Here is a 72,089-nt window from a genome sequence, read left to right on the forward strand (position 1 = left end):
TTGAAAAGTGGTAGTATAAGACGCTTGGCATCGCGGTACGGCCAGAACCTCTGGAGGAACGGTGCCTGTTTTTTCTGAAAAGTGAGACAATTTGCAGCCCGGGGACTGCCGGGCGACGAGAGCTGCTATGGTATCGTACGTGCACGGACAAGGCGAGTAGTTTTCGGCGCCGCCGGGATGGCGGCCGCTTCGTAGGACAAACGTACCGTCCTAGTACTTTCGGAGTTCCCTCCGATGGAACAAATTCGATTACGCCGGCCTCAACAGGACGATTGGCTCGGGACATGACTGCTGCTCGACTGCCCCATAGTGAGCGAGTATATGGTTAGCATCATACTTCTTCAAGAACTGATCATCCCTTCAAGATGAGATTTTCTCACCGACTGGTGAGGAGCGACGTCGACGGGGTTCAACCAAGAAGGACGGCATGGTGGTTTCTAGATAATTGTTGACGCCATCAAAAGGGCCGGACGCCGGATATGAGGTGTTCTTGCCGACAGGCCAAATGGTCGTTCGGAAGTTTACCGGCATGCAAAATGTCTATATTTTTATCTGGTGTAGCACACATATCCGTGTTAAAGGGGCCACGGAATTCTTTTAAACTTCTTCTTCCTTACCTGTGATCCTCAACTCAAAAAAGAGAGCTGTGAAATTACGCAGTCGTGACATGCTGCATGATGCCCCCAAGCATTCACCGTGCTTTTTAAGTACACCGCAGAACTTGGCATTCACAAGTGATGATAAGTTTTGTCAGGGCACCCATTGGCCAGGAACGCGAATTCAAATATCCATGGACGAATTGATTGCTGACAAGCGCATACATCCGAGCGACGCAGTTTTCGTGCCCAAGGCGTGAGTTGGGGTCGGCTGACGTCATTTCGGCCTTGGTAGGCATTGTAAAGAGGATATTTAGAACCATACACACATCATGATAACGTCATAGCACACTGACATTAAGGAGCACAAAACGGGCCCAGCTACAGAAAATAAATATTACACTCGTAAGAACTAAATATGTCTGTAACTTGTTAATTACAACGACGAACACACCTCTGAGCATCTAAGTTTAATAGTATGTGTTGATGCATTGTTATATAGCAGGACATTTCATATACGTCACTTGAGCAAACGCCAGTTTTTCACTTGAAAAACAAACCAAACAAACACTGTGATCAAATGCAAGCCATTGCAACGAAAGCAAGTTATATTAAAATCTTCAGAACTGCCAATTCGTAAAATTTGCGATTAGTAAAAAAGGTTAAAGATCGCAGGAGCTTCCTCGCTAAAGAATGCTATGATTATTCGGTGACCCAGGGCTGAAACAATTTCCCCAAGGCCCTTCACGCGCCGTATACCTTTCGTTATGGTTCTCAGAAATTCAGACTTTCAAAGGAAGCTAGAAAAATGCGAAAAGTTTATCCTAAAAGCTATGTGGAGCGCAAGTTTGTCTGCTTCTTTTTGCAGGGGTTGTGGTGACGTCAGAACGCCGAGATCTGAGTGGCTCCGATTGAAGGGTAGTGGGTAGACCTGAAAGCAAGCTGCCTTGAGGCCTACCCACTGTTTTTTATTCAGAACCAATCAGAGCTCGGCGTTCTGACGTCACCACAACCCCTGCAAAAAGAAGCAGACAAACTTGCGCTGCGCATATCGTAAAATCGTTGATTAGTATACTTGGGAGTTGTGTGAACATTTATACAGCGTGTAGTAGGTCAGCCATTTCAAAGTTGCGACGAGTCACTTGCTATAGATGAGCAATTTAGCCAATGCAGTATAACCGCTAGCCTGGGGTCTATAGGTCTTTAACGTGCACCCCGCAGTAGTGATACACGACCGCAGGCCGGTACGATGCTCATCCAGATTGAAACGGGCAGGGGTGGGGATTGAACCTAGGTTCCCTGGTTGATTAGTACAAAACGTAAACATCGCTGGAGCTTCCTCGCTAAAAATTTGTGATCATGCGGTTACCTGGGGCAAAAACAAATTTCCCAAGGCCCAACATGCGACGCATAGATTTCGCATCGATTCTCTGGCACTCCAACGTTCAAATAAAGCTAAGAGAATGCGAAAATTGCATGCTAGATAGCTTATCGATCCTCAAACACATCCGGAAACCCGAGCACCGCTAAGGCGATATTAGTGATGCTGTCGCGCGGGTGCTAATATCCAGAGCGATTTTGCACAGAAAGGGTATAAAGTATCATTCTTTCAGATCTTCACGTTATACCTACGTCAGAAATCACGAAGAAACCCTAAATCGTCGGCAAGCTGCGGCACATCACGACTCCGCGCACCGAACAAACTCGCATCCACCAGCTCTGGGCGCTGCCATCTTACCGATGACGTCAAGGCTCTTGAGAGGTCACGTGACGAGTCGTCACTCGGTTGCTACGGAAACCGAGCCAGCTCAGCTCGTTGCTATGGTACCGCGTGTGACCAATCGCGGTGAGAGGCGGCACGGGGAAAAGCGTGGCGCTACTCTGGCAGCTACGCTGCCATATCGAGTGGCTCTAGTCCTAGGTAGTGCTGATGGTGCCGTTTTCATTAATGTCAGGAGGAGAATGTGTGGTTTTCTTCTTTTTCCTTTTTTTAAGAAGACAGATGGGATGGCAACTCAGAACCCCCTACTCTTTTTTTTCTTCTTTTTCTTGATACTGAGTTTGGTCCTAGGTAGTGCTGATGGTGCCGTTTTCATTCAGGTCAGTAGAAGTGTAGAAGAATGTGTGGTTTTATTCTTTTTCTTTTTGTAAGAAGTCAGATGGGATGGCAACTCAGAACCCCCTATTCTTTTTTTTTTTTTTTTTTTTTTCTTGATACTGATTTTGGTCATAGGTAGTGCTGATGGTGCCGTTTTCATTCATGTCAGTAAAAGAATGTGTGGTTTTCTTCTTTTTCTTTTTTTAAGAAGACAGATGGGATGGCATCTCAGAGCCCCCTATTTTTTTTTTCTACTTTTTCTTTTTTTTTCATCTTTTTTCATTTTTTTTTCTTGCTCTCGCAGGAGCTCGCGAGCTCCTGCTCGTGACCTCACGAGCAGGGCCACGCCGGACGGCGGACGGAGATACGGACATGGCTAGCCCCACACGAAGGAGAAATCCGCTCCTTTCCTCCGCGGAGCACGCATCAGGTGACACATACGTCATCCCTTTTTGATGCCTCGCGGCGCCGTTCTCCCGTTTTCCTCCGTGGCGGAGGCGCGGAGGCTTCGTGCTGTGAGACCCCATCCACACGAAGGAGAACTCCGCGGACGGATGTCATGACGTCAACAACCTGGCAAACTCCGTCCCCGGCTCCGCCGCGTGCACCTGCGGAGCTTTCGTGCTGACAGCACGAAGCCTCCGCGCCTCCCCACACGAAGGAGAACTCTGCGGACGGATGTCGTGACGTCAACAACCCGGGAAACTCCGTCCCCGGTTCCGCCGCGTGCTCCTGCGAAGCTTTCGTGCTGACAGCACGAAGCCTTCGCGCCTCCGCCACGGAGGAGAACGGCACCGCGAGGCGTCAAAAAGGGATGACGTATTTCTCACGTGATGCGCGCTCCGCGGAGGAAAGGAGCGGATTTCTCCTTCGTGTGGATACCCCATTAAAGGGGTATTCACACAAAGGAGAAATCCTCCACTTTCCTCCGCGGAGCGCGCATCACGTGAGACATACGTCATCCCTTTTTGATGCCTCGCTGGCCTCGCGCCGCCGTTCTCCTCCGTGGTGGAGGCGCGGAGGCTTCGTGCTGTCAGCACGAAAGCTCCGCCGGTGCACGCGGCGGAGCCGGAGACGGAGTTTCCCGGGTTGTTGACGTCACGACATCCGTCCGCGGAGTTCTCCTTCGTGTGGATACACCTTTAAGGAGCTTCGCCCTTAAAACTGCTCCAGAAGCGAGGAACACGCGCCACTTTTTTTGGAGGCGCGCCACTTTTTCGGTTGCGTTCAGACGGGGAATCTGTTTCCCCAAACCTAGTTTCGCGCCACAAGATTCGTCAACAAAATGCATCGTGTGAATAGACCTTAAGTCAGTCAATTTCTGTCCATAACAACACTTATTTTCAAACTGGTAACTTATTTTTTAGGAAGCAGTTTTTTACGCATTGTATATAGTGTGCGCGGCGCTGCTTTCATTTCAATCTTCTCAACACTCCCCTGTCAAACGAAAAAAATATTGTGTCACTTTCAGTGAATAAACTTTTTATTTTTTTGCCGATTCCCGCGACAACTCATAGCGTCATTCACTCTAAATTGCACTTGCCACTTAGTAAGCTTGGGTTTACTCACTTTACTTTATCTGGTAGCAAAATAGCAAGCAGCAACGCAATATAAATTTTCTTTTTATTTGAGTATTATTAGACTGTTTATAAAGTTGTTACATCTACACGGACAGAAAGTACTATAAGGCAGAGTATAGATGCATGACTATGTGTACAGTACGTTCACAATATTTGTTTAAAACACAAATCATGCAACTAAATGCACAAACAAAAAATAAACCAGCGTGCCTTTAGGGTAGCGACATGTTGCGCGCTATCGACTAGGAATTTAACCAACGGGGTACGACTCCGAGCCTGGGGTTTTTAACGTAGCAGTAGTGACACAAGCCCACACGGCAGTACAAGCACTTATTCAGATGGGAATCGGAAGGAGCGGGATTAATCTGGGAAATTTAACCCGGTTAGTTCCTCCAGAAGAAAGTAGAGAGGGCACTGATGACAGGAAAGAGGATGAAAGAAGGGAAGGTGTGAAGGTTGCCACGTTAGAAAAGCGTGTATCAAACCCAGTTTTATTTGAAGTGTATCCGCGCAGATCATCACACAGCACCCCAGTATACATGGCTTGTACTGACGGAACATCATACGCTATTGTAGCGGCCATTGTGGTGGTCAAGTACGTATTCCATAGCACTGATAGACTTTCCCTCCATTAGAATACGTAGAAATGACCAACAGCATGATTCGATGACTCCACGTCCGGGCGTTGTACACTGCTTTGTGGTCGGATGAAACAGTGGGTCGTAATTACGATGGATAATGAAGATACACGTACCCCAAAAAAGAAGAAGACGTTCAGTGAGTTAACACAACAGCCAACGTACCCCCAGTCAAAAGCTCCCCACTTTCGCGGAATGTATTCATTTTTGCTAGCAGCCTTCCACTTGCTAGGCGCATTGCAGAGACTGCGGCACATCGAGTTAGCGTCGCGTCAAGCGACCCGCACATGCGCGCGATCAAGAAAAGTGACGGAAAATAGGGAGTTTTAGAATAACGTACGCAATTTTAGCGCACGCGAGCGCTAAATTTTGCGCTGGCGTTAGCGCAGGCGACGCATGAGAGTTTTAGAATAGCGTTTCTCCGCCGCGACGGCCGCGACGCAAAAGCCCAAGCATCTCGCGCTTGCAACACCACCAAGATAGAGTCACCATTTTTATTTCACACATGAAATGCTCTAATTTGAGAAAAAAAACTGTTTTTTTGGTCCAGAGTAACATTTTACATTTGTTTAAACGGGAGAATGCAACGCGAGCGGTCGACCGGTCGTGTCCGCATGCGTCGCCTCGGGAAGAGAGGTCTCGTGCTGAACTTCGCCGATAAATGCTCCCGCGTCGCAAGCATCAAGTTGCAGGTGATCGTTGCCCACCTTACTGGGTTTTCCAAACCGAGAACAATGTCGTCCCGTATTGAAAATCGCAGTCGCGAGGATGCCGCCGATGTCGCGCTCACGACGCCGCCAAAGTGGCCGCAGCCATGGTCCTGGGAGCCGCCATTTTTTTAACTGTGCTCGTCTTGGCTTTAGCCAACTTATCATCACGAATCCTCCTTGGAGGAGCTCAAAAACTCTTTGCGTACGCACGCAATTTCCGAGAAATAGGGCACGCTAAAATAGCGCACGCAGAGCGCAAAACGTGGTTAGCGTTTGGCGCATGCGCAGTGGCGACGACGCTATTCTTTGGGTACGCAAAGCTTTAGCGTGCGCTATTCTAAAACTCCCCAATGTCACTCACTCACCCGCGACCCGCGCATGCATGCAATAAAGGTTGAATGACGGCACGGTTCTGTTTCTATCCCGCGCACACGTATCCGTTTAGATGTGACATCCGGAATTCTGGAGGGAGAACAGGAGAGCTGGATTTAAGGGAATGCTACTACTATGTCGTACCCGGACGATGAAGACGACACAGCTTTGGGTTACCTTCGTCTGTATCTCCTAATTCCAGCTAAATAACTAACTGTATAACGATCCTACTTGCTGACATTCCGAGGTGTCCTACAACCAGGGAGGGATCCGATCGCAGCGCATAAGGGGCCTCCTCCGAGGAGTCCAGGATATTGGCAAAAATGTCCACCTCGGCATCGCACCTACCGGCGGCCCTCGAAGAGGACCAAGGACAAGCGAGTTCCGCCACGCTCGTAAAAGATGGGTACACAATTCCGCTGAAGGAAGCTCTCACCGGAGCTCTGCTCTGCTCATTGCACCTACCGGTACAATGAGCAGCTCCTCATCAACGATCATGTCTACCCATGGACGACAATGATCCCATGGAATCCGACGACGGAGAATATGAGGCCGTTCATAGGAAAAAGCGACGGAAGACCTGCCCGAGCAAAACGCCAGCTCTCCACGAAGGGGCAAACCTTCAAGTCGGATGCACCGTACTCTATGCCCCCACTGACAACCAGAAAATTGACTCGCTCAGCAAGTTCAGACTCACAGACTTTCTGAACAACGTTGCGCCAGGCATGGTCACTGTTGTTCGCGTAAATAAAGCTCGGAACATCCTTGCAGTCGACGTGAAAAGACCCGAGTTCAAAGCCGAGCTCCTCAAGGTGACCAAGCTTTGTACAGTGCCGGTGAAAGCCTACCTACCAAGAGAACGCTCAGGCAGTTTTGGCGTCCTCCGGGATATAGACCCGGACTATACCGAAAATGACATAAAGACACATCTGCAGTCATCCATCGGCATAGTTGAAGTGAAGCAACTCGGCAAAACATCGCCCGTGGTACGCGTAACATTTGCAGGAGAGCAGGCGCCCCAACACGTGAAAGTGGGCCTCGTGAGAACAGAAGTGATTCCCTACAGAGCACGCCCTCTGCAATGTTACAAGTGCTACAAGTTTGGCCACATCGCAGCTGCATGCACGACTATGTCTCAACTGTGCAATCGGTGCGGCAAAAGTCATGACGGCATGTGCGAAGGCGCCCCGTACTGCGTGAACTGCGAAGGTGACCACGCCTCTAACGCAGCAGATTGCCCGGTTAAAGAGAGAGAGACTCAGATTATAAGGTACAAGCTCGAGCACAACACCACATTTCGCGAAGCGAAAGGAGCCGTACATGCTAAAAGACAGGTTAGCAAGAAAATGACTGCTAAAAACACGCACTCATCTAAGAACACCACCAACAATGTACCTCCTCTGACTGCTGAAGAGTTCCCTCTGCTTAAGACACCGGAGGGCGCAAGTGACAAGTCCGTGGGCGTAGCGTCCACCACAAACAGTTCTCCAAAATCATCCTTTTGGGAACAGCCAAACATCAAAGACATCACCTCGCACACGGTTTCGGGGGGGCATATGCCGACATCCAACCAGACAAGTGGAATGGAACATGGTTCTCCTTTTAAAGCCATAATTGCACTTGCGATCACTGCGCTTCGTAGAGTATTGAACACACTCTCACCTTCGTCAGCGCTTCATCAAGTGATCGGGGCAATCCTTTCCCTAGAGCCCATTATTATGATGGAATTCTGAAGGTCTTTCATGCTTTCCGTACTCGTGAGCAGAATAATTGTCTCTGTTTTAGACTAGTCACCGCCGAAATCATCATTTATCATTCATCAAATGCCTCATGGCGCAGCTGAAAGTGTATGGCTAGTGTCCCCAGAACGACCTATTCATGACATCACACAATAAAACGACCAGAACAACCCAAGACACCGGATGCCCGACAATTCTGCAGTGGAATTGTAACGGTCTAAGACAAAGACTCACGGACCTCAAAGCACGGCTACTGGAACATCCATTTGATGTACTACTGCTACAAGAGCCACGAATGGAACAAAAACAAATCAAGATCCCCCAGTACACCGCTTACGCGACCAAGCAGACAGGCAAATATCCGTGGGCAGTGATACTCGTGAGGAACAGTGTATACGACCATCAGCTGGACCTCACCAAGTACTGCTCAGAGAGGGCGGACTTCGCCGGGGTGCAGGTGCGCGCACGCAGAAAAGATATCGTGATAGTTTCGGCATACATACATCCATTGGGCAAGTGGCGACCACGTGTGCTGGCCGAGATGAGAGCGGAGCTTGGCACAGACAAGGATATGCTGATCAGCGGCGACTTCAATGCTCACAAAGAGTCCTGGGGAGACGGGAAGACAACAGCCAGAGGTCGGGGACTGCAGAAACTCCTGGACACAACAGACTTCGAAGAAATTGGCACATTAACCCCAAAATTCCTTAGGGCAGACACGCAGCAAAGTGTGATAGACCTGACATTCACGGCCGGAACGCTCAGACTGCTACGAGCAACCCCTCAACCCGACGGGTGGGGAAGTGACCACACACCCATCATAGTGGGAAACCTCCCTAAACCGCCCTCGAAGACTTGCACAGTTGTCGACTGGGCTAAGTACCGGCGGCACATCTCCAGCTTGCGTGCTAGTGGTCAACCCCTCACCACTCAGGCTATGGCCGACGCACTTCGACCGGCGACTCACACGGTAAGCGTGCCGACCAACAGGCCAAATCCAGACCTAGAGTGGCTGGAGCTTCGTGCAAAAAGAAGATAAGCCCAGCGGCGAGCCAAGAGAAGAAGGCTACCCGAGGACCAGGTCACGTTCAGGAGACTTGACGCAAAATTTAAAAGGCACGGGAAACGGCTAGAACGAGAACAATGGCAGCTCAAGTGTGAAACACTGGACGGAAGAGGAGGGAGCACAAGCGCATGGAGAATGGCAAGGAGCTTGACATGCAGACCGGGACCAAGACACCCCATCATCGGCATGGCCATCACGCTGCATATTACCACACAAGCTGTGATAGAACTCATCGTGGACGCACTACTCAGTACCCCGTCCCTCCCTGCAGGACCGAGGAAACCACCCAAAGGCTGAATCCGATGGAGACCGCGGGAATTTCAGGCGATGACCATAGGACAGGAGGACATTCATCTCCATGAGCTCAAACGCGCCCTCGCATCGCTGCCTCGAAAGAAGTCGGCTCCCGGACCTGACGGAGTGACAAATCAAGCGCTTCGAAACCTCGAAGAGGACGCCTTGCCAGACCTCCTGGCATACCTTAACGAGGTATGGACAACAGCATGCCTCCCGGAAGACTGGAAGAAGGCCATCGTCGTGCCACTGCTCAAGCCCGGCAAACCGTCAGACCAGCCCAACTCCTACCGTCCGATAGCTCTGACGTCGTGCGTCGGGAAGCTCCTCGAGCGGATAATCCTCTGCAGGCTGGTGCACCATCTCGAGACGGTAGGAGCTCTGCCAGAGTGCTACGCAGGATTTCGACGCGGCAGATGCACAGCGGACGCCATCGCTGACCTGGTCACAGCGTTGGAGGACGGCAAGGCCCGAAACCGAACAACAGGTGTAGTTCTCCTCGATATCTCCAAGGCCTTCGATGCCGTTGAACACAACAGCATCATGACAGAACTGAAAAGACTGGGAATCGGTGGCCGAATGCTTGAATTCATCCGCGCGTTCCTGGAAGGCCGCGAGGCACAAGTGAGCGCTGCGGGTGTCTGCAGCACAGTGAGGCGTATGACACGAGGGGTACCGCAAGGCAGCGTACTGAGCCCGCTGTTGTTCAGTGTGGCGTTGGCGGCGCTCCCGCAAGCAGCCCGGATAGGCGAGCGGACGATCCGCCCAGTGCACATGGCGGTTTACGCAGATGATATTGCCATCTGGGCGGCCGACCGAGGCTGCTGTAGGAAAAGCGTCCAGAAGGAACTGCAGAGAGCTCTGGACAACATCTACCATTTTCTAACGACACTGGGCCTCAACCTCTCCGCGGCAAAATCGGTAGCCCTGCTCAATGCGCCGCACAGGACGTACAAGTTCACATTGTCTCTGCAGATTGCAGGGGCCCCAGTACCAATAGTAAAGCAAGCAACATACCTAGGCCTGAAACTAGATGACAGAGTCTCATGGCAACCAGCTGTGAGCACAGTCCTCAACAACAACAAGAAAAAGACGTCCATCCTTCGCATTCTTGGAGGGGTACGAAGAGGCACCTCACAACGCATGATGCTTCAACTTTACCATGGACTGATCAAAGCACGAACGCTCTACACACTCCCACTCCTGGACCTCAACCACAGGCAGTGGGCAAGCTTGGAAAGGGCACAAAGAGTGGCACTGCGCATATGTCTAGGTGTCCCACGGACGGCATCATCGCGTCACACACTAGTAGAATCGGGAACAAACACAGTGCACAATGCAGCGACAGAGCGGGCTCTACGACATCTCATACGAATGCAAGAAACTCCCAGCACAGTATCACTCGTGAAAAACATAGCGACTCGCCGCGCACATCTTGCGACACTCGCCAATCTCCTTGAAGAAATGGCTGGGTGCCCAACCACCCACATTACACTTCCACCGCCGCCCAGTGAGCCTCCCACAGTGAGGATGGAAATGAATATCGTGCAGATGGGTCCGAAGAGAGTAACCCCAGCGACAGTAGCGTACCAACACACATCACAGCACATCAACGAATTCTACCACGGATGGACACGGACATTCACAGATGGGTCAGTGAAAGCACAACGAAGAACAGCTACGGCTGCGGCGATCTCGGAAGGACACAGCAGAATGGAGAAACTGAGCTTTCATGCGTCATCCACAACAGCCGAGCTGGCAGCCCTCCGCCTGGGACTGGCAATGACGGATGGAAAACAACCGGGGAACCTGGTTTTGCTCACGGACTCTAGGGAGGCGCTAAGACTCCTGGAGAAACCCGACAGGGCACCTGCACTGGCACGGGAGGTAATGGCCAAGGCTCAGAATCTCCAAAAGGGAGGATGGACGATCGCCTTTCAGTGGCTTCCATCTCACTGTGGGATTGAGGGCAATGAAGCAGTTGACGCCCTCGCGGACCGGGCCCACGACGAGCCAAACTGTCTTATTTCTGAGGTCCCCGCTTTCACAGACGCTCGCCTATTGACGCGGCGAATTATCTCTGCACGCAATCCGGAGCTCGAGAATGGACCCCTACCCGCTAAAGTTCCCGGACGCCTAACGAGAAACGAGACGGCCGTCCTTCACAGGTTACGCACCAGATGCGCCTTCACTCCCACCTACCTGGCAAAATGGAAGGACCACCGAGATGACGCATGCGGTAAATGTAGGGTAACCGCCGACGACGAGCATCTTCTATGTGTGTGCCCCCTATACAAAGAAGAGCGGGACGAACTAAGACAAACCTACCCCGCCCTCGGATGCCCAAGTGACACCCTGGAAGCGCTGATTAGGCCCACAGCAACAGCTGCCAAGGCGGAAAGAATGCTAACAGCGCTAGCCAAATTCTTGAGTCGCACGCGGCTATGCGACATAATATAGCAACACTACTGACGTTCCAGGATGGTCTAACCGCCTAGGAAGATGGACATAGAACCTCACTTCCGAGTGCTGGTCGCCATACGCAGTGACAGTCCGGCTTTTCCTCCGCCTAGCCGAACAATTGCATTGCAGCCCATGATACGCCTGATCCATACACGACAACTATGACGACACTATAACTGTCACACTCTCTCTTTTATTTTCTTCATTTCTTCCCTTCTTTTATCCTTTTCTTCCCCTCCCCCTCCCCCCTCATCGGTGACCTACGGGCCTGCATGGTCGCGCAACCCATCGTTGTTTTCTACAAAATAAGTAAAGTAAAGCTCAACAACAATGTCGTACCTTATTTCACATACTTTTATCTGCAGGACAGCGAGGGGAGAAAGTCAAAAGTCTGAAGCATGGTGAAACTTTCTCCCGACTTGCAAATTATGGCGGAGCGAGAACTTGGCGAAACACAGCAGGTCAATAAAGAGGCTGTTGCGCAACTCCGAAAACTCCTTGCAGGTACGTCCGGACTGTGTAATTCTAAAAATCACCTACTGAATGAAACTGTTACGTCTTGAAAAACGGTATAACGGCTCCACTTGGTGGGAAACGAGCGTAATCCGCATGCAGAGGGTGCAGTATGCTGCAACCTAAGAACCTAAGAACGCGCAATGCGGAACCTGCCGAGGTACGTCTGGGCTTTGGCTGGAGTATTATTTTTATGGTGGACAATTTTAAACAGGAAAGGTGCTGATACGCACTCCTTCCTTCCTGCGGCTTCAGGAAAACTTTTTGCTTCCCACTGAACTTTTTCTCAAATCCAGGAATAACGAAACCTTCAGGGTCCGCCGTCGCAGCGGGGAACCCAGATCGATGGTGGAAGCTTATATTAACCAGAGGAGAGCATTCTATGCGGTCTCCTACTAAGTAGGTGCGGTAATAAATAAAGATGTCTTCGCTGGTTCGACTGTAAAGATTATATAAACAAACACTTATAAAACATATAATTTTTTTCTCATACAGCAATTACAGAGGAGCCGGACTTGTACTGCCAAACGAACGAAGAGTTCCTGGTAAAATTTTCGCGGTCCCGCAAATTCCGCGTACAGGATACATTCAAGATTATTCGAAACTAGTTTCAAGCCAGGACTGAGCACAAGGACACGTTTGAGGACCCTCTACCCTCTCATGTCAAGATCGATGAAGTGTTCCGCGATAACAAGCTCATCATCATTCTCAAAGGCTACGACCCACATGGAAAAGGAATAGCCATCTTGAAGCTCGGTAAGAAAATTCTGTTAATTATTATGCGCGTTAAAAATGAGAAAGCTTGGAATGAAACGCTGCATTCCATCCACTACGGCGCCATAACATCGGATCAGCCATAAAGCTTGGATGACATACTCGCTTCTGATTGTTACCGAGCGCGTTGTGATTAGTTGCGTGATTGCTTAAGACTACAAAACACACTCGCGCCATCTCTCGGGAAGTTCCATTTCGCATGTATTTCAAACTTATTTCTAAAAAATAAGTTTTAAATAAGTTTCGCATGTATTTCAATATGGGTTTGAAAAAATCAGACTATATGTTATGAGTGATCATTTTTCATACACAGTAAGTATATTTGATTCCGTAAACGCAGCGAAATCCTCGAGTCAACATAGTTATACATAGTTCAAGGCTACCATAATAATCGCCAACGTAACAATGTTGTTTTTTTGTTTTTTTTGTAGTGTGGGTTATTCTTGTAAGCAATGACGGGGGAGCACAATGCTCTTAATTAGACTCAAACTCAAAAGTGTGAACCAGTTTTTCACTGGCATCCTTCTGCCTGTTTCGACCATGTTTTCAGGAGCTTGGAATCCAAGCATATGCACTCTGGAGGAGTTCTTCAGGGCAGCCATCGTAACCGGCGAATACTTCCTGTTGAACGAGAGATTTCAAATCGCCGGCGTGGTGGCTGTTGTAGACGGGGACGGACTGTCCCTCGCTCACTTCTGTTACTATACGCCGCTTGAAATGAGGGAGCTCGTCAAACTCGTCCAGGTAAGCCCCTGTCGTATCTTCAGTTCATTTAGAGGACCTACCGTGAGCGGGCCACACTTACACGGAAGGATTGTTCGCATCGACTAAGGACGTGGTCCCGCTGCTTATACATGATCATACAAAAGACGATCTGAAGACAGTGTGTCAGGCGTACTTTTTCCTTGCCTTGTGTGACTGTCCTCTCCCATTGGTCGAACAAAAACTGCCTGCAAAAATGTTCGAAGCAGGCATACGTATATAGCAAACACGCTCGGAATATGCTTTAGGCGTCTTCACCGATAATTCTGCCATCATGTCTGCGGAGGAACACATAAACAGTCAGAGAGAGATAGAGTTATAAATCTAAGGTAGGTCTTGCATTGGCCAGAATAATCGTTGCACGGCCGTCCCAAGGGTCGTTGCGTCTTAAATGAACTTTCTGCTTCTTTTATGAAACCATACTACCCGACCTTGTGAGGCCATACCCCGATAAGTCGTCTTCGTTGAAAACTTCCGCCAGGTGTGGGAAAAAAACCCAGACCTCTCCAAGACTGGCGAACCGCTCTAGCAAATTAGCTAACCAGGAGCTAGCTGTCAGTACAGAAAACGAATGTTAACATTTTCTACCACTCTTGATCGCGGCTGCTAAAAGGCTGAGATTAGACGTTAAATTATTATCATCACTGAACGCCTGGGAATCCTTAGAGCGATCTGGGAATCTGTAGGCCAGCGCTTTGACTTGATCGTTGCCTTCGAGGCGGCTCTGAAGCTAAATAAAGTCGCATAAGTGCAATATAGAGTACAGATGATGAATTTGTTCTGTGACAACATAGAAAAAAAATGTTAGAAATAAAAACATAACAAAAGAACCAATATCGAAAACCTTCCAGAACAGTCGCGGCATATATCAAGGTGAACAATTAGCGTTGCTACAAGTATTGAGGTATTTGACGACCAGAAACCTAAAAAAAAGTGTTACAACTCCTCTAATTTCCGAGTTCGTTTCTTTTTTTCATCCGCATTAACGTGTTATATTTGTTAAAAATACAAAATTTTCCCAGAGTTCAGCAACTATGCCCAGTCTCATCATAAGTAAAATCGCAATCAAAGATATGAAGACAGAAATAACGCGAACACACGCACAAAGACGTAATGTCACGAGGTATGTACGACATTTGCTTTAGCCGATGATCGCACAAATCCCCCCCCCCCCCCCCCACGCCCCCAGAAAACGAACTGCATGACCGTGCAATCTTGGCTCTACTTGATTGGATTCATCTGCCTGTAGTGTTGGCTGCGCCCTGATCAAAGGTAAAACAGAGTCTATATTCACATCATAGGGTCAAACCCACGGAAGGCATCCGGCACGCCCCAGCAGAAAACCAGCGTGTTAATTTATTTACCAACTTGGAGATCTGAGATTTGTTGTCGTGCAACCGAAATCTTGCTTGCAGGGTCCCTTTTCAGTAAGAGGATACCGTCAGGTAGTGGGCACCTCCGGACGGGGTTAAATCTCTCTAAATAGAGATTGGTGCGACTCCAAATTGATTCGCACCATTCCAACAAGCCGTAGTGTGTTTGCGAAAATAATTTCTGCAATTTATAAAGAAATAAACAATTGAATTGGCAAACGTTGTGGAACTGCAACCGCCGGAATCCCTTTCATGGCGTCAATTTCATTTGGGCATACCGATCCACATTGAAACGCGCGCCAAAGCAGCTCTGGTCCACTCGCAGACACGCGCTTGTTGTTTTTACATTTCTGGCTCGCTTACTTCGGACACCCAGGTACCTGACATCCACACATCTGGTGACATTACTGTCTCTCACGTGGTGTTCCAAGCGGCACATGGCGACAAATCCAAATTAAGCTGCTATTGAACACGTGTCGCCATCTGTATTTGATATTAGAAAACGGCAACTTGCCGTAATCGAACGGAGAAACTTTCTGATTTACTACTGTACCTCGCGTGTAATCTATCTATATGCCATTTTTGACAAATGTAACATCAAAAGATGCCTCATAATTTAATGTTTCGTCAGTTGACGTGATTCCGTTTTTACAGCAGAAAAAAAAAAAAAAAACACTATTCTAAACTTTTCTTTTTATTAAAAATGTACATTTTCTGTGCAGATATTTGCTTACTTTTTTAATTCACTATATCTAACAGGCCATTTACATACATTATCGTGGACATTGGGACGTTATAAGTCAAGAAAAATGTTGTTCAATAGAAGAAACTGTGGTCTACTAAAAGTTAAATAATGAAATAATACCTAAAATTCAACGTATTATTGAGACATTAAATTAAATAACACAAAAGTGGTATTTAATTTAACATTAACCTTATGCGTGTAGAATACAAAGGAAGTTATAAACCCAGAAAAATGAAGGAAAACGGCATACATGGTTAGGTTGCACCTTAAAGAAGAAAGACCAGCGCGGGACAAAGATTCGACACAAGTACTGCGTCAATGTTTAGGCTGAGACTCGGGCTGAATCAGTGAGGAGTTTCAGCCGAACGCTGACTCGCCCTGCGTGTTCAATCAGAGCCCCGTGCTCGCCTTTTTCCGTGACGTAGAAAACACACCACTACCACCTCCTGGCTCGACCGTCTTAGATCAGTTCAATTAAAGCACAGCCGATGATGAAAGTTTTGGCTACATGGGCAAGCAAAGCAGTTCTCAAACTTAACTCCATTGCTGCAATATTGTTTACGTCCCTGTGGTGCACGAGAGCAGCCCCGCATGCACACATGTCAAATGCACCTTGTTAGCAAAACTTAGAAGTCAATGATGAGCAAATGTTGGCTTCTTTGTTTTTTATTATCTCCCTATACTCTATTCACCTTCCTTACTTTCGAGAGTCATCAATTGATCCCGAAAGAACGTTTACGTAAGCATGTGAATAATAGAGTTTTAGTATAGAGTTTCAGCATCGCATATGCGCAAATGCAAGCCCTGTGGGTTTGCGTTAGCGTTTCATGCTTGACGCTGAGCATGCGCGTATAGTCGCCACGCACCAATCCAAGACCGCAATTCTAGGCTCCGCGCACGCGCAGTGGAGAACACGCAACGCTAACACAAACCCACAGCGCTAGCTTTAACTCGTATAGGGCATTACTAAAACTCGCTATTATAATATTCGTGACGAGCGTGTGCGCTTAAGTGCACATCTGGTGGAAAGAATAAAACAGAAAGTATACTGAAGACAGGCGGACTAATTCGTTCACTGAGCACGGACACAAAGAATGTGCACGCATACCCTCCTGAATTTAGTTCACTTCCTGTTTCATTAGTACCACAAGATGTGTACACAAGTGGTATCGGGGGATATGCTTAGACGGTTCTAGGAGCTCAACTTGCCGCGTCGACATAAAAAAAAAAACGATGCTTTTTGTTATATAGTGAAGTAAAGCATTAAAAGTACAATGAAATGAATTTTGAGTTGGAATCAATGAGTTTATAAAGGAATTTTAATCGCATATCGTTTAGTTGGCCGACACTAGAGCACGAGGGTAGAAAGCCTAGGACGCACATTTTGGTACGAAGCTTGTAAAATATAGCAGTTTATTTTTTTAGCTTGCATCTGCAGTGCCCAAGCACGTCAGCCGGCTGACGAACCCAGCACATTAAAGCCCCGTTCACACTCTTGCGACCTCTTAGAACTGGGTGCTTGAGACCTCTTACAACGAGTGAGGGTGGGTGCAACTCAAAACCTGGAGAGTGTTCGCAATTTGATGGCGGCGCGGCGCCTGAGGGAGAGGATTTGGAAAGGATATGCGTCAATGTTGCCTGCACGAGAGCAGAAGGGCCGCTGTTTTGCAACTCAGCTGCTCTACGCACCTTTCCTCCTCTCGCGTCTCATGACAAGCAATTAGAAAGCAGGGTTGCCAGACAAGCAGCAACGTCCAAAATGGCGGAATTTACCATTTTTCGCGTTAAACAAATACTTATCAGAACAAAACTGGTGGCTATGGAAAAGTAATAATTTATACCTTGCGTAAATTATTCAAGCACATCAATGGGTTCTTATGACCTGAGTTAGGAAATAAAACGACCCTTTGCCCCATAGACTCCCAGCAAAATACAGCAATTAAATGGAGTCCATATCCCGTGATCACCGATCTAGCAGTTACACTATGGTGTACTCGAATAGTTGCCCCCCCCCCCCCCCCTCACTTACGCCTCCCTGGCAACGAGAGGACACACTGGCGCCATCTATTGGGTAGCAGTGTAAACTTGGCGGTCCGGCATATTCTTTATTTCTCTCGCGCATTATTCTTTCTTTCTTGGCTCGAAAAACCTTTGTCAACGTTATAAACGATCCTTCCTTAAAGGCATTACGCACATTTGACCTCGGAAATCCCACAAAACCTTCGCTCTTGTGAAATGCAGTTCCGGGGTAACCGCATAGATGGCGCCAGAATACCAGTGTGTTCTTTCGTCCTAAAAAAATATTTAAGAGGTTTCAACAGGTCTCGTCTTTCTCGGTCGTACTCGGTTGCAAGAGTGTGAACGGGCCTTTATTGGACGCAAGTGCTGCGTCACTCGTACTTGTGCGCTCGTCAATAGTTAATCCTTTGACGAATATTTTGATACGCTTTCCTGGATATGGGCTTAAGCTGAGCAAGTTGGCTCATTGCTTGTGAATTTTCACAAGATATGAAAGTTGCTCGGTTGCAAGAGTGTGTTTTTCATGTTCAGCTGGCCCCATTCAAAAGCTTTCCTGGACAATGAGTAAATAAAACGATGTTTTTTTTTTATCAAAAAGAGAGAGAAGGGGGTGCGCAATCATTGGCCTCTATCATCAATTATGGGAGAGAAAAGGGTTGGGTGAGGGAGCTAAATGCATTGACTAAGCCCGGCCGACTTAATGTAGTCGACCAGAGAGTCTATCCTAGACAATGCGCGCCATGACGGCCCTCATAACCACTTCCGAATCATCACTTATCATCACTTGTCATTTGCAAGTGAATACAAGTGCCATCACGTCGCTCATTGTCCAGGATAGACTTGCTGGTCGAATGCATCAAGTCGACCGGTCTCATGCACGGTGTGCTTAAAAAGCACAATGGAAACTCGCAGTCAACGCATCCGGAGCATCGTCCCGGCGTGCGGTCGTGTATCACAACTGCGAGATGCACGTTGAAGACCCCAGGCTAGCGGTTGTACTGCACTGGCTAAATCACTCATCTACAGCTGGGAGACTCGTCGCCCGTTGAGGCAGACCAAGTTCTAGGCTGTATAAACATACACACAACCCAATTTTTTTTTTCAACGCATTCGTTGCTAAACTACCTCATAACCACGTGGTTTCTAATTTCGCTTCTGAGTCGAGGACTAGAGCCAAAGAGGAAGAAGTTGAACAACCATTCCATTGTCCCTTTAAGAACCTATTGTTATTTGGTGTGCATTACACACACAAAAGTTATTAAAAAATAAAGAAGAAGAAAGAGAAGGCGGACAGAAACGATGTACGCTCACTTCTGTTGCTATCATTCCAGGACTGCTACCGTTGCGGGTCAGGGGAATCTACATCATCAATCATCCGCCCGTATTTGAACTTTTCTACAAGGTTGCGAAACTTTTTATGAACAGAAAGCTGGTGAAAAGGGTGAGTTTGTTTATACAGCACGCATTTATTTCTTCCAAAAGTTTATGACGGATGCAAAGTGCTGTACAGCACGTTGCATCCATCATACTCTGTACAGTAGAAGTGTGGTGCCTGGATCTGAGCGCGTCTCGTACTGACGTGTTTGCCATGTCTTTAGAAGTGATCTCTCGATTTCCGCCGGGCGACGTCATGAAAGCTTCACGCTGTGGCCTGCCACAATCCTGGCCGTAGCACAGCAGCGTATGTGAGTGTGCAATATGCCAATTCTGCTATAGTCGGTATGCACGCACAGTCCACATGAACCATAACAGACGCGAGACCTCGCGACGACGGCAACGTTTGCATTCATTTACCAGCTTGCCAGTGCTTATATACGACCAACAGCCAGGATCGCGACATCCGGCATCATGACATGTTGCCTTTTGTGAAACAATTTGTTGCTATTTTGAGGTGAGTTTGGATGCACGGGCGGGTAAAGACGGCAAGAACACCAATCGAATACAGGTTCCGGGCACCGTAATAAAAACAACACAGTCCAATAGCCAGAAGACGTCTGGGTCAGCTTGTCATCAGCAGCGTCTCTGAAAATACTGTTTGAAAGAAAGCATTGCGAAAGATAGAAGCCTACAAGCACCCCGAGACGCTATTTAAGTGCAACACAGTTAGGGTGCTGGTTTTGGCAGCGCTTGTTTTCACTTTCTTAGCTAAGACACAACTTGTAGCAACCCAGTCAGGATGTGTAATAATGTTTACGCGTCAACTTCCTCCACAGTGCGCAAATTACCACTTTACTGTAATTATCAGGATCTAAACGAAGAGAAAGTCTTCGAAAAAGTGCGCCTTTGGGGCATCGAAACGCAGGGTGGCCGCTCCAGTCAATAAGCAAAATAGAGAACGCGCAAAAAAACGCTCGATGATGAGGCAGAATAGCGGGCGCCTCATTTGCTGCGGGATCGAGGGGAAACAAAAGCAAGTGGGCGCATCATGAAGGTAAACAAACGCACGAGACACGCTAAGAGCAGAAAAACTTAAACGATGTGCAGATGCATATTGAACACGTTTTCTGCACCCCTATATGATCATACCCACACTTCATCTGTTGGACGCTGATTACTTGACCACAATACTGACTCAACATTAAAACAAAAAAATGAAAGACGTTTACCATCCCCTGTAACGCCGAATTAGAGCGCAGCTCTTGAGGAGGAGGAGGGAAGGGTACGGAGGGGAGGGGGTGGAAAGTCCCCCACTACTAACATCGGTGTAGATTGACGTGTGCCTAACGCAAGTGGCAGAAAATGCACATCTTTGGTGAGAGAATCGAGTGTAAATTTGGCGGGGATTTTGCGGGGCAATTTTTTCCCCTAAAATTAGCGGGGATTTTTTTCACTGCAAATGTGTGCAACTGTAAAAGAAACAAAAAAAAAAACACAGAAGTACAAACAACTCAGATACGAAGCCTATGCCCAAAAACATACAACTTGATCTTTTGCAAGAAACAAAGAAAAGAAAGAATAAAACACTGAGGGAAAAGAAATAAAAACACCAACGCTCTTTGATTTTTGTACATCTACATCTTTTATCTTTGATCTTTTGTACATCATGATTACGTGGTCTTATTATAGTACATACACATGTATTTTCTCAGGTTCTTATCGTTGATCCGCACTCTTTCTTTCCTATTAATATGACCCTGAGCTTGGAGAATGCCCTCTCAACACTAACACTGGACACTAGCAGGCTGAGGATATGAAGCGCTGCCTCAGTCAAAATGGGCCAATCAACCAAATGTGACCGTCAAACGACGTTGTTTGACGGTCACAAATACGTTGTTTTGAGGCACAACACAAGATCCGCAGCTGGCATCAAGTTAGTCTTCCTTACGAGTTTGAAAACACGCTCGTACATGTCGAAGTCATGGGGCATTTCGGACGTCACGTTCCGATCGATGATGCGCACATTAAACCAAAACGTTTGTTTGGTTGTTTATTGTTTGTTTATTTTATTTTTGACACAATTGTCAAGAGGGTTGGGACAAAAGGCGTATACAATTACCTGACTGGGTCCCAACCCCTGTAACAACACTCAACAGCAGGGCACAAATCGAGATAGAGAAATAAAATGAAAAGCCATCTCGGCAGCACAAGTCAAAAAAGAAATTATTTTAGCCAGCTAAACTCTCTTCAGCTTAAAAAACACTGATTAATAACACAACTCACTAGGCATGTACACAAGCAACATTAAAATATTCCCTCAGGTATTTTTTTAAATGAAACATGAAATCGATTTTCTAGGCCGTCTCATACACGCAATAATGTTCGTTTAGAATATCTGCAATCTGGTGGGATAATTTTTGAGTACCATAATTAGTTCTCATTTTTGGTTTTGGAAACTGCTGGTGCCTCAGGTTGTAATTTGTTTGCTTGGGTAGGTATGTCTCGTGAACGATCTTAGGATCAATGTTAATTTGTGTGTGAATTGAAATCGCCGCCTTTAGACAAAAAAAGGTTATCTACCGTAAGTATTTTATGTTTATTGAAACTACAGGAAGTTGATTGAAACCGGGGCAAATTATCGAATAGCCGAACCGCACGTTTTTGTAATTCGTTGCTAGTGTTTGTAACGTTGTGATGGCATCCGTGTATCCCATGCATACGGACACGTTTCGATAGACAGTGTCGTTCCACTTTTTCGTCACGGCTCTGCGGTACGACTGGAAGGTAAAAAGTAACCTTTTTCGGTTAAAACTGAAGTTTAGAAAATGGATTCGACGTTTTTTTTATCGGTTAAAATCGGTTAAAATCGGAAATGCCGAACCTAAAAACTGACCTTTTTCGGTTAAAACTAAATTTCCGAAAATGGATTCGGCGTACTTTTATCGGTTTTTACCGGTTTAAACAAAGAACTCCGAACCCTAGCCATACGCTCCTTTCGCTGGGAAGCCGAGCGTTTGGAAAGGACGGAGAGGAGCTATGCGTGTCACGAATCTCGGAGGCCATACTCGGATCCCGAACGCTAGACGTCAAACAAAAACAACATCGCTACTATTCTTGGCACGCGCTTGTCTGTCGAGCGACACGGGACACCGCCAACTACCCTCAACAACCTCCTCGCAAGCACGTAAACATCGGAGCCGTCCATTACTTATCACCGAGGGAGGGAAGGATACCTTCACTTGCATGGAACTTGGCGTCCTTCGACACTAAACGTAATCTGTCGGCGGTAGCAGCTGTTGGTGGGACTACATGTCTGACCGTTGAGCAGTCAAGGGCTGACTTTTCCTAGATGCGTTCTAACTTCAACATAATAACGTTGCTTCGACCGTTCCCGGTTAGGCTTTTCGTGGCACCAGAACACTGCGCGATAAGTTGGTGGCAGAGGTGTCGTCGAGGATCGCAGTGGAGTGATTCACCGCGCTACGCTTGGCTGGAAATATTTACAAGATCGACCTGTGTGCCGCGCTTCGAGACTTCGAGAAAGGTAATACCCCCAGATAATTCAACACTGGATGTATTTTTTAACTATGCCTGGTGTTTCTGCAAGGTCTAGCGTCTCTGAAATTGTCAAAGAGTTAAACGAACGGGTCTTAAACTTCACGCTTAAGGTTTTTTTTAAACCGATAACTTTGAATGGGAACTCTCGACGGATATTCGTTGCTAGTGTTTGTCTTACCGCATGGCGTCACAATGTCACGTGTCGTTATTACGTGATTGCACAGTGTAACATGGCGTGAAGTCGCATTTTTCCCGCCAACTGTAATGACATTAAACGTCAAATCGCAACTTCGTTGCATTTGACGGAATGTCTTAGTCAGTCGATTTTCGTCTATACCAGCACATTTTTCAAACTGGTAAGTTTTTTTGTTTGTTTTTTAAGCAGTTTTTTACGCATTAAAGTGTACGCGATGATACTTTCATATCAATCGTCTCAACGCTCCCGTGTCAAACAAGAAAAATGTGTCTGTCTTTCAGCGAGTGAACTTTATGTCGTTTTGCCGAATCGTGTGACAACTCGTCGCGTCATTCACTCTAAATCACACTTGCCATCGAGTAAGCTTGGGTTTACTCACTTCACTTCATCTGGTAGGCTGAGTGTGTAGCTTCGAGAGCAGTGTTACGAGATTATAAAAGGATGCAATAGAAAGCAGAAACGCTCCGTAAACATTGCTTTTACTTGAGTATTATTAGACTGTTTATAAACTTGTTCCATCTCCACCGACAGAAAGTAATATATCACAGAATATAGGCACATGACTATATGTGCAGTATGTTCACATTATTTGTTTATAACACAAATTATACAACCAAATAAATAAAACAAAACAAAATGAGGCAGCGTGTCCTTAGGCTCGCGACACGTTGAGCGCTGTCGACTAGGAATTTAACAAATGCGGTACGACTCCGAAAATGGGGTTTTTAACGAAGCAGTAGTGACACAAGCCTACACGGCAGTACAAGCGCTTATTCAGATGAGAATTGGAAGGAGAGGGACTAATTTGGGAACTTTAACCCGGTTAGTTACTTCAGAAGGAAGTAGAGAGGGCACTGATGACAGGAAATAGGATGAAAGAAGGGAAGGTGTGAAGGCTGTCACGTTGGAAAAGCGTGTATCAAACCCAGTTTTATTTGAAGTATGTCCCCGCAGATCTTCACACAGCGCCCCAGTATACATGGCTTGTACTGACGGAACATCAGACGCTACTGCAGCGGCCATTGCAGTGGCGAAGCACATATTTAAGGTTCCGTGTTTTCGGATAAATCCAAAAAGCTCCGAAAAACAAACGACGGTAAAATATTGGTCAATTCGGATTCATCCGATAAACTGCAGATTTTGATGTACGAATGCCCCCGCCTCCTCTCCGCAAAAAAGAAAAAAAAAACCTAAATAAAGAAGGTATTTTACAATTAAGCTTGATCAGCGCACAGGGTCAATGGTCCCGGCAAAATGCCACTACAGTTATCTTTCAAATCTCGGAACATTGACAAAAGGGATCTTACCGCTTATCTCGTCAAGGTCGAGGACGACATGTCATTGCACTTTCGGGTCACGAGAAAACCTTCTGTATTGGATTCCAGTTTCGGCCATGCTATCTGTTTTTTTCAAAGGAAGCAGAGGTTGAGTTTTGTAAGAGTGACAGCTGTGAACCATAGAGATTGCATAAAATTGGGAAGAGGGGCAGTTGAAACTTCTCTATTACATCCTTTACCACTCCACCTCACGCGGCCGCGGGGTCGCATAGAATAGGATGAGATGAATACGTCCTTCACAGCGACTACCTCGAGGAGTTTATTTTTAAAGTATCGATGTTTATCGAAGTCACAGATGTGTGCGACTTTTGCCGTGGGACAAATTAGTACTGCCAATGGCAATAGCACCAACACCAAATCCAGCTGATAAAATATTAATTGATATAAGCGCGTTTCATTTTTTTAAATTTGTTTATCTGGCATATATATACAAAAAATAAGCTTCGAATTTCAGAGATTTGGTAAATAAACAAAAATAAACTCCTATAAACTTCGAATTTTCGGGGGTAAATAAACTCCGAGAAACACTCGCCGAATTTGACGAAAAAAAAACTCCGAAAACACGGAATTCTCTACATATAGCATACCATTCATTAGGTTTCCCTTCATTAGAATAAGTAGGAATGACCAACAACATGATTCGATAGCGTCACGTCCGAGCGCTGCGTAGTTTTGTAGTCGGATGACGCAGTGGATCGTGATTACGACGGAAAATAAAGATAAACGCACCTCAAGAAAGAAGAAAACGTTCGGTGTGTTAAAAAAAGAGCCGACGCACCCCCAGTCAGTAGCTGTACACTTTCGCAGAATGAGTTCATGTTTAGACCAAAACACGCAGTCTGAGTTGGGACATTAAGCAATGCAAGGGTGACGTTTTGCATTGCTTAATGTCACAAATCAAACGGCGTTTTTTGGTCTAAACATATGTTTCCGCATCGTCATTCGCTGAGCTGCCTCCGTAAGTTGCGGTGATTGGCTCTCCGAGTGGTGTGCGTGAAAGTAGACACACAAACTTTTTTTAGAGTGTTTTTGCTTGCAACAGTCGTATTGAGCTCCTTCCCCTTGCTATACTTCGTTTCAGCTCCGGCCCGAGCGCGGCCGATGTTATGAGCCGAAGGACCAATAAAAAAGCGCAACAAGCCCAGCGTCATGGCGTGCTCCCTGCTCTTGATAAGACTAGCCGACGGTGGAGCGCGCACAGAGAGACGGCGAATACCGGCTGGTCCTATCAACTGCAGAGAGCACGCCATGACGTTGTGCCTCTTTCGCTGTTTGATTGGCCCTTCGGCTCATAACATCGGCCACGCTCGGACCGAAGCTGAAACAAAGTATAGGCGCATTGCGAAGACTGCGGCACATCGAGTTAGCGTCTCGTCAAACGACCTGCACATGCGCGCGATCAAAAAATATGAACGGAAAATGTACTTTACTCATCCGCGACCCGTGCGATAAAGGGTGGATGACGGCACGCTTCTTTTTCTATCACGAGCATACGCATCCGCTTAGATGTGACAACCGGAATTCTTAAGGGAGGAGTGGAGAGCTGAATTTAAGGGAGTGCTACCATATTTTGTACCCTATTTCACGTATTTTATATTTGCAGAACAACGAGGGAAAGAAAGTTAGAGGTCTGAAGCATGGCGGAACTTTCTCCCGACTTGCAACTTATAGCGGAACGAGAACTTGGTGAAACACAACAGGTCAAGAAAGAGGCTGTTGCACGGCTGCGAACACTTCTTGCAGGTACGTCCGCACTGTATAATTATAAAAATCACCTACTGAATGAAGCTGCTACGGCTTGTTAAACGGTATAACGGTGGTTTTCACTACTTGGTGGGCAACGAGCGTAATGCGCACGCTGAGGCTACAGTAAGCTGCAACTTGAGAATCCAAGAAAGCGGAACGCGCCGCGGTACGTCTGGGTTTCGGATGAAGCAATATTTTTATGGTGGCCAATTTTAAACAGGAAAGACGCTGATACGCACTCCTTCCTTCCTGCGACTTTCGGAAAACTTTTTGCTTCCCACTGGGGATTCGGGAAACTACGGGCATGTAAACTTCCTTACAACATAGTTTTGATAACGTTATTTAACACTTCTACTTGAGGTACTTCCCGAACAGTATGAGCTACAACAGCCCCCGTGCCGCCTTGGTGTACCTAGCCGTTTTCTCAAAAATTCGTTCATACTAGGGCAAGAACTCAGAGTTTAGATTTCATTTCTTTAACTATTTCTCAAAACCAGAAATAACGAAGCCTTCAGGGGCCGCAGCTGCAGCAGAGAACCCAGATCGATGGTGGAAGCTTATAATAACGAGGGGAGAACGTTCTCCTATTAAGTAGGTCCGGTAATAAATAATAACGTCTTCACTGGTTCGACTGTACTCATGAGATAAACGAACACTTATAAAACATGTGCTTTCTTTCATATGGCAATCACAGAGGAGCCGGACTTGAACTGCCAAACGGACGAAGAGTTTCTGGTAAAATTTTTGAGGTCCCGCAAATATCGCGTGCAGGATACATTCAAGATTATTCGAAACTACTATCAAGCCAGGACTGAGTACAAGGAAATGTTTGAGGACCTTCTACCCTCTCGCATCAAGTTCGATGAAGTGCTTCGCAAAAACAAGCTTGTCACCATTCTCAAAGAGTGCGACCCACATGGAAGAAGGATAATCATCTTTAAGTTCGGTAAGAAAACTGTGTTATTTGTTATCGTAGTGAAAGAAAACAAAAAAAAACTCGACCCAAAGAACGAAAAAAAAAAGGTGACAAACACAACACCGTCTCTAATAAGTATGTCCTTGCTTGTGATGCACCCGGAGAGACGGTTATTTGTTTGTATCTAGCATTCAATGTCACTGTGTTCGCCGATGTAATGTTAGGCCTCTTCGGAGCTTGGGCCTGGTCCACTTGACTGTGGGTTTGACGGTTGTTGGTGTCGGCGGTGTGGGTGGGCTAGCCCTCTATAAATATGATTATGTCGAAATAAAATTTGCAGCTGTGTTTAGAGACGGTGTTGTGTTTTTCCCCCTTTTCTCGTTCCTTGTCTAGAGGTTTTTTTTGTTTTTTTCCACTGTGATCGTTTACCAACTTGCCTGCGTAGTAACTCTCATTTTATTACTTATTATGCGCGTTAAAATGAGAAAGCTTGGGCTGAAACACGCTGAATGCAATCCACTGCAGCAGCATGGCATCGGACCAGCCATAAAGCTTGGATGACACACTCGCGTGTGGGTGTGTCCGAGCGCATTGTGATGCCTGGCGTGATTGCTTACGACGACAAAACACACTCCCGCCATCTTTCGGGATGCCCTGAAAGACTTCCCCTTTCACATGTATTTAGAACTTTTATGCTCATGCTTCTTTCACTATGGTTTTGAAAAAAATATGACTATATGTCATGAGCGATCATTTTTCATAAACGATAAGTATATCTGATTCCGTAAACGCTGCGAAATCCTCGAGTCCACATAGTTATGCGTAGCTCTAGGCTACCATTAAGGGCGCCAGCGTGCCAGTGTTTTTTGTTTGTTTTTGTTTTTGTTTTAGTGTGTTCTATCGTCATGAGCAATCACAAGGGAGCACAATTAGATTCAGTCTTAAGAGTGTAAACCAGCCCTTCACAGGCATCCAACTGCCTGTTTCGACCATGTTTTCAGGAGCTTGGAATCCCAGCATATGCACTCTGGACGAGTTCTTCAGGGCATCCATCGTGACCGTCGAATATTTTCTGTTGGAAGAGAGATTTCAAATCGCCGGCGTGGTGGTTGTGGTAGACGAGGACGAATTGTCGCTCGCTCACTTCCGTTCCTATACGCCGTTTGTAATCAGGAAGTTCATCAAGCTCGTCCAGGTAGGCAACTGTCGTTTCTTCATTCATATAGGACCTACCATGAGCGGGCTACACTTAGACGGAAGGATTTTTCACATCGACTTAAGACGTGGTCCCACTGCTTGTACTTGATCATACAAAAGACGGTCTGAAAACAGTGTGTCAGGCATACTTTTTCCTTGCTTTGTGAGACGGTCCTCTCACATTGGCCGAGCAAAAACTGACAGCAAACATGTGCGAAGCAGGCACATGTATGTAGCAAACACGCTCGGAATACGCTTCAGGTGTCTTCACCGATAATTCTGCCATCATGTCTGCGGCGAACACAGTGTGGTCTTGTATAGTGTGCAATCGGTGCGACTATGGCTTAAGGTGCAACCCGACCTTTGTTTAGTGTGATTCAGAACCAACAGATGGCGATGGGATCGCCTTCCAGACCCGTGCATGAAAGCAATAAGTCGTGTATGGTGGCGCTTCGTTACAGTGTGGTATTTGTATTTCTACTGAAATCGACATCCATGGGGGCCGTTCACTTTTTTCTCAATGCGCACACTTTCTGTGGAACGCGGCCCGGCTGTGCCGGTTCTTTTTCAAAGGGAGCAGTTGGCTACGCGATGATCTCGCGTCCACGGCAAATTGGGTCAGAACAAAACACGAAAATCGTACTGAGCTAACGGCGATCGAGGTACATGCACAACAAATAGAAGAGACGCGTAAAGAAAGTTAGATTGGAGGTGCGCATTTATGAACTTGGGGATATCGGATGCCAATTATTATTTAAACGTGTACAGATTCGTGTGGCAGGTCGGCCGTTCTGTCGTGTGGGTGTTTGGCGCTGTAGAGATTTCCAGAAAAGCGTGATGACGCAATATATGTGGGTTTAAGGAATTCTAGCTTGAGGAATTGAATACCTCTAGAAGTAAAAACAAAGAAACAATTTTCTTTTGATCAGGTGCCTCATTTTAAGTCACTACCATTCTTATTTTGACCGTCAGACTTGAAAACACAAAAAAAGGAGTTTCAACTTCTATTGATATTCAGTTTCGCATACACGAAGTAGGACTGCCACAAAAGTCTTATGCTTACAACATAAAAGGAGTAATGCCAAAAGGAGTAATGCCAATGTTAAAGAATTACTCACATCATTAAATTATCAATATTACTTTTATCATTAAGTGCAGGGGCAGTTACAATGACTGCAGGCTATCAATATTTCTTTTTTATGGGCAGCTATCAGAGGGTTTAAGCAATGTAGCAATATTAATTTGGTTGTTTTTGCCGATCAATTTGTGATTTATAAAATAAAAAGAGAGAGAAGACGGTGCGCAATCATTGGCATTTGTCAGCGATTACGGGAGAGAAAAGGGTTGGCGGAGGGAACTAAATGCGTTGAATAAGCCCGGCCAAATAGATGTAGTCGACCAGAGAGTCTATCCTGGACAATGAGCGCCGTGAAGGTACTTATAACCACTTCCGATTCATCACTTATCATCACTTGCCATTCGAAAGTGAAAACAGGTGCCGCCACGTCCCTCATTGTTGAGGATAGACGCAATGGTCGACTACATCTATCTGGCCGGGCTTATCCACGGTGTGCTTAAACAGCACAGTGGAAGCTCGGACTCAACACATTCGTTGCTCAACTACGTCATGCCCACATGGTTTCTAATGTCGCTTCTGAGTTGAGGATTAAAGCTGAAGAGAAAGAAGCTGAACAACTATTCTATTGTCCGTGCCAATTATTAGTAGGTGTAGAAAACACGCACAAAAGTTATAAAAAAAAATAAAAATAATAAAACAGATGGCGGACAGAAACGGTGTACGCTCACTGCTGTTGCCATCATTCCAGGACTGCTACCCGGTGCGGATCCGGGGAATCTACATCATCAATCATCCGCCCATATTTGAAGTTTTCTACAACATTGCAAAAATATTCATGAACAGAAAACTCGTGAAAAGGGTAAGTTTGTTTACGCGGCCCGCATTGCTTCCAATGGTTGATGATGGATGCAAAGTGCTGTTGCAATAGAAGACTCTGTACAGTGGAAGTGTTGTGTCAGGATCCGAGCGCGTCTCGTGTTTACCGTGCCCTCTGAAGTGACTTCTCGATTTCCGCCTGGCGACCTCATGAAAGTATCAACGCTATGGCCTGCCACAATCCTGGCCGTCGCACAGCGGCAGAAGTGAACGTGCAAGATTCTTATTCCGCTATAATTCGGCCTGCATTCAAACAGTCAACACAAACCATAACAAAACGAGGGTTGAGACCTCGCGACGACAGCGACCTTTGCATAAATTCGCCCTTTTGCCACTGTTTCTACGACCAACCGCCAGGATCGCGAAATCCGGCATCATGACACTTCGGCCCCCGTGACGCAGTTTGTTGCCAATTCGGAATCACTTTCGTTACATTGTAGGGTCAAGATGGTAAAAACACCATTGGAAGACAGGGTCAAGGCACCTTATTAAACGCGACGCAGCCCTGGAGCCGCAAGACGTCTGGGTCACTCAACTTATCGCCAGCATCATTTAAGCAAATACTGAAAACAAGCGCTGCGAAAGAATGGGCGTGCAAGCACCCCGAGACGCTACTTAAGTGCCACTCAGCTTCTGCGCTGATTTTGGCAGCGCTTGTTTTCACTTTGTTAGCTAAAACACAACTTCTAGCAGCCCAACAAGAATGTGTAATGTTTACGCTCTAACTTCCTCGCAGTGAGCGAATTAACACTTTACTGTAATTATCAAATTGCTGTTGGGTCGAGAGGAAACCAAAGCAAGTGGACGCATCTGGAAAGTAAAAAACGCACGACACGCTCAAAAAGCAGAACTTACACGTGTACAGCTTTCTGAAATATTGAACATGTTGTCTGCCCATGTCGCTCATATCCAAAGCTGATCTGTTAGACGCTGATTAGTTTACCACAACACCGATTGAACATTCAAACAACAAAAATTAAGACTGGAAATTCGAAACGCGGAGCTGCCTTCGAGTAATTTCGTTGGGAGCCAGAATGACAAGATGACTAGTGGTTATGGGCGTGTGTGAGATCTCCCTAATTTGCTGCAGGCTGACATGAGTCAATTGAATCCCACATTACCCACACGAGTCAATTGAACCGTTGATTATTTGACGGAACCGCATAAATCGGTTCCTTAACACATCCTACTAAGTTTTGTAAAAAGGTGTCCGAAGACCACGTGTTTCTAAAATATTGTTGCATTATGTGCACCAATTTTTTTTTTTAAAAAGATGAACTTACTTGTGTAAATGTTAAAAGAAAGATACTGGTTTCGCCACTTGTGGTGTTCGTCTGCTAACAAACATTGTGGGATTGACGAAAGGGCCGAGAGATGCAGGCGAATAAGAGCGCGGGAGCAGGCACTGATCTTTGATAGCAGACGATGTGAATGATTTTGTTACTGTACATATAAAAGCCACCGTACACACACAAGCAAAAAAAAAAAAACGAAAGATTTCTCGAAGTATTTTGGCTATATGTCAACACCAGCCGCCACCTCTCAACTGTTTAGCTACCTAGACGGCTTCCATCTGCAGACGGCCGTCGTAGGTAGCCATTTCACGCTCTTTATACCTTTTACTCGGCTCAGCTAAATTCTCCAAATTTCTGAGAATAAAATGCACCATTTTCGGCCACCATAATTTGATAGAGAACCATTTTAGAAGGTCTTTTGAAATCGCCAATAACCCATGGTCAAATCGCAGTAGTTCGTTTGTTCAAGATTGAATATTTTGTTTTGCCACTCCGCCATTCATGATCCATGTGCAATTAGCCCTTTTCAAAAGTCACGCTCCAGCGCCTGTCCTCCATTGCTTGCTGGATACTCTGAACAGGTATTGGATACGAAGCCTACGTCAGCCTTCGGCGAGGACTCGGATCCAATCACGCGCTTTGTGAGCAAGCGATGGCGTCTGCCAATGTTGCATGATGGACTTTTGAGAACGGTCTATTTGTTAGAGGTATTTGGAAAAGGTCGAGATCTACCCGATCTCACAACGTTTGTACTACTGCGAATAACGTGAGCCAAAAACAACATTCTATGATGCTTCGGCTTTTCTGCCAGTTCAGACTTGACATGGACCATGAAGCCTTAATCTTTGACCTCTCTGACAATTTGAGATATAAAGAAGCTTGTGGCAACGGTAGGCCCAACAAACGTCCAGATCAGTTGTTTCAGCTGATATTGTCCGGGGGTGTAGAGTGAAACATTATTTGATTATATTATGCTTCCCCGCTGGAAGGTCACTCGCCAAAGTCACGTACTTGTGGCTGGGCCTCCCACAACGGCAGGTAGGACACATTAGAGGGCGTCTTTAATTTTCAGCAGTGAGAAACTACACGTTTACTTTTTCGCAGGTGCGCTTCATCGGACGTCGGTACGAGGAGCTTCATAAGCTCATTCCTGCAAAACAGCTTCCTGAAAACTACGGGGGTTCGATGAGCAGCTACGACTACGACGGGTTTGAAAAAGAACTTCAAAGCAAGCAGGAGTTTTTCACGCAGCTAAGTCAGTACGGCTACAAGAAATGACCGAGTAAAGAAAACAACCCACTCGGGCAATGTGAACTCGTGAGAAGGTACCAAAAACAGCCGAGAAACTAAGATATGAACTGGTACGACCACTAACTATTCATATCGTAAATTTGCTGTGGAAGTAAAAGAACACGCGTGTCGACTTAAAGTCGCACTTCAAAATTTGACCACTTCTGGCCTCGTCAGTTTTGTCCAATAGAGTTCCAGCTGAAAAACGAGTGAAAACAAGACAAATCGAATGAAAGCGAAAATCGGGCTGCTATAGGATTCCGCTGGGACCCTATAAACAAAATTAAAATCAATAGCTGGGCTAGTTGTTTAAACATCATATGTGTAGGGTTCTTCGTTTTCGGGTAAAACCCGATATAACCCGATTTTCGCATCCCGAACAGTTTTTATGAAAATCGGTTTAAATCCGATTTCTCCGCGAATACCGGTCTTGAAATCAGATGAGTTTATGGAAAATAAGAACAATTCTTGATCCGTTTCAGAACTGCTTCCTCGGTCACCCTTTTGATGGTAACAAATTTCTTCGATTTGCGTTACCTCTGCATATATTCGCTTCAAATTGAGTCAGAAGGCGGCATTATACTGTTAGATAGAGCACCACTTCTATATCATATACTTTGTTGACTTTCGTGCAAATAACACATTAAAGGTATTTGCCCTTTATAACTAAGACCCGAGAAAACCCGATTTTCCAATGCCTTCAGAAAGACCCGATTTCTCCCCGATTATCAACCTGAAAAATAGCGCCCGATTTTTACCCCCCGATTTTCGAAAAATTAAAACCCGAAAACGAAGAACCTTACAACATCTGTGCAATAGCGAAAGAAGACAAGAACGCGAAAGGGATAGCACACACGCTTCTCACAACTGGTCCTTTATAGTATGGTCCTTACGGAAATTGGCTAGTCTTCCTTCCACTAGCCGTCGGCGACTGCTGCGGAATGAAAGAGCGTGGCGGCACTGCAAGCAACCGGCGTGCCAAAATTTGCCAGTTACGAAGCTAAACAAAAAGTAATAATCTGGAGAAATTGCAGCAAACACAAGCAAATAAGCACTTCGGAGATAAATTATTCACACCTCCTGACCTTCAGAAGCCTTAGGTGTTCTTGTAATAGTAATTGGTCGTTAGTTTTTTTATACAGCGGCAGGTTAGTCCGCCAGAAACATGGCGACATTGTGACCTACTGTAGATGAGAAATATAGCGAGTGCTGTACAACTGCTAGCTTGGGGTCTGTAACGTGAATCACGCAATAGTGATACACTGAAGCACGCCGGTACGATGCTCATCCAGATAGAAGCGGGCAGGGGGTGGCGTTTGAACCTAGGATCTCTGGATTCTGCATTTCTTGCACAAAGGCCTCTCCGGAAAGTGCGCGGCCGCACGCATGGCCCCCGAGATTATTCTCGCGCTGACTGTGATCCTCAGGCCATTGCATTCCCCTGGTAGGACTGTCACTGCGAGGCGCTTGGTGGCGCTCGCAACCAAACCAAACATAGAAAAAAAAATAGTCGCGAATTATCATTATCACCATCATCATTATCGTCGGTCTAAAGAACTTCGGAGCAGCCCGAAATGTGCGGGGGGATTGGTGGCCGACTGGGCTAGCGCACATCAGCTCGGAGCACGTTTAGCAAAAGTTCGCGCTGCAGAGCCCAGGTATCCTGGGCTCATTCCTCACCCCTGCCCGTTTCGATCTGGATGAGCATCGTACCGGCGTGCGGTCGGGTATCAGTACTGCCTGGTGCACGTTAAAGATCCCAAGCTAGCGGTTGTACCGCACTGGCTAAATTCCTCATCTACAGCTGAGATGCCAGACGCAAACTGAGGCAGACTAACTTCCGGCTGTATAAACATACACACAACAATTTTAATTGTGCTCCCCGCCTCTCGTCGCAAGGAGTGGGGATCGTTGGCCGAGTGGGCTAGCGCACACCAGCTCGCATCACGTGGAGCGAATACCCGCGATGCACAACCTAGACATCCTAGGTTCAATCCATACCCCAGCCCCTTTCGATCTGGATAAGCACTGTATACCAGTGTGCGGTCGTGTATCACTGCTGTGTGGTGCTCGTTAAAGACCCCAGGCTAGCGGTTGTACCGCGTTGGCTATATTCCTCATCTACAGATGAGAGACAAGTCGCCCGTTGAGGTAGACTAAGTTCAGGCTGTATAAACATACATACACCTCTCGCCATAAAACACAGACCTTTGGGAAGGAACAAGTTGAACGAAATTTGAAGCTTCATATTTTCGAAGCGCAAAAGGTGTCGAAAAATTGCCTACGATGTTGTTTTTAAACAGAGTGCGCATCTAATCAATTCAGTAAATAAACGGGAAGGCGAGTCAATCAAAATCGAGAAGGCGAGTCAAAGTATAGATTCGCACGAAATAGTGATGTATAAATAGACCGACACGCGGCGCGGATCTATTTACCAACACGGCCGGAAGGCCGCGCATGCACAGAAGCTATGTGGGCAAAAGCGGTCAGGCTCTCCGTATTTTCGCCATTGTGTTGTGTGGCGTGCGCTAGTTGTTGACGTTGTAGATACACTTCTAGTTTTATTTGCGCGTCGTATTTCCTGCCAAAGTATGCTGCACGTTATGCGGCTTATACCCGACTATTTCAGCTCGCAACCCGAGCCTGAACGACAGCGGTATCAAGACGAATTCTGCGTGGACGGCGTTGCCTTCGACGACCCGTACGCCGTAAACAAGGCCTGCTGGAGTTGCGACACGAAGTTGCTGCAACCGACGTCGATGGCTCGCGTCGTCATTCATTTAGTTTTTTTTTTCGCCAAGCCAGCTCACAACCAACACACAGTGCAGACGTACGATCGTTAGATGTATTTTGTATTTTCCTGATTGCCATATTTAGTTCGATAGAGAAAATTTTTCTTCTTTTTTTATCTATTCCATCATATGGCAACATACGAATTTGAATTCCGTGATGGAAGGTTACCAGGAGAAGAAAACAAGCGGAAGCAGAGTTCAAGTTGTTGATATATTCACCTTTGGAAATCACAGCTTTTAACTATATTTATGTTTCTTGTTGGCAATTCAGACGAGCCAAATGTACTGTTAGCCCATATTGCACGAGAGTTTGACAACCCCACACCTTTCACTCTAACAAAGTCCCTTGCCCGAACTTAACAACAGTTGCTTCTCGATGTTGCTGTCCACAAGACGAGCAAGTGAAGAAGAGGGTAGGGCTTTTGGAAGGTCGGTCTTGAAACCTACAAGTCCTTCTTCGTGAAAGTTGGATTTGTTGTTCAGGGAACAAGGAATAAAGGTTAATTTTTGTGTATCTCTTAAGTAGCCAATATTCGGGATACAAGGGTGTGTTCCATGGCTGGTAACCTGTTCTTTTTCTGTAACTGTAGGTCTCTTTCTGGACTTTCAGTGATGACTGTTATCGGCCTTAAATTTTTGAATGTATGAGGATTCGTGGAAGCAAAGAAAGTAGCTGAGTTTGAAACATCCCTCTTTCTGTGTCTTTTCCGTTTACAGAAAGTTTTACTTGTACCGCAGCCTCGGGCACTGAAAAAAGAACCAATGTCCACTAGTTCTCCTGCACCCGACTTATACCAAGCAAAGACCACACAAAATAAATCCTAAGATTAGTAACCAAAAAGTTAGCGAGATCCTGGTCTTTGTAAAAATAAATTTTTGTACTTTTAAAATTTCCCTCTTAAAAATAAAGAAAATTTTCCCACTCGACGAAGAAAAGGAACTCCGTTCCTTTTTTTCCGTTCTAGTAAAAATGTAACGAGTTCCCGTTCCAGTTCCACCGATGCAAAATGAAACGGCGGCGTTCCTTCGTTCCTTCTAAAAGGAACGCGTTCCGTACAACACTGCTAATATTCGCCTTCTGAAGTGCATCATCGACGTGGTTGAGAAAAAGCGAAGCTGCTGCCGGTCTGGGTCAGATGGGCGAAGAGACTGGTGAAAACTCCCCTTCTTGGAGACACAAAGCCGCTTTCATCCAGCCTGCTCTGCTCCCACCTGGTGATGTACCGAAGAGTAGCTACCCAGCGATTGACAATAAATTACCTCACGGTAACAATTTAGTATGTCTCTTTCTCTATTTCACAGGGTGACAAATAAAGGTGTCAGAGCTGTTTTTCCAGCTATAGGTACGCGTTCACGTAGCACAGGCCAGAGCGGCCTGTGGCAGGAACTTTTCGGGACACCGATCTCGGCATGCCAGCCTAACGCCCCACGGGGCGAAAATGGCCGGTCTCAAATGCCAGAATTCGGCCGGCGCCGGGAACTCATCGGTGATACACCTGTGAACTTTCCGCGGTCACCGGGAAATCAACAGATACCGGCGTTGGCGCGCCAGGACGTGGTACTGGCAGCCCGATGCCGGAACCCCGGTGAGTTTTCGATATTGGCCGAATTCTGTCATTTGAGACCGACCATTTTCGCCCCTTGAACGTTGCCGATCCCGGCCCGAAGAGACTACACCAGCAAACAAAGACCGTCATGGCCTTAACCCTGTTTGTTGTGATACTTCCGAGGTTCTTCCTAGCCACTCATATAAACACTGATTGATTGATTGATTAACTGATGGATATTATTATTATTATTATTATTATTATTATTATTATTATTATTATTATTATTATTAACGTTAACGTTAACGTTAGGTCTCCGGATGTTGTTATTAAATCCTTTGTTATAATCCAGAAACTATCAGATGACTATTTTCGAGGCTGCCGTTTAGAGAGTTTAGCTGGTGGTCGGAAAAGCAATGAGGGTAGTCGAACATTTGTTAGTATTATAGATACGAGCAAATTAAATGTTCTTATCGCTGTACACGACTGAGATGATATTCTCCTGTCTACGGATACCACCTGCATCTACACTTGTTTTCTTCAAATTCTGGAGTCGTTTTACATTGGTGCAAGGAGTCTCATGCTATTCAAGCTAATATCAATTAGGCCTCGGTTTAACTCTCACGTAATTATGCAAAGTTGTGAACATTGACTAAAATTAAAACACACCGATTATAACCACGGCTGTTCCTCGCCGGTCCGCATTATCACATTGCAATTTCTCCCTCTGTGCGGAACGAGACCATAAGGCTAGGCAAAAACTCCAAACCGCTGGAACACAGGACATCAGCAGAATACTGTATATGAATAAAACTGGTAGCTTCAGCTGGGAGTATAGCTGTCGGAGTTTAGCGGCGAGTATTAATTTGGGCTAAGCATGTTACACGACAAAATGGAGCTCAAAATGTGCCTAAATAACACGTAATCTCGGGTACAGTTCCAAACATTACATCCCGGGACAGCTACACTATTCTGTCATTAGGTAATAGAAGGGACATGGGGAGGGTGTTGACGAGCAAAAGAGTGGCCAATAGAAGAAAAATTTATGTCCTTCAAAACATACCACCCGAGAGTCAGGTAACCAAGGTACGCGAGCGAATAAATTGGTGAAAACTCGGTAAATAAATAACATGTGTGTACAAGCGAATCCCGGACAATAAGGCAAAAGGAAGAAAATCTGTGTGGTACATTGTCTGTGTTTGTTTTGTCCTTCTCACACTCCGGTGTTCAGCGAATGGAGAGTTGCGACATGCTATAAAACAAACAAAACAAACAAACAAAAACGTGCCGGCTTATTAGTTGATAGCCGCAGGAAGTTTTTAATCAGCGCCGTTGTACCCGTGGTTGTGTGAAGCCACAAAAATTCCGTTATCCTCAGTCACGGGATCTATACTGTGCGCTAGCTGCCTCTGGAGTGGCCTCCACATCAAGGCGGAAAAACACGAGGGCGCTGCACCCAGTAGATTGTTTTGTTACTGAACGCTTATTCGCGTCGGTCCACGGTTGGCTCACTGCCATGTCACGTTAGTACGTCGCCAAGTAGCGCTGCAAAAGCAGTCTAAAGGGGGTGTGTACATTGTGAGTACTTGGACAGTTCCGCCAGGGAACGTTGGACAACTTGTAAGTCTGCGACAATTTTTTTTTTTTTTTCAAAAAACGCACGTTGCGCGTATTTAGGAATTCAATATTACATACGGGAAATGACTTCTGTGTGAATAACACGAAGCTAGGATTTTAAAAATACGAAAATACGTCTCGTGCTTCAAGGTCAAGACGATAAGTGATATACAGGGTGTTTTGTTGTACTTAGTTTTGTGTAATGAAATGTATTGCCTATTTACTCCAATCTAGTTATCATATGTTTTTATGTTTTGCTCGTTTTAATCCGTCTATGTGTAATACTTGTATGTTCCTTTGTTCCGTGTTTTTGGAGGTTTCGGAGTGGCAGAACCAAGACCGCATGGTTGTTCTTGGGCACCCAATAAAGATTCATTGATTCATTGATTGATTGACTACTACTACTACTACTACTGCTTCCAGTACTACTACTACTACCACTACTTCTACTACTACAGCTACTACTACTACTCGTCGTTGCTTCATATCACAACATATTACTTTTGGAGAAAGCAGTAGTGCTATATTCTGATTCTCCTAAAACCGGGAAAGATGTAAATTAAAATAAGCCGGGGTGCGCAAGCGCTTTAGACTCAAGCTCAGATGCCACACTGCGGTGCCCTAGGTTTCGCAGGGCATTTTTTTTTCAGGCTGCTTTTTGTCGCGTGCGCAGTTTTTGCCTTTGTGATGTTGGTGTGTCCCCCAACTCGCCCCAACTCCGGAGAAAATGACTCATTTTGCTGGGCAGCGAACATTTGGAAAGGCCGGTGAGGAGCTTTGCCCATCAAAAATCTCGGACCTCATGCCTGGAACACTGCGCGAGTTATCCAACAGAAACAATACCGCGGCTGTTCTTGGCACCAGCCTGTCACGCACTCAGCTACCATCACGCAGTACCGAAAACAAGAGCCAACAACCTCCTCGCAAACACGTAAACGTCGGAACCATTCATTAGGGAGTTTTCGTAGACCGCGTTGCCCCCTCCGCTAAGCGTTCCGCAACGAAGAAGTTGCTACTGCGCCTGCGCGCCGATAGCGTTGACTGTGGAGTTCCCGCTATCGTAGCGGGTTGCGGAGGGCCTTGCGGGACGGCGAAAACGGTCTACGAAAACTCTGCATTATTGGTCACCGAAGGAGGGAAAGAGAGTTGCAAGGCACTCAGCGTCCTTCGCCTCTACACGTAATCAGTTGGGAGTAGTAGCTGTTGGCGGGGCTGCGAAGGACAGCGCGTACGACCGTGTTACGGTCAAGTTCTGACTTTTCCTTGAAGAGCTCGAACTTCAAAATAATAACGTTGCTTTGATTATCGGTGCTCAAGCTTATCGTGGTACCGCACGATTGTGCGAAAGGACTGTTAGGCGTAGATAGGCGTCTGTGAGGTTAGCAGTAGAGTGGCTTTACCGCGCTACGCTTGGTTGGATATATTTACGACAAGATCGGCGTGTGTTGCGCACTCGGAGGCTTCTAGAAAGGTCATCGCTCCAGGTAATTGATAATGTAACACTTGATACGTTTTTTTCTTTTTTTGTATTATTTACTATGCTTGATATCCTTGTAAGATCTGGCATCTCTGGAATTGTCATAGCGTTAATCTTAAAGGGGCACTCAAGTGCTTTTTGGAGAAGCTTGTTTTTGGAAGCATATTGTTTGTTGGGCTTCAGTCAATAAAAATGACCAGTTCTAAATGGCAAGGCGCCCTAGTAAACTCACAGCAATAGAAATACACAGGCACTATATCCTCTTGCGGGGTCCATCCCGTGTCTCCACCACCTCCATAGAATTCGACCAATAGAAATAGCGAACTGCGAAAAGATTGCTAAAGTTATTATTATTGCTCTTTTTAGGCCCATGCACATTATATTTTGACAACAACGTCAAATCTTTGGCTGTAGGTGACGTGATACAGCTCTTATTGTTTGAAAAAGAGCGAACTACGTTTTCTCCTCGCCTTGTTACGCGGGAGTGATGTGCCCACGCACATCACTCCCGGGTGTGCTACAGGCCAGCTGTAGCACACCCGGATCGAGGCACAGCCCCTCGAAATCCGGGTGGCTTGTCACGCAGCTCTGCCGGCCCTGCTGCTTGCGAACGGCGGCCGGGTAGTCACGGCAGCAGACACAGTCTGCGACGGTTTCCATCGGCACGCAGCAACTGCATTGGCACCTTAAAACAGAAAACCAGCATCAGCTATGCATATGAGAGGTATAATAAACAGCTCATCACCTACCAGTTGGTGTTCCCAAGCCGCTGGGTTGCGTCGTCGGTTTCGTCGTCTTCCTCCGGTGTCGACATTGAGCATCGCGAACTGTCGTCCGAGTCCGTCGCGTTCGAGGCATCGGCGTCGCGCGTAGGAGTGGCGTCGTAGGAGATTGAGCTGATATCTGCCGTCCGCCGAAGAATTTCCACCTCCAACGGTGTTAGATTTGGCAGGTCCATCTCCGCACGACGCAAGACCCGAAGTAAACAAAATGAGTCCCAACGAGAATCCATCAAATACGCGCACATTCGGAAGATCACTCCGCCAGTTCGAAGGATCAATCCGCCGGGAAGCCGTCACTCGTGATTGGATGGCGCACGCCCTTCCCTGCTGCCTTCCCGTCCGACAGCGCCCCTGACGGCGTGAGCCTAGGCGCAGAACAGCGATCTTTGATTGGATTTTTAATAGGGAAATCGGCCGCCCTTGAATGTAATTTTGGGATTTCTAGGATGCTTAGAGCCCGCAGATTGAGTTATGACAATAAATAGACGATCTCAGAATCCACTTGAGTGCCCCTTTAAGGGGGATTATGCGTAGCTCCATGCCCATGGCAAAAGCTCCTCTGTGTGCGGCAACGGAAAGCCGTCAACGACAATGGCCTTGTTTGGCTCCCGTAAATCTACGCAGAGACGGATGCTCCCGTCTTTCTTCTTTACCACCACTATCGGAGACACCCACTCAGAAGCGTTTACCCGTTCAATAATGCCTTCACGCTCTAATCTTAACAACTCAGCAGAAACATGTTCTCGTAACATCAACCGTAACCGCCTAGCTTTGGCTGATACTGGTTTGACGTTGGGGCGTAGTTTAACTTCGTGTACCACGTTTTTGGCAAGTCCTAATTTCCCCGCAAAAAGGAATGAAAACTTAAAAAAGTTCAGGGGGCAGAGTTTGTGGCCACGCCGTTGTCTGTAGGCACGCCAGCAGTGCGCCGTCAATATGTAGTCGTAGTTGTTGCACGGCATCCAGTCCCAGCAACGCCATGACCCTTAAAACCACATAGAAGCGAATGTTTGACGAAACGCCTCCACGCGCAGCTTGAGCAACAGGACATCCCAAGACTGAAATTCTTTGCTGTGAAAAATCCCGTAGAGTCACCAAGGCAAATTTGCAAATTTTTCTTGGTAGATGTTTCTGGAAAGATCGACACAGACGAGCCTGTGTCCACGACAAGCTGAATCACTTCGCCCTTGACGCAAACGTCGACAATCAGAGTGGTTCGCTCGTTCTGTGTGACCGTTAGGGCACCCAACTCTTCGTCCCATTAAAACTTTGGTTTGTGTTAGTTGGTCCATGGTAGGTATAAGGTTTAAAACCGCAAACAGACAGGGACAATAAAAAATAATACAAACGACAGGGACAAGGCGCCTTGTCCCTGTCGTTTGTGTTATTTTCTATTGTCCCTGTCTGTTTGCGCTTTTAAACCTTATATCTTCGTCCCTGTCTGTGTCTTAAGCGCTTGCACCCGCGCTTGCCCGGTACTTCTACATACCGCTTCAAAATGTCCAAACTTGTGACCACCTCGAACATCGCTTCTCTCTCGCTCTGCATTCCCGTGCACTGGCTAGGTGTCCTGAAGCACCGCATCTCTAACACCTGCGGTCCGGAACTGTTGAAGAACTGCAGGCTCCTGCCCCTGAACGATTTCTCGCCCTCTCGACTTGCTGAACCATGGCAGCGTCACGCCCCTCCTCGTAGTCACGGGCACCTTCCGCTGCCTGCTCGAACGTCTGTAGGATGTCAATGGCCTTGCCCAACGTAAGCTGTGAACCCTTCACGAGCAGCTTCTGTCTTAACTCCACGCTCCGTACTCCGTCGACGACTTTGTCCAGCAGAGCTGCCTCAAAAAAGTCACCGAAGTCGCAAGTACTCGCGAGCTGTCGCAGGGCACTGACGTATATACGCGGGTATCGGTTCGTCTTGAAGCTGTCGCCGCAACGTGAATCGCCGTCGTTCGATAAACACACTCAGGTTGTTCGTGAAATGTCGTTTCAACAAACGAAGTGCATCGGTGTAGTCGTCCGGCTTACCTCCTTTTGATGTGGTCTTTTCCGGCGTACTTACAGTTACACCAGCAGTGATTGGTGGTGCAGCAGTAGGCTCTGGAACCAACGTGCGGAACACTCTTCGACCTTCCACCCCCAAACATTGTAGCAGTATCGCCTTTCGTTGTGCTGGCGGTTTCGCGCCCATTTCCATCGCTTGCAGAAATATCTTGAAATCCTCTCGCCATTGCCACCATGGCACTGCCGGGTCTCCCGGGGCCTAACGATGGCAGCCCGAACATCTTCATCCTTGCGTTAATGCGTAACGCCCCTCGTGCACAAGTTGCGAAGAACGGCTGTCATCTTGGCTGCTGCCGAGGTAGGGCTTTTGTCGACTGCGCCAATGTGGTATGGGCCGATGAACGTGGCCGGAAGGCCGAAGAACAATGACAGACACGAGACAAGAGCTGCACGCTGACTGATATTTATGCCGATGGTGATGCTCTTATATACAATTGGTGATTCATGAATTCAGCGCCGTCTATTGACGCTTTCCAGCACCTGTGCATGGGCGCCGCCATAACCGACCTTCAGTTTTTGTTTCCTCTTATTACATCTACTTCACTTCATCATTATCATAGCAGGGCCAGGTTACTGTCATTTTAGGTTCTGTTGTGTTCTTTTCTTTAGCATTGGCCCTTGTGGAGGCTCGTCAACGCCCGTTTCAGTGGCTCGGCATCTTGGTAAGACAAGAGAAGGTCGGCAATGGCGGCCGTAATTTGGCGCGTGTAAAGCGTCTGTATACAACAATGTCAAACATGAAATATGACCTTAAATTTAAACAAATGTAACATAGTCAGATTTTCTAACAAAAGACAACCTCTGGCAAAGAATATTTCCTTGGAGTCAGAAGTATAACTGTTGTACCTGAATATAAGTATCTGGGAGTCTTATTTTCTAGTAACTTGTCATGGAATGCTCATGTTGATTACTTGTCATCTAAGCCAGCCGCACATTAAACTTTCTCAAACGCAATTTAAGTCAGGCACCTACTAACCTTAAAGAAACATTGTACGTATCGATTGTACGTCCGATTTCGGAATATGCATTTGCCGCATGGGATTTGCATACCCGTCACACTATTGAACAACTCGAACGTATTCAGAAACGGGCAGCTCGGTTTGTCTCCGGCAATTATGTTTTCTCCAAAACATTATCTGAAATGCGCCGCAACCTGGGATGGCCTCTGTTGGAAGACAGACGAAGGTACCTTAGGCTCACTTTATTTTTCAACATACTAAACGGTAGAACCGGCATCGAAAAAGAGCGTTATATTAAGGGGCCCAGTTATGTGTCGCCGCGTACAGATCATCACTTAAAAGTACGAGAATTTAGATGCAGAATAACGTATTTAAAAACTTTTTTTTTCACGAACAATACAAGAATGGAACAATTTACCAACTGATGTCATCTCTGCGGCACGTTCCTCCTTTCTTACTGCCCTAAAAAACTTACTGTTGGAATAATTTTTCATTTTGCTCTTCGAATAGTGCCAGTCACTATACTTTGTTTTCATATATTGTACAAAGTGTTGTATTTTTCTCCTAAAATGTCATATCCACTATTTCTGCATCACAATAGTTCTTGTGTATCTCTATATTTATCGGTTGCTATTGCTTTGTATTGCCTTACCCCTCTACAATAATGCCCAGAACCGGGCGATGGGGGCATTCGAATAAATAAAATAGATAAATAAAATAAATCTCAGTAGCCTCATCAAGGCACCTTTAGAATCAATTGTTGGGCTAGTTGGTTAAACATCATATCTAGAATAGCGCAAGAAGACAATAACGTGAAAGGGACAGGACACGTGCCTCTCACCACTGGTGATTTATAGAGAAAGACGAATAGTATGCATTAATATACTTATACTATATATATACTTATTTGTTTCCTGAAAGTCCAAACAAATTATGTTTTCAGAGCGTACACTAAGTACACACTAAGTATACGTCTAGTGTATTGTGTTTTTACCAAGGGGAGTGGAGTCAGCGAAGCGGAAAAGCGGCGAGCCAAGCCGAACCAGGAGCCGCGCACGACAAAACAGAACATCGTGCGAAACCGAAGACGTTGTCTGAACTGGTCCAAGGGCTGGTGATCGTCCAAGTGCCTTTTTCAGAAGTCCAGACAGAATCCATATAGATTTCTAGTTGCATAATCCATATAGCGAAAGGTTATAATGGGTGCTTCGATGGGGTTTACTAATGCATTACATCAATATTCTTAAAACTAAACAAAAATAAATGACTGCTATCGCGTTAGTAGCACAAATAATGCTCACAGCCTAATTATTGCGTCAAAGTGAAGTCGCGTCATGATTCCTCTAAAACCGATTTTAAAGATGAGACCAGCTGCTCTTTAGCGGTTAGCTAGCGGGTCAGCTTTTAGTCAAGCAACACTGGGTGACGCGTAGCGCAGCACCCCCGTGACGTCACGCCGCGGCCGTGCGGCTGATAATCAGCGTTGCCATCCCTTTCTAGCAAATAGCTTTAATTTTGCCGTACACTCTCAGAAAAAAAGGGAGTGGTCGGGTGCATCTGGCGCACATGCACCCTTTTCCTGAAAGAATAATGCACCCTCCGTTACCTAACAAGTGTACTTGTACACCTACAGTCAGCATCCTCCTCTCCCTTAAAAACCTCTAGGTGTATCCGTGCACCGCCACGCTAGCCACGCGTCCCGATCACCTTCTGCTTGGATTGCCCTTTGGGGGTCACTTTTGGGTTGGGCAGTTTCTTAGGAAGTATAGAGCTGTCCTGTACAGAGTGCCGGATTAAGGCATTTGGGGGCCCTGGGCTGAGGCTGTTATGAGGCCTCTACCTATGATAATGGTGTTGGTGATGATGGTGGTGGTGGAGGTAACGATGACGACGGGAATATGTATATTTTTGAACTTGTTAAATCTAGATATGTTTCATCGTATGATTATTGTCGAGCCTTGTTTAGATCCGTAGATTCAATGGAATTCAAGTTTTTCTTGCTGGCATTGAGGCGGATGCGATTGTTTAGAAGCTATTTCGCAAATAATAAACCGCTCTAACAATTTACAATACAGTAATTTTGAAGTACAAAAATGAAATCAAATAAACATTGCGGAATATATTAGGATTTGTCGTTCCCATCCAGCAACTTAACCACAAAAACAACGACAACATAAAAAAAACAACACTAAATTGCTTCCGTTTAAAATGTTGACTCCGTTCATGAATTTTTTTTACTAGAGTTACAGCTAGATTCATAGAGTACATGCCCGGGCCAGTTTATACAAATTGGTCATTATGTCGACTTGTAGCACAGGTGACCCTTTTGCTAACATGTCGAGTAACATCATTAATCACACACGAATTGAGTTATGCAGCAACCGAAAAGGTACCTGCGAAATTCCCATTCTAATTTCGCTTCCCCTAAATGGCATGCCTCGCAAATCGACAACTGCCACGAAAATCTAGAGCCCTCATTCTTGTAATTGTTCCAAATTATTGAAAGTCTTTTAACTTCTAACTAGCCCTCTGTTAATTAATTACGGATGTGAATAGTGAAGGAAGTGGTATAGGCAAGAAAGAAATTTCGTTGGTTGAAGCAGTCTTTATCGGGATCCCAAACTACTTCGTAAACACTCTTCAATAACTGAACCCTCGTTTCGCAAACAAACGCAGACTTCCACATATAAAGCATAGGAGAAACTGCGTGCGATTCTAAGACATCGACCGCTGTCATTCGGGCATATTTTCGTTTAAAGAATTTATCATGAGAATAGAGAAGATGCTTTCTTTTTGAATCTACACGCTGTCTTTTTGAATGAGGAAAATGTTTCACATCAGATTTAGTGCCAATCTTGTTCTTTTTAATTGCAGTAATTTAGACCTCGGTGGCCATTTTGTTCTGTGTCTCAACGTTAAAAAATAAGAGGTTATACCTCAGAGGTTGGTGAAACCATTGCAGTATTCGTATCAGTCGCTGGAAGGAAGAGTGTTCAGTTGCACTGGAAGACCAGATATCGACTCTATAGAGCACTTCCTTGCAGTCAGTACCCATCGAAAACTGTTCAGGGGCGTCTTAAGAGCCGGCTCCTTGAAACGCCTCTTTGTTGGTGGCTATAGAGACGGTGTCCGGAAGATTTACGGACAGCTTTTCGCTTGTTCCAAACTTATCGTTCTAGAATAAACTCCATGGAGTTTCGCGAAAATGTTTAAAACAGCATGTGTGAACCATCTGCGTTGCTTGCTTAACGCTTGCTTAACTTCCTGTCCACAATTGTCCGTAAAACACGCTAAGGGGGCCCCAGTACAAAAGAAAGCTACATAACCGTCCTTCCATCAAGCTCCAATAAAAAAAAAAAAATCTAGCAAGGGGCATGGGAGGCCGTGTTAAATTTTGTTGCTCTGGCACGCTCTTGTACAACGAGCTCACAAACGCCAGCTGATCTAGAGACGGGAACTTTATGGTATCCTTGTTTCCTTGCTGAGGAAACGAGAACGAGAAAGCCATTGCGCCAGAGGCCATTTGGAGTGTTTCTTCTGCTTTCTGCCTGAGCCTTCATAAAAAAAAAAAAAAAGAAAACGACAAACATTTTTAAATTGTCAGGGGCCAGCATGGCGTCCCGTGACAGTCTGGGGCCCAGGGCTGCAGCCCCTTTAGCCCGTACCTTAATCCGGCCCTGCCTGTACACTCGGTATTGATAGTAGAGTCGACGCTAGGCTTGTTTTAGGCCAATCGGGTCTCCGGGTAGGATCACGTGACTACAGTCTCCAAGCTAGAGATAAGGCAGAGCACGGCACCTGCCTGAAGGCCAAGGCCACGGATAGCATCCACTGCACTGTTAGCTTTGGGTCGAACTTTCAAGAGGATAAAAGTGACAAATCCTCTCGTTGTGTTCATTTTTGGGATGCCCCTGAATATAGGCCTTTGCGAGGACGCTCCCCTTTGGCCTTGAAAGAGCTGCTATTTTCCTACTCCTCTCTTTTTCTTTCTCTCCCTAAGCTGAAAGCATGGAAGAAGATGCGCAGTCGCCGGACTAATGAACCAAGGCTTTTTTTATCATTTGACTCCGCTGTCTGGGCGCGGGTAACGGCAGGAGCGTGACCATGCGGTAAAGGTTTCACTGATGACGTAGTAGCTCTTTCCGAACCAGGAATGTCTGCTTCCCGACCTAGTTTCTTGTGTGCTGTGCTGCGACCAGCGGGGCTGCCGTAGATTTCGTCCGATACAACGTGTTCGAGTGTACCAAGGCTTCCAATGTTCGAAAAGTCCTACGCGTATATCGGCAACAAGCGATTTCTTCAAAAAAGCCCAAGGAATTCAAGTGATGCATTTAGTGTTCGGTTCGGCAAATTACTACTTCTGCCACATCGTGTTGAATCTCCACAGACCCCTTTCTTTTCGTTTCTGTGTTTGTGTGGTTGTTCTGCAGTGCCCGTGTCGATATATATCTCGGATTACATATTTCAAGTCCGGTATTTTCACCGCAAGTGTGCTGCAACCTACTCCTTTGCAACAATTGACAGTTCCTTTCGGCATTACCTCTAGAATTAGGCAGTGTCTATTTCCTAGCAGCCGGGAGAAGAATTTCCACGAAATTTTATTGGCAGTCGCCTGCCATTAGCTCTCTACAATCATGTGACAACTGCAGGTAATACCGACTTTCTTATTCTCCCGGCGTTCAGTGAAAACACGTTTCATTGACACCTTTTTGTTGACACATGTTTTGTAGACACGTTTCGTCGACACTAACGTTTCATCGTCACTTGTTACGCGAAATGCACGCTGTAGGGACATTTCGTCGCGCGTGTATCTCTGAGGCGCGTGCTCACCGACCCAGGCCACCCGCTCAGGCCGCTTCGTGGCGACAGTCTGCGGCGGCTCATTACAAAAATATTAACCCACCTGTCCTACCCGTGCACGTCACTTCGCGGATACAGTCAAGGGCGGCTCATCATGATAAAAAAAAAAAGAAGCCAATATAGGAAAGCTAATCTGAGCTGTCTATGAAACATCGCGTGTCGATGAAACGTAGTTCGATGAAGTGATTGTATCACCAATGAGTGGCGACTGCCGGTGGGATTTCGGGGAAATAATTCAGCCGGCTGCTGGGAAAATATACACTACTTAAGACTGACCCCGGATCTTGTTTGTTTAGTAATCTTCTCAGTTGTGTAACAGCTTCTTTGTACCTCTACAGATATCACGGATTGCTTGCAACTTTGTACTTGTTTACGGAATAGGATGTCTAACATAGTTCTAGGAGATTTGAAAACAATCCCGCGTGTCCGTTTACCTGCCTTTTTGCAATCACCGGGGCGCATACATATCTTAAGGGTTTCCTTGATGTCGTAAATAGGTTTATAAAGTTTGTTATAAAGCGGGTGCAGAAAGTGGTGTGACGGTGCACCTTTGAATCGGGTGCATCTGTGTTCCCTTTGAATTCAGTGGGTGTAGAAAAAGGTGTAACAGTGCACCATTGAACGGGGTGCTTCTGTGTTCCCTTTGAGAGCAGTAGGTGTAGAAAGGGGAGTAATGGTGCGCTATTGAGCGGGGTGCATCTGTGTTCCCCCTCAGTGAGGCGGGTTTATGAAGCGGTGAATTGGTACACCTTCGGATGGGGTGCATCTGTGTTCCCTTTCATTTCATTGTGTGAAGAAAGAGGTGTAGCCGTACATTATTGAATGGGGTGCACCTGTGTTCCCTTCGAGTGAGATTTCTTTAGAAAAAGGTGAACATATGCACCACACCAACGGGTGTACACATTCTCCCATCTTTGGGGTGTACAAATATTCCCCCAAAGGGTGTAGAATATGTGAGAAGCACTTACACCCCCTATGGGTGTACCCCATTACACTCTTTCTTTTTAGAGTGTAGCCCCTTGAAACCAAGCGTTTATCCTTCATACATATCAAATTGCACACAATATCGAAAACAAAGAGTATACCTTGTAATTCAGGGACAGTGACTGAGCTGAAACTGTCGTAATCCCAAATTCAAAATATTGACCGGAGTTACCCTTTACCCTCCCGAGACGTGGTGCGCGCTGCACCCCTGAATGATTTTGAACCAAGAAATATGTGGTTGATGAGCCCCCCTTGATCTGGAGTGCGAGTAGAAGTCGCGCTTCACATCGGGTATCGTGGGGGAAAGGTATTTGTTTTTGGTATATTGGAGTGCAAGACAACTGAAAGAACAATTCCCAGCCGCGACGGAATTTTAATCAGTGCCACAGTTAAAGATGAAACCCTGCATCCAAATGATTTTAACGGCGGTTTTAAGTAAAGCACCAACGATCTTATACTTCAAAATAAACAGTGCTGGAATCCATTGTCGGTCACGTTTTTTTTTGGCAGTGAACGCAAAAAAACCGTAAGCTCAATTGCATCGCATATGCCGATTCTTCGTGGTTATCGCATTTGAGGTTTCAGAAGAAGCCGCACTTTCTTGCATGTTTTCACACTTTCTTTCAATAACGGGCATTCATAGTCCAGGCAGCATTTTGAATTCCAGACATAGGGTATGCTAATCTTAAATGGAGGCAGCGCTCACGCATTGTTTCAGCCGCGTATACAAGTTGGAAAGAAGAACGAATTTTCACTTTCTGCTCACGTGTGACTTCCATAAACATAATTTCCCCCTTCAGGAAAAATTTATATGAGAAGAAAACGAGCAGAGGTATATACATACGGACACATTGCTGTTGAAATGTTCACAAGCTGGCAACTCGGATTGTGGATTTCGCTTGACATTTACACACGCCACCCGACGAATGCGACTCAAAACATTATCGTAGGTGCCTGTTTTCCGTGAGTAAGCCTCCTCGCTTGGGCCGGCCGACAAAAAGGAGAAGCAGGCGTCTCTCCGCGGTCTTGGCGTCCCCGCTGCTCCGTTGATTTGAGCGTAGACACCACAGAAACCAACGATAGAAACCACCCCAATTTGTTTGCAGAACAAGAGCCCACCGGCAGCTGCCGAGACAAAAATAACAAGTCCAAAATTCAAAGGAATTACGAAAGAATGTAGGCGAGGAGGTCAGAGAAGGGGCTGCATTGCGGAGGCTCTCCTTGTGAAGTTATGCCTGGATATCGGCGATGAGCACGAGAAAGACGCATGTTTGTTTTGCAGAGAATTAGAAAACATCCGGTCAATAACCTAAGCCGTGAAAGCCCGAGCGAGATTAAAAAAAATAAATGATATCAGTTTGGCATATCATGGGGAATACAAAAGTAACATTTTGAAATCCAAGCTAAAAAGTACTACTTTTTTTTAATTGGGTAAGTTACCTCCGCAAATGATTTTGATTGACTTAGATTCAACTCCACAGTGAAACCGCGTGCTTCGGCTCTTTAGCCTTGGCTCCATTGCCAGAAAAAGTTGACTCCAATTGTGGAGAAAGGTGCGTTGTTATAGGTCACGTGTATATTGAAACACTGTACACACATTATCACATGACTGCCGTTGACCTTTTTATATAGTCGTACTTTCTCTCTTTCACCCCAGCCGCGACCTATCTCCTAAAGCAAACCAGATTAGCCATATCGACACTCACCAGTTTGCTATTCAGCGAACTGGTTCCGATAACCATCACGGTTTTATCAAAGATTTGGCACGAATTTGCGTGTGTCGTTGGCACGCGCCTGTGTTGGGACCTTCAAACGTCACGCTGTGTACGTCAACAACCTCCTTAGAAGCACGTGGAGATCGCGGAATAATCCATTATTTATCTACGAGAAAAGGAGGGAGCACTTATTCGCGAGTTGCTTGGTCGACCTTCGCTTCACACCGGGGGAGGCTGCAGCTGGGGGCAGTTTCCGAAGGATAACGGGTCTAAGCGTGGTGCAGCCTCATTCTAAGCTCTTCATAGGTACGTTCTAACTTCTAAACAGTAACGCTGCTTTGAGTCACGGTAAGGGTTTTCGTGGCTCCAAAAGTCTGGTTGAGAAGGGTGTGCTAGGTGTAGGCGGCTATGGGTGCTGTCTAGGATCAAGGCGCATTGGCTTCACCGCTGGGACTACGCCTAGTTGGAAATACATGACAACGACGGTCGCAGTGAGTTCCAGTCTCGGAGTCGTCGAAAAAAGGTAATTTCACCCGTGCAATGCAAAGCCTCATCTGTCCTTTCGCTAGACCTGAGCTCGAGTCTTTCTGAACTTGTCAGTGTTCAAAGAATAGACCTTAATACTCTACGTTCCAGTCTGGACTAAGCTTGTTTACTCTCTCTCTCTTTCTCTCTCTCTCTCTCAAAAAAAAAAAACTGACAAGTACGCCAAGAAAGCGTGGAAGGTTGTTAGTGTGGCTTATGATAATATTGTTCGCGATGCAGCTTTCATGCTAATGATTATCAACATTACCTCATGTTAGACGACCAAATTTAGTGTAACTTTCAGCAAGTCCGCGGGGCGCCTTGCACTTCGTGCTGAATCAAGTTGTAACCTTAAGTGTCGCGTGCTCTAATATCCTAATTACACGGCCGCTCGCAAGAGTCGTTGAGTCAACGATACTCGCCATCCCCCTAGTGTCATTCAGTCGGCCTCGGCCTAACGATCTCGTTTAAGCTGAACCTCACGCGACCCGCGAATAAGAAACATATTTCAATGTTACACGCCCCTGCAACTAGGGCATAGTCATACATGCCATCGAGTGAGTTTGGGAGAACTCACGTCACTTTATCGCGCAGACCGAGCGTGTAGCCATGACGGCAGCGTTTGAAGGCTACACAATGGCGCAATAGGAAGCAGAAACCTTTCGTGCATTTTGTACAAGGATAATTGGTCTGTTTACTTCCATCAAACCGACGGAAAGTAATATATTGCAGAGATACACAATATTGCTTCCTGTAAATAAGATTTCTGCGATGAAAAAAAAAAATATTGGCAACGGGCTTTACCTATATAGGTTAGGTTAGGTTAGGTGAGGTTTGGTTAGGTTAAGTTAGGTTGGGTTAGGATAGGTTAGGTTAGGATAGGTTAAGAAAAAAAAATATTCGCAGCGAGCTTTACCTGCAGGTAAAGCTGGCTGCCAATATTTATTTTTCTCTTTTTTTTTTTGTTGTGACTGCAGAAATCTTATTCACAGGAAGCATGGTCGTCTATCTCTGCAAAATATTACTTTCTGTTGGAATCACGCAAGTAAACAGGCCAATTATACTCGTACAAAATGGACGAAAGGTTGCTGCTTCCCAGTGCGCCATTGCGTAGCCTTCGAAAGCTGCCGTCAAGGCTACACGCTCGGTCTCCGCGATAAAGAGACGTAAGTTCCCCCGAACTCACTCGATGGCAAGTAGACTATTCGCGTCTCCAGCTCGAAGCTCGCCCTCCCGCGGCGGAAACGGGAAGCGCTCTAGTGAGGGTCCCCCGATTCTCCTGCTCAGCGGGCACGGCGGAACTGCTCCCGATCTTGGCTCGCGAAATGTCATTTCCCAATGCAAACAACACACTTCACCGTCGCAATGTGGTGGTGCAGACGGTATAGGATTGTATCTTGTTAGAGAGTTTGAGTATTGCGTATAGAAGCAAACGCAAGCGCTGTGCGTTTGCGTTAGGGTGGCCTGCTCCACGTTGCGCGTGCGTATCGTTGCCATGCTCCGATCCAAGACCGCAATTTCGGGTTCCGCACGCGCGCATCGTGGAACATGCAAAGCTAACGCAAACACACAGCGCTTGCGTTCGCTCGTATAGGCAATACTTAAACTCACTAGTGTTTCGTCGTTTTCCAACACCAACGAAACGTGCTGCAGTGAGCAGACGCGCAATCAGGTAGGCGTTCCTTCGAACTGGAAAGGCTGAGGATGGCAAAACGACGACGAGAAAATACGAAAGGAAATTAATGTTAAAAAAAATAATCCGTTTTTTTTTTTTCCTTCTGGTTTGGTCTGGAAGGATATTGGCGGCGACTTTGGAAGTTTTGCCAATTGTCAAAAGTCGCTACTTTGATGGCACCCTCAATTAATCTAATTTTACATTAATTTCTCACATTAGCTAGGATGTTGTCATTATTTTAGACTTTATTTGTTTTATGACTTGGTAATTAAAAATGCTGCAATTGGAACCAGCGATGATAGTTAGCACACTTTAGATTGTCAGACTTGTTGCGCGTTAGAAATTAGATCTAATTATTCTAGAGCTTGAAAATCGCGTATTAAAATATCGTAATATTAATATTTATATTAATATTAATACAAATCGCGGCAATGTATGCCCCGCATTAACGCTACGATCACAGAAATACGCAATTTAGCCATAATCGTTTTTTCTGAAAGGTGTCATTTTGTTTTCTTTTTAGCACTTGAAGACCTCTCACTTTGTTATCAAGATAGACCAACAGTCAAAGACTGGATGCAATATAAACTCATATGCGTCACGCGTTGCTTTAAAAACACGCACACTTCAGCTGCCTGACTCGGATTCCGTGTTTGAATTTTTCTAGTCAGAACAGCGTTTCTTAATTCATACGTTTTGTGAACATATCGCATAAATTGGATTTATTCGCTTATTCTTGTTCTGGGAAATATATTAAAGCAATTAGTCTTCTAAATACCCAGAAAGCCCCTGAAAGGCTCGCAGTTAATTGTTTCATAAGACAATTATGTCAGCGAGAAAAGGCAGCAAGAACGCACGAAAATCAGCACTGAATATTTCAACAACTACAACATTCTCTGTTACCTCTAAAGTGTATGAAAGACCCTGTCATTAAAGGGACGAAGGTTTCCGCGAACAACTTCTTTAACTAAATAATCACGGTATGAGACACAATTTGAGTTATGAAAAAATCTGAAATTAAGACCGAAGTTATGTAAGAATCTAAAATTAAATCCAAAATAAAGGTAAGTTTCGGTTTTGTTTCGAAATTAAAACGTACCTCCTGGCCGAAATAGTACGCTAAATACCATTTTTGTTTACAGGATAATGAGCTAACTTGCGCTTATAACACCCTAGCTCTCTAGTATTACCAGAAATAATTTGTGTCGCTCAGTGAAGCCCGCAAACCAGACAGGCTCAGCAGCGGCTCGCATCTCCGACCCTCACTAAACCGGCCATTTTGGAAAACGAGTGGCGCCACCTATAGTGAATTGGAGTCGCGAATACCCTAGTTGCAGGGGCGTGTGACATTGAAATTAATGTCGATTTTTCCCGCTAAATGAGGCGGGGAAACTGGATTACTGTCTAGGTCACCAAGACGTGCATTTTCCCGCTAAATTTACCTGTGAATTTTCGTTTGTGTATTGGTCTCGTGATATCAATTTCCCCGCTACGTTTAGCGGGAAATGCACGGTTCGGACGGGCGGACGGACCAACAAAACTTTGGGAATGGGGTTAGCGTTATTAAAAAGCATTTTATGCTTTAAAAGTAAAGAAGACGTGAGAGGTTTCGACAGCGAGACCTTGGTTTGCCAAAGTATGGGGAAATCGTAGCACGGATTAGGTGAGTCATTTCCCCAGTGCCGTGTGACTGCTATTTCCTAGGGGGTCTTTGGCGTGAATCGCGCAGTAGTGAAACATACCGCACGCCACTGTGTATCAACTCTCAATCAGATCAAATTTGGTAGGGCCTGCGTTAATCTGTAAACATTTTGCCAGGTTTTATACTCCGTTTTACGATAACTTGGCGAACTGTCGATGCTAAAGCAACGCGACCCAATAAGAGCGTCGGAGAGAGGCACGTGACCCGACGTCACGGGAGCATTTGTGTCACCAAGCCAAATGCAAGGCGCGAGGCCTGGAGGAACCGGTTGTCGTCTGCTAGCCAAGAGTTGTCTGCTCCGAAACCAGCCACCTTCGGATGAACGTCCACCACAGCAACATTTCCGACTGTGGCGTCACCTGTCTGGTTTAAATACAGTTGAAACTTACAAATTTGTGAATATTTATTCGTTATTCTTCATATCTTCTCGTTTAGATGGAATCGCGCGAGCTCAATTGCCGTTAGAAGAAAATGAAGCCTAGAACTACATTTTGTCGCAGGGGGCTCTGTTGCTGTGGCGGTCACGAGACCCCGATGGCCTCGACCATGGAGTGCTGTCATGTGCCGTGATCCGGCTCCTATAATGGGTCGCGGAGGCTGCAGCCTCCACAGTTCGCCAAGTTATCGTGAAACGGAGTATATATAATCTGTTTCATAATTAGCGTGCAACACTGTCAAAGCTACTGGCACGAGCGTGGGGCTTGATTTCATTGATCTTTTGCACGCGTTCTCGCGCAAACAAAATCATAGATGAAGCCACGCGCTCGCGCCAGTAGCCTTGACAGCGTTGCACGCTAAGTATGAAACGGGTATATACTTCGTTTCAGCTTCGGTCCAGACGCAGCCGATGCCACAAGCGCGAGCATCTGGCCCAGAACAGTGCTCGCACTGCACGAGCGCGCGTGCTTGGCAGGGATGCTGAAAGCCCGGCCGGAGCTCGCACTTGTAGCTTTGGCTGCGTCTGGACCGAAGCTGAAACGAAGTATAGTCACTGACAGAAACGCAGGGGGTGGCGAGTCCCGGGCATCTCAGTATCGCCGCTCAGCCAATCAGATCGCTGCATTAGCGGATAAGAACGCCTAGGAACCAATCACGAATGAAGCGCTACCATAATATGCCATGCCATGCTGTTTTTGTTAAGCTGCCAGTGACTTTATGGCCACTTGGCACCAGGAGGAACGGCAGAGAAGTCGTTGATTATAAAAAGACCTGACGTGTATGTTATGAATAGGGCTCCGTGTTTTCGGAGTTTATTTTTCGTCAAAATCGGAGGGTGTTTTTCGGAGTTTACTTTTTGCCGAAGATTCGGAGTTTATCGGAGTTTACATTTGTTTGAGTGCGAATTCTCCGAAATTCGGAGTTTAATTTCACAGTGTTTCCTATTGAAAATAAATATGTAAATAATAACCGGATGTAAACGTATGCCAAATAAAAAATAACACGCGCTTGTATCGATTAAAATTTCTTCAGTTGAATTTGACGTTCGTGCCACTGCCATTGGAACTATCAATTTGTGCCACGACAAAAGTCGCACACAAGATTGGCTTCGATAAACGTCGATAACTTAAAATCAATAAACTGCTGGAGGTAGCCGCAAGGAAGCTCGTAGTCATCCCACCAATCTATCCCGCGGCCGCGCGAGGGGGAGTAGTTAAGGATGTAATAGAGAAGTTTCAACTGCCCCTCTTCCCTATTTAATGCAATCTCTATGGTCCCTAGCTTTAACTGTTATAAAAAAATGACTTCTCCTTTCTTTAAATCACAAATCGGATGGCTCCAACTGGAAACCAAAAGAGTGGCTTTTGTCGTGACCCGAATGTACTATGACCTGCTGCCCTGAATCAACCTCGACGAGACAAACGGCAAGACCCCTTTTGACAACGGTGTGAGATTTGAAAGATAATTATGGTGCCATTTTCACAGGACCATTGACTCTGCTAAACAAATTGTAAAAAAAAAAAAAAGAAAAAAAAATTATCTTTTTTTTTTTTTTTGCTTTGGGGGGGGGGGGGTGGCATTGGCACATAAACATTCGGAGTTTATCGGATAAATTCGAATTGGCGAAATATTTACCGGCGGGTGTTTTTCGGAGTTTTTCGGATTTATCCGAAAACACGGAGCCCTAGTTATGAATAACAGCGTATATACGTCAGTGGTATTCGTGAGACAAGCTTCTCTGTTAGCTAATAAACCAGGCATCTGCACGCTGCGTATAAGATTCAGCTGGAAAATAAAAATCAACGTAATTTAAATCGTGGTTTAAATCGAACCGGTTTTACTATGGTGATATAAATCAAACCATTCAGCAAAAATGATCCCCCCCCCCCCCCCCCCCAAAAAAAAAAGGTTTTTGTTTATCGTTCATTTATTATTTAATGTTCTTTTTATGTGCATCTGTTTCGTATTTAAATCAAAGAAGCGTCGAGCAAAAAATATTTATATATGACTGAACACGAGCAAAAATATTCAGTGCTCTTCTGAGCAAATCGGAGCGTTGATGAACTTGATTTCCCCCTTCCACTTGCTTCGTTTTTCAGTTCCCTGAAGCCCTATTTCAGTAAAATCAGAAAGCAAAGTATAGAAATGAAAACTAGAAAAGTAATGTCCATTTGCAATCGAGTCAAAATGAGAAAAAAAAATGTTTTTAATAAGTAAACTATTAAAGCCGGTTTTTGTTTCTTGGTTTGCTTTTTGTATTGTGGCGGCAGATACATAATTAAAACGTTCTTAATTACACTGTACTTCAGATTTCCAAAGTGTTTTTTTTTTTTTTGCGCGCGTTGTCATCAGTGATAGCACAAACCGATCAATCAATCTGCCATGTTTGCAAGCATATCTAGTGAAAATGAATCGCTACTTTTTAGCTACAGTGCTTGAAATCAAGCTGACTTGACTTAAATCAAATACATTTTATATAAATAGAGTGAACCTAATTTACAATAAACACATTTCATTTACTTGAACTTAAAAAAAGTCACCCTTATGAGGCCTGTTCACACGTTGCGTAACAGACGGTACTGATTACAAGTATTAATATTAATTCTGATGGATTGCTTTCTGGTGTAATTTTGTAATAATTTTATAACCATTATTGGTAAAGTAATCAAAAGAGTAATCTGATTGTTTTCGAAAGTAATAAAATTACATGTAATCGTTACTATTTTTTCTCTCCCCTTCCGAATGGCGCTCTTTGCTTCCACAACCTTTCTACGAAAGAATTCCCGCGAACCGAGCTTCCGATAGGGGGACGGTCTACCAAAAGTGGTGGATCTAGAAGACGTGTACTCTGTAATTTGATGATTCTAGCCCAATATTAGACAGCACGTCTTCAAATCAGCGTAAAAATATGCCTTTTTTTTTAAATCTTAAGTAATCGGAAAAGTAACAGTTACTTTTCAAGTAGCGGTCAATTAATTTTTCTTTCAAGTAATCGAGTAATCTATTCTAATATTTTTAACTAATAGTAATAGTAATTGTAATCGATTTCATTTTTGGCGTGAAGTGTACAAGACTGTTGAGTAGACACCAAAGGGCGATCAATGCACCAAAGGCGCAAAATCGACGGAACCTATTGGTTAGAAGAGAAAGCACTGGCGGCAGGTTCACTTGCCAGCCTTCTAGAGCGAATCAGATGTTCACAGCTTCTGGCGACCAAAAACTGAAGCCATGGAAGGATAGGCTAAAAAACACGTGATGAAACTCGCCAATGCACCACGAGCGAACTCTCGTCCGGAAAACACGGTACAAAACATAACAGGCTCGAAATTCATGCGGGGAAAAAAAGTGGAAGTACTAAGGACAAGTGCTTGATAAGGCGCAGTAGTTCAGCGTTTGCCGCTGTGTGCCACCCAAGTTCGTCTCACTTGCCTAGTTTAGTGTTATATGTCAGGATTGTTTTTTTCATACCTGCAGGAGGATCACGCAAAAGAAGTCAGAGGTGTGAAGCATGGCAGAACTTTCTGCCGACCTGCAACTTATGGCGGAGCAGCAGCTCGGCGAGACGCCACACGTCAAGAAAGAGGCTGTCGCACAACTACGAACACTCCTTGCAGGTATGCGTCCACAATGTAAACACGAAAAGTCCTGACTGAACGAAGCTGTCACGGACGCTGAGTCACATTGGAGATTAGACCAAGCTTTGTGTTTGGGAGTGTCAATTTTGAAAAACAAAAAGCCGCTGGTACGTGACTTATTTTCCTTATTTTTTGTGACGTCAGCTAAATGTTGCGTTCACCGCGTGGTTGCGTTCTCAGTAAGTGGCGTAAAGCGCTATTTCTCTGTGACAGTTCGTGGTTGGAGCCTGCGCCTTACACTCTTAATGTTGTAGCTTACTATAGACCAACACACAACTTACAGACAAGTCTGCGTTTATGCCCGCTGCACATGTGGGCACTGCGCATGAGCAGAAACCAGAACTGCGGAGTATGCTCACCATAGTTGGAGGCGCTGCTGTCGGCGTAACGACAGCAGCGCCACCGAAGCGGTGTGACGTCAGAGCCGAGCGCTAGTGTATACGGAGAGCAAGTCATCTGCTTCTTGCGCAGGAGTTGCAGTGACGTCAGAACAACGCTGAGCTCTGATTGGCTCTGATTAAAGGATAGTGAGTAGACCTTTAAGCAAGCTGCTTCGAGGTCTACCCTCTGTACTTCAATCAGAGCCAATCAGAGCTCGGCGTTCTGAGGTCACCGCAACCCCTGCAAAAGAAGCAGACGAACTTGCGCTCCGCATAGCGTCGCGCTCGTCGTGAGACGCTTCGAGACGCGCTGGTGGCGTCGCTGACGCGAGCTAATCAGCGCTACGTAGATTCACTAGTTGATGACGCATGGGAGAGAATTGCTCAAACCTTGTCTTTTCAGTGTTATTTGGTCAGGTTGTGACGTCACATGTGGCGTGATACAACGTGGCAAGTGGTGTGATGGGACGATAGGTGGAGGGATGGGATGGATGCGGCTGAACTTTCCTCATCGGGCGGCAGCTTACGCCGACTAGCCGAGGCATTTATTTTCACAATAAACTCTTCTTAAATTTTGATTTTTTTACAGAATGATTAAAAATGTTTATATCGTGATGTCAAAGCAACTGTCACCGTCTGGTGGGCGTTACCCAAGTCTCACACGCACTACGTCTATCAAGAGCCGATAAAGCAGATTTTGAGAGCTGTTGCGTATAGCGGCGCAGTAGAAAATAAGTATATGTAAAATATGGCCTACCTCTATGGTTACGGGCCCGCTTTACACGCAGCGGACCAAGATCAAATACAGAGAACACCGCGGCGGTGGGCGAACCTTTTCGAGTAATATTTGACGATGTCGACGACGGACGCCTAACGCCCTACGCCCTACTACGACAAGGAGCAACAGCTATCGCTATAAAATGCGAGGAATTAAAAAGGCGCTATTCCAATGCACTTGGGGAGAAAAAAAGCGCCTGGTTGGCGATGCTATCCCCCAGATAGAGCCACATACAACAAAAAGTCGAAAGCCTCCTCAAGATGAACACCTGAAAGCACATATTCAGCAGTTCCAAAATGCCGAACGTCACGTGTCCCGAACATTTTACTATATCGCAATATATCGCGCCACAGTGAAAGGATGGGATCGGTGGCCGAGTGTGTTAACGCACACCAGCTCGGAGCACGTGGAGGGGAAGCTCGCGCTGCAAAACCCAGGTATTCTGGGTTCAATCCCCGCCCCTGCTCGTTTCGATCTGGATGAGCGTCGTACCGGCGTGCGGTCGTGTATCACTACTGCGTGATGCACGTTAAAGACCACAGACTAGCGGGTGTATACTGCACTGGCTAAATTTCTCACCTACAACTGAGAGAAAAGTGGCACGTTGAGGCAGACTAAGTTCAGGAAGAATAAACGTACAGACAAGTTGCACAACATAATTGTGACCTCTGCATAAACATGAACGTAAACTTTGTTTGTTCGTTTTTCCCTCAGCCGATGCAATGGCAGTATTAGCCTATAAACATGCCAAGGCAAGAATCACGAAGCGAAAATCGTGAACACCCTAATTCTACCGCCTACACTTCTTAAACAGTCAGTAACTACAGGGCGTTTGTGAGAAATCCGAACCCGGCTCTTCGCACCGCAAAAACAAACTAGACACTGCTGGGTTTTCCCACTCCGTCAAAACGGAGCCCCAGCCGTTCAAGCAAGATGCTAAAGGCTCAGCACCAACCGTTATCTTACTCGAATTAGAAATGATTTTTTAAACATTTCAAGGGAAAAATGGCTGCCGATAGAGCTCTCGAATACTGGGAGGTCTGTGGCGCCAGAAACCGAAAACGGGAAACAATGGGCCCCATTTTCCCATTAAAAATTAAAAAAAAAAAGAAAAAAAGAAATCACTTCTAATTTTTGAATAAAATAACGGTTGGTGCTGAAACTTTGGCATCTAACTCGAACGGCTGGGGCTACGTTCTGACGAAGTTCCAGCTCTCCGCGATGTCTAGTTTATTTTGCGGTGCGATAGGCCGGGTTCGGATTTCTCACAAACACTTGGTTCCAGATGGGAGTAGCAACATCGACCGGACGGCTTGTTTTACTTTTTGTTCTCTCTGATAAGAGTAACACATTTTTTGTTCGTTTGTAACTATAGTCACTGACAGAGCGAGAACGTAAGGGTGCGTCTTTAGAACGCCCAACCTCCAACGCGCGCTAAATACCTGCCGCCGTAGTTTCGGCTGCGCGTGCGCCCTTGAGGTGCACGAAACTCTAAAGCTTTGTTGGAGGTAGGAAGGTCCTGCTGGAGGTGGGAAAATTGAAGCTTCTCCCTGAAATTATAACCTTTTCCACGAAAATAATGAAACTCAAAATAAAAGGGTAGCAGCCGTAGCATAAGGCTGCAGCTAATATAGTGTACATATGTGGAGACCTGTGCGGTTTGATCATCCGAATTCGATCCGCGTCCGGAGTTATTAACACCCCAAGCTCATCTGGGATCTTCTTACATTATTGATTCTGCATGCGATCCCCGTCCGCATACTTTTTATTCGCATCCAAACCACATCCGCAAAATAATGAACCGCATCTGACCCGCAATCTGCACATTAAGTTTACATAAGAAATCAAGGGGCGAAACAAGCTTCTTCTACTTTCATCTGGCTTGTGCGTTTTGGGACTTTTTTTTAAACGAAGAAAGTTCCTTTTCCACGAGAGTTATTTGCTCCTCGTAAAACATTCGATGATGCACTTCATTGTATCACTCACCTGATCACTCTACATTTTGCGGTCACTCACGCTTATGAGCCGCCACGACAAAAATGTAGATCCGAACCCGCGGATTTTTACATTCGATCCGCACTGGCAGCTTCTGATATCCACACCCGATCCGCAGTCTGCCAAATCTGAATCACTTTTATCAGCATCCACCAGTTGACTGCGGATATCTGCGCATGATCCGCGAGTAATCCGCGGATATGCAGAGCTCTATATGCGTCTGCTACTGAGTAGACAAATTGGCACTTAATATTTAGGTCATCCCTGACTCCAGTGTAAACCATGCGGCACATCACCATAAGCCGGAGTCACACTGCTCATACATTATACAAAAGGCAGTCTGCAAACATCAGTCACCCTGATATTCGTGGTTTGAATGCCGCGTGCCAAGTTCCCCATTGAACCCGCTACCACGCAGCATTCGATGCACGAGTCTCGTGGTGCCTTGCGTTCAAACCTGTTTGCAGACTGCCTTTTGTAAGATGCATAAGCAGTGTGACCCGGCTTTTCATAAATGAACATTAATAAAATATCTGCTTTCTTTCACACGTCATCCACAGAGGAACCTGACTTGAAATGCCCAACGGACGAAAGGTTCCTGGTAAAATTCTTGCGCTCACGCAAGTTTCGCGTACAGGATACATTCCAGGCTATTCGAAACTACTTTCGCGTCAGGACTGAGCACAAGGACATGTTTGAGGACCTTCTGCCGTCCCACATGTTGTTCGACGAAGTGATCCGCAAAAACAAGCTCATTATCATTCCTTCGGAGTGCGATGCACTAGGAAGGCGAATAGGCATCTTGAAGGTAGGTAAGTACACTGGGTTGTTTAACGAGTGCATCATTAATTAAAGAGCTGGCGACAAACCACATTGCTTTTACGTCATGGCATTGGGTCAACAATAGGTATTTCACGCTTGTTTTAGCCACCCTTGACTCTATTTCCAGGAGCTTGGAATCCGGGCATATGCACTCTGCAAGATTTCTTCAGGACAGCCATCGTAATCCTTGAATACTACTTGCTCGAAGAAAGACTCCAAATTGCCGGCCTAGTGGCCGTGGTGGACGCGGGCGGACTTTCTTTGGCTCACGCCCGCCACTACACACCATTTGAAATTCGGAAGCTCATCAAGCTTGCTCAGGTACGTTCCCAAATTCGCCCTTCTTCAAAAACAGCAAGCCCGTGTGCCAGCCTTCGTTCATAATGAGTACGTGAGCGCTCCATCCGAACCCGAGCTATTACATCAAAATGCGTTCCTGACACCATGTCACTGTGGTAGCATTGTAGCCACGACGCATCCGCAGAGGCATAGCTTCACGCGAATCTTGTTCCCGCACACACGCAGCATGCCCGCACCCGGTGTGGGCAAGCGCTCAATTATTTGTAAACAACGCGTCGATCTATTGGTGACTTCCGCAAAACGGACGCCACCAGGCGGGAAAGCACTGAACCACCAGAGTAGAAAGAGGGAAGTTACATTGGTTGTGTTTAGCGGCGAAAACGGCAGCAACAACAAGGCCGCGTGGAAGACCGTGACTCATAATGGCCTCACAGGTTAGGCGCGCCTTGCACTGTGTCGCATGTTGCATACGGCAAACAACTTTCCCGGTGGCTCTACCATTACTGTCGTACTAGCGTGTTGCCTATAAGTCGCTCTGAACCCAACCTACACGACCGCATGAACCAACATTGTGCTTATGCCAACGTTCGTCAGCGCTGCAGTGGGACAGTAGGTTATCTTTCCATCGCTTCCCTAAAGAAGGCTGAGCCTCTAGAAGCTCGCTTACGCCAAAACACCCCGCAGATTTTGAACGTAGTGGATAAACATTGGGGAAACACATTTTGAAGCGAATGCAAGACAGACCTGTTATTGGCCGCCACGTTTAGATAGTCTATAGATGGCGGAAACTGAAACAATGGAGGGCGTTACGACCTGTGCAGTACGTGTTCAAACTTTTGCTTTCAATGCCCCCTTAGCTTTTGATACGCTCAACGCTAGTGTAAAAAGTAGCGCTGTTTCAGTCTGATTGAATGATCCTAACAATGTTTGGAAGTATAAAGAAGATGCACTGGAAACGGGAGAGAGGAACGTTATGTTGACGAATGATACCGGTTTTCACTCCGACCCCGCTGTTGTATGTGAGTTGTTTGCGTCATACTTTTCAAGCGTCTTTATCCATGATACACAATCTGAAAACTCACGCACACAAGCGCTTAACGGTGCTGGCTTCGCAAAGACTGATGGCGTCCTCGACCCTTTCAGCATTGATAATGCAGCAGTGGAAAAATACGTTAGACGTCTGAAACCAAAACTTTGGCGCGGTTTAGATGCCAAACCATCATTTATTGTTAAAGGCTGTTCGGATGCTTTGGTACCTGTCTTGACTTACCTTTTTAATTTGTCACTTGAAAATTGAATTCTTCCAGAAAAACGGACATCAGAATTGTAGTGCCAATTTTCGAATCAGGGAACTCGACACATGTTGCGAACTATGGACCTGTGTCATTACTGCCTTCATTTTCAAAGCTTTTTGAGAGCGTAGTTGAAATGCATTTTTCTAGTAATTTCAAAGAGATTTTAAATGAATCACAACATGGCTTTATTAACTCTAGGTCCATTGAAACAAACTTGGCCAACTATTTCAGTTGCGTTGGTCCTATCGTCGCCAACTGTGGTAAGGTCAACGCCATTTATTTTGACCTGAGCAAAGCATTGGACCTAGTGTATCATGAACTATTACTTTACAAACTGCCAGAATATGGAGAGTCTTTGCCATTCTGTATATGGTTCAAAGCATACTTGACTGGGCGCATTAACAGAGTTCTTGTTGGCGGTGAGTTATCGAGATCATACACATGTCCTGGTGTTCCCCAGGGTTCGATTCTGGGACCTTTGATGTTTGATATTTTTGTTAATGACCTTTATCGTTGTGTAAAACATTCCAAATTTCTCCAGTTTGCCGATGACATTAAGACCTACAGACATATCAGATCGGATGCTGATTGCGAACTTTTGCAAAAAGACATATCTGCAATCTTGTTATGGTGTGAGATGCAAAACTTGCGTTTTAAGAAAAAACGCTTGTCATTTCTTTATCACGCAAAAAAATGTGCTCTTAATTTTTTCTATAAGCTAAATATTGAACCATTACGTCGAGTGCGTTGTCTGAGGGATTTGGGCGTCTATGTGGATTCCACCCTCAGTTTTGATTCACATTTGACAAATTTGTTCAGTTCATGCTTCCGACTTTTAGGTTTGTTTTCGAGAATAAACCGCGATTTCAAGGAGCCCTCGTGTCTTATCAGGATTACACCTCTATTGTGCGTACAAAACTTGAGTTCGGCTCCGTGGTCTGGAACTGTGTGAATGTGGCAGGCTGAGAGGTTAAGATGTTCAGAGGAAGTTGGCACGCATTGTGTACGACCGTTATTAGGGCCTAATTCGAACGTCATAGATAGTATCATACACAGCACACCTACACAAATGCCTGCTCTATTAGTTCGCAAAGGAGCTTGTATGATGCATAAATCAATATTAATATACTCTTTAGTCATAACATCCTTCGCGTATTGTCACAGTGAACGATCTAGAAAAATACAAAACCTTTATGGTCCGCACCTGCAGATAGTCCGCACCGGGTAAAATTTCAACTTTTAAACATGTATATTTCGCGGACTATAGTCCGGAAAATACGGTAGTTTGAAGGGCTGCATAGCCGCTTGTCGGATCGTTGACGGCCTAATATGTCGGGGGTTCTATCAGCTGGACGATTGCCAGTACACAAATCCGTTTATCAGATTATGCGTTACGCAATGCCCGCATCCCACTTCAATAGCGATTCTGAGAAGTAAACACATCTGAAGGTCGCACAGGCTGAAGGGCAGTACTCAAGTACGAAATTCCAAATGAAAACTTCCACTGCAAACTTGAAGAGACGTTAAAACTATGACATCGGGTGCACGAAAGCACCCGATGTCAAAAGCTTCGTGTCAAATGCCCCGCGACAAACACCCCACCCTTTTTGCCCCCCGCTTTCAAAAGCCCCTGTTCCATAAGCCCATGACGTGAAACCCCCGGGTTGCCGGTTCCTCAGCGCGAGCGTGGAACATTCTGCTTTTAACTAAGAGGCATGCCGTACTGGGACTCGTGTAAGGGGCCGCCCACACTAGCGAGAAAACGCGCGCGGCGCGCCGATCGCGTTGAAAACGCGTTCCGCAAAATCGGTTGAGCGGGAAGATAAAGGTTGTGTCACGTGTGTCTGCACGCGCTCGTGGCGCTGACTGTGCTACGGCGACTTTTTGTTACTTCCCGCGATCGGCGTGCCACGCGCGTTTTCTCGCTAGTGTGGGCGGCCCTTAAGAAATAACTGGATGAAGCCAACCGTTCTTCAGGCGTAAGTTACACACATTCACGTCTTGTGACGTTAGATGTGGGAATAAACAAAACATATCAGTCATTCGGAAAACATATAAAATTGCAGTTTTTATGAATAAGCATTGAATCAAAGCTTTCGTCGACACTGAAGCACGCGCAGACTAACAGTTCCGACGAAGTGGGTTCTGTCAAAACTGTTAACCCGCAGCGCATGGCGCCATTCCTATTAAGTACACAGCACCAAACACCGCTTCCATTCTGCTTCCGTCGCTCTGAACATTTTTGTATCCATTTAGGTAGATACAGTCTACAATTCTACGTCTGAGTATACCTTTATGACAGCCGAGAGAGTCGCTGGTTATGCAGATTTGCGCAATTGGCCACTTATACATCATTCGAACTTTTTTCGCCGTTCAAGCTAACCTTGTTTTGTTGTTTCTTTCACTTAAAATACCCTTTGTAGATCCTCCGCGAATAAGGTGTAAGTCAGAAGGATGATGATTGAAGCTCGAAGGGTGTGGGAAGAGGGCAGTGAGGACAAGGCTTTTGGCACAGGGGCGGGACGGGCTAAGTGAACGTGGGGTTTTCGAAACGTGAGGCTAATGACGCGGGGCTTTTCCGACAGGGATTCTGCACGCGGTGCAATCGTACTACAACCGTTTCAGTTAGCCTCGCATGCAGCTAAAGTATGCGATTCGAAGCGTGTTTGCAATAAAAAATATTATAAAAAGGAAAAGAGAAAATACGCCTTCATTCACACAAAAAAAAAGGTGAACGGAAATTTGGCTGCCATAGAACCCACACGACAGATGCCAGAACATCTAGCAAAGCAAGAAAATGTGAATAAACGACGTACATTTACGAATACATGAAGCCTTTAATAATTAGGGTAAAAGTCGCGTAATATTAGTGCACAATTATTGATTGCAATGATCGTTCCGCAAATATACGTTTACAAATATGTGAACAAGGCAGTTTTCATCCACCGCCACTGCTTAGCTTAACTTCTTTTGTAGTTCTGTTACTGGGACTCCTGACGTACTTAGATGTCCCGCGTAAGTCAGTGCTTTATGGCACATCTAGGAAGATACCACTGGGATGTACTTCTCACTAAATTCAAACTTAAAAGTCACACCGCATACCTCGCACTAATGGGTGTGAAGCTACGGATTCTCACCCCTGGCGTATTCGTTATTGCGGTTAGGCCCGCTGTGCCCGCACGATTTCGTCTTATGAGAGTTTCTTAGGATAACTAACCGGCTGTAAATATGAAAAAAAAAAAACTAATCCGATTTACGTATAAACCTGACAAGCATCTCTTTTCTTTAATTGTGTGTGTGTTTTTCTTTTCTCAGACGTAGTACTTTTGAATTCAAAATTAAAAACTTCCTTCGTGTATTTTTAAAGCCTAATATAGAGCCTCCGCAGAGCGCAATTTCGGCGGCTTCTTGCGCGGGGGTTGCGGTGATATCAAAACACCGAGGTCTGATTGGCTCCGATTTGAAAGATAGTGGGTAGGCCTCAAGGCAGCTGTCACTGAGGTCTACCCACTATCCTTCCAATCAGAACTAATCAGAGCACGGCGTTCTAACGTCACCGCAACCCCTGCGCAACCAGCAGACGATCTTGCGCTCCGTATACGTCCAATGTACTCCATTCGCAATCCTTCAACATGGACCGGTATGATGAGTAAGGTTGAATTCATCGCTTATCCAGTAGCGGGCTGAGTCGTCACGTAGCTGACACGGAGTGGGCCGGGCTTGCAAGACAGAAAATTGGAGGGGGGAGGGGGGGGGGAGGGGGGCGGAGGACAGGCGAAGGAAATGCAAAAAGAAAGCTAAGACATTCTCTGCCCAACAATAGGGGTGCCGGGCGATGCCGTTTCGAAGTGCTCCTGTTCCTGTCTAACCTCGTTTGAGGACATAACTATACCGTGTGATCCTTGAGTCTGTGTGAGGACGCGGCAAAGCGAGATGAGGGATCTTTTTTGGTGTCCCCCCGGGGACCGCAGAACACTGCCTCGCGGGCCGTGCGTTGCAGACCCCTGGTTTAATTCAAGCTACCCATCCCCCTCCCTCTCTCTCCCTTCTTGAAACATTTTGGTGATTATAATTAAACGGATGCGTATGCGTAGGGGAGTGAGGCAAACATGCCGCCCTCCTCTCCATTTCGCATGCACACGCAGGTCGCGAAACGAGGCACTTACTTGATATGCCGTAGCCTTCAGAATACATTGCAAAAGGAAGGAGGAGGGAAGAGAATAAGTATATCTGAACAAAAGCGGCGACGTGCTGAATATGATCGTGCTCGACATGCAAAAGCATGGCCAAACGGACGCCGGAATACAGCCTTCATAGAAGACAAGCCACGCAGTCTGCATTTGAAGCACCAAAAAAGCACAGTCACGTTTTTTTTTTTTTCTTAATATTTTCTGTTTATTCTTTGCGTTCAAAAATTACCATATGATTACGAAAACAAAAAAAAAAAAAAAAACGTGCATGGGAACAAGCCGTACTGCATGCAATCGATATGTGAGGGTTTATGTACAAAGAACGTATTGCTATTAAATTGTTGAGGACACGCGTCATTAAAAGGGGACTGCGGAAAACGCAAGAAGCTTATATTTATCACTATAATTTCAGGACTGCTACCCACTGCGGATACGAGGAATCTACATCACAAATCATCCGCCCATATTTGAACTTTTCTACAACGTTGCCAAGCTGTTTCTGAGTAGTAAGCTTGTGAAAAGGGTGAGTTTCCTTATGGAATGCACATTTCTCCGGGAAGTAGATGTTGGATGGAGAGTGTTGTTGCCAAAAGTCTCACTACGGTACAAGAGATGCAATTTGGAAGGCTTATTTATATATTTAAATATTTAATGTCAAGTATGTAAATATATGGAAGCTAAGTTTCTGCACACTGAGCAGATTAACAATTTGCATTGATATTAGGAGCCTTGTTTTTATTCAGGTTTCAGTAAATATTAAACCCTATAAGTGTATGACCGTTATAGACTCACGGGCATATGTTATACGTGTTGCATGCCAATTAGTAATTGCACAAATACCGTATTAATTTGACCTTCTCAACAAAAAAAAAAAAAAGAGAGCAAGGACAAAACGCGGCGCTGGTTTTGCTCAATCTCTGTGTACAAGGTTAAAACGGTACTCCGGCGTTTTCTTCATACACCCCGACTTGTTTCAAAGTTTGCTAAACATAAAAACAAAACTATTGCTAAAATAGTGACCCACATATTTGAATAAAATGATTTTTTCGCTAATATAGACTTTACAACTTTGGCCCTCATAATATGTTCTGAAACTGTAAGTCTCAACTGGCAATAAAGAAAACATGACACCAGCGGCAGGCAGTTGTTCACTCATTAAAGGGGTACGAAAACAAAATATTTGCACTTATTTCTTTGTTTAGATGTGGTTTATGTTTGCCGACAGCACGGAATCCCCAGTCTGGACTTGTGTTCCTGGGTTGTTGGCAGGAAAGTCAGGAAAACTAATTTTAAAACGAATTAACGAATTTTAAAGTTGCGTCCCATGGCGGTCTGTGAAGCTTCGTTGGAATGCCGCACGTCGTGAGTTTCTAGGAAGCAGCGCGACTTCGCGGCAGTATGGCTCGATCGTGGAGTTATTTAGTTCTGAATGGCGGAGAACACTAACGAGTTTACTACGTTGTGTATGTTAAAGCTTCCGCAGTGCTTTCGCAACGTGCATTCCACACCATCAAGATCGCCGTTGTTTGCTAGGAGCTTGATCGCAGGATGCATGAACCTCTACCACGCCAACCATTCAACTCTTTGTCCCCTCCCCCTCCCCCTCTCCCCCAGGATGCTCTGTGAACAACACGCTCAAATATGTCACTAAGTGAATACCTCACATACATAGCTTGAGGTGTCGCCATCGCCGCGTACTGACGGTTATTTCTACTTGCTGCTTCCCTCGAGCTACTACTTATTAAACTAACACGGTGAACCGAACGCACATAAAATACTGGCATGGCCGCAAACGACGTTATGGGCAAGCTTTGTACAGGTTGTCACGCGTTGACGCCACCAAGCGGCAAAACTCTCAACTACAGTACCCTTGGACGTGCCAACACCACCTAGACTGACTAATGCATCTTTAATGCCTCCTCTCCAAGTTCTGTGACGTCAACCGATGTGTCCTGCTTCTCCGGTAATCTCGACTAGAGTAACTGCATATGCTCCTCTTGCGGAGAAGAGTATCGCAATGGTGCCCCAAAGAGGCCATGTTGGATACAAGGCCGCGCTGCAGGAAGCGACCTTCGCTTCCGCAGGAGTCCCGGAGGCGGGAATGGCGTGGCTGTGAAGGGCCGCACGTGCACCGTCGTCTCGTCATTTGTAGCCTGTTTTTCTCTATGCCATCTTTAGAACATAATAGTCGACGAAGACAGCGTCCCTTTGAAAGCCGTAGCTACGCGTCTGAGGCCAACGCCTCAGACGCGAGCACCGCGATCGTCCTCCGTGTCGTCTGCTTCCCAGACTTTGGAGACATGTTTTAAAACATCGCCCAGGTTATAAAACAACCCGATTATACGGTACCTAGTGGCTACACATATTGCTTAATTGTCCAGGAATCTGCAAGTTCGTTCGATTTTAGTGTAGGATGTATTTTTCGCAAATGCAAAGCGAGAACCATGATTGCTCGAAAACTCTGCGCCTGCAAGGTCATTTTCCCTCATGAAGGTTGGATCCAGTTCGGCGCACGCGACTGCTTCTCCGCCAATATGAAATTGGCAGCGCAAGGAAAAGGAACGCGATACTCTGGCTCTGCAAGCAGAGTCTGTAGACTTACTATAATCTCGACGCGGCACGAAGGCGCCGAGTTGAGCTACCGGGCAAGTTCTAGCCGGAAATCTCCATTTTTCAGACGTTCGGCAATAGCGGAGACTATGACGTAGTGCATTTAGTCGAATTCGTTTTTCAGTTTGAAGTGATTTCTGAACGATCCAGGGAAGATCCGTACATAACAGTGTACGCTGTGAAGTGTACTGTGATGTGGAAGAAACCTGCAAGAAACGTGGATACATGCACACAAGGGAATTTGAGATCCGGATAAGTAGGAAACGGATTCTATTAGGCCTTGTTTTGTTAAATTTGCAGACAGTAATTTTTCGAGACAACTACACTGCTGTTTAGTTCT

The 72,089-nt window shown here is 45.8% G+C and overlaps 2 protein-coding genes and 1 pseudogene across 2 annotated transcripts in view; all 3 read left to right on the forward strand.

Annotated features, from left to right (window-relative positions):
* The first annotated feature begins 11,954 nt into the window (after positions 1-11,954).
* Positions 11,955-22,657, forward strand: LOC121833335 (annotated as a pseudogene).
* A 3,156-nt stretch (positions 22,658-25,813) lies between these two features.
* On the forward strand, positions 25,814-32,766 carry LOC8029812 (alpha-tocopherol transfer protein-like). Its single transcript, XM_029992472.4, has 5 exons — positions 25,814-25,953; positions 26,651-26,902; positions 27,874-28,067; positions 29,896-30,006; positions 32,423-32,766. Exons 1-5 carry the CDS (start codon positions 25,848-25,850, stop codon positions 32,594-32,596), a joined length of 837 nt encoding a protein of 278 aa, XP_029848332.2. The 5' UTR covers positions 25,814-25,847; the 3' UTR covers positions 32,597-32,766.
* Positions 32,767-59,252: 26,486 nt separating this feature from the next.
* LOC115319536 (alpha-tocopherol transfer protein-like) overlaps positions 59,253-72,089 on the forward strand; it is a 15,167-nt gene continuing 2,330 nt past the window's right edge. The window contains exons 1-4 of the mRNA XM_029979569.4: positions 59,253-59,358; positions 63,093-63,344; positions 63,482-63,675; positions 69,552-69,662. Of these exons, the coding sequence (XP_029835429.2) occupies positions 59,253-59,358; positions 63,093-63,344; positions 63,482-63,675; positions 69,552-69,662 (663 nt within the window). The remainder of the gene's footprint in view (positions 59,359-63,092; positions 63,345-63,481; positions 63,676-69,551; positions 69,663-72,089) is intronic.

This window comes from Ixodes scapularis, unplaced genomic scaffold (genome assembly GCF_016920785.2).
Source record: "Ixodes scapularis isolate PalLabHiFi unplaced genomic scaffold, ASM1692078v2 PGA_scaffold7__128_contigs__length_106722199, whole genome shotgun sequence".
Taxonomy (NCBI): domain Eukaryota; kingdom Metazoa; phylum Arthropoda; class Arachnida; order Ixodida; family Ixodidae; genus Ixodes; species Ixodes scapularis.

Coding starts and splice junctions, on each gene's coding strand:
- LOC8029812 (XM_029992472.4), top strand. CDS start 25,848: ATGGCGGAACTTTCTCCCGACTTGCAACTTATAGCGGAACGAGAACTT. Junction 26,903..27,873: donor GATAATCATCTTTAAGTTCG/GTAAGAAAACTG, acceptor CCATGTTTTCAG/GAGCTTGGAATCCCAGCATA. Junction 28,068..29,895: donor AGTTCATCAAGCTCGTCCAG/GTAGGCAACTGT, acceptor CCATCATTCCAG/GACTGCTACCCGGTGCGGAT.